Source organism: Astatotilapia calliptera, chromosome 3, assembly GCF_964374335.1.
Source record: "Astatotilapia calliptera chromosome 3, fAstCal68.1, whole genome shotgun sequence".
NCBI classification, from domain to species: Eukaryota; Metazoa; Chordata; class Actinopteri; order Cichliformes; family Cichlidae; genus Astatotilapia; species Astatotilapia calliptera.
Window position 1 is genome coordinate 60761329 of NC_137424.1, and position 72089 is coordinate 60833417.

At 40.3% G+C, this 72089-nt stretch overlaps 2 protein-coding genes across 2 annotated transcripts; both read right to left on the reverse strand.

Annotated features, from left to right (window-relative positions):
• Window positions 1-2845: 2845 nt before the first annotated feature.
• On the reverse strand, window positions 2846-12080 carry LOC113019004 (Fc receptor-like protein 5). Its single transcript, XM_026162488.2, has 5 exons — window positions 11002-12080; window positions 7999-8262; window positions 7607-7864; window positions 5279-5428; window positions 2846-3587 (listed from the first exon to the last, which is right to left on the reverse strand). The coding sequence occupies exons 1-5, from the start codon at window positions 11030-11032 to the stop codon at window positions 3547-3549; spliced, it is 744 nt and encodes a 247-aa protein (XP_026018273.2). The 5' UTR covers window positions 11033-12080; the 3' UTR covers window positions 2846-3546.
• Window positions 12081-18569: 6489 nt separating this feature from the next.
• Window positions 18570-26925, reverse strand: LOC145426091 (Fc receptor-like protein 5). Its single transcript, XM_080299632.1, has 4 exons — window positions 26871-26925; window positions 22174-22437; window positions 21783-22052; window positions 18570-18705 (listed from the first exon to the last, which is right to left on the reverse strand). Exons 1-4 carry the CDS (start codon window positions 26896-26898, stop codon window positions 18587-18589), a joined length of 681 nt encoding a protein of 226 aa, XP_080155758.1. The 5' UTR covers window positions 26899-26925; the 3' UTR covers window positions 18570-18586.
• Between the last annotated feature and the right edge of the window lie 45164 nt (window positions 26926-72089).

The following is a 72089-nucleotide window of genomic DNA, read 5'->3' on the forward strand; positions in this document are numbered from 1 at the left end:
AACGTTTACCAGAGGTTTGGTGCATACTGTTTCTGTATTTGTTGTGTTGGACTGCAAAAGAACAGGCTTTTTTCCTGGCTTTGTCTTCAAACAATCTTAGTTCCTCCTGCCACAGATCCAAGCAGATGTGATGAACAGATGAGGAGAGAGAGGAGTTCAAGTCAGCATCAAATAAGTGCTCTGACATCTTGATTTTAAAGTGATGTCAGTTAAAAGAGGTGGTGCACATACATTACTTTTTATTTGATTTTAACCATAATAATAGAGACAAACATTACTACATTAGCATGAGAAGTGCCAGTATTGACCTATGAAGCCTAGCATGACGCTTATTTACATTTTGACATTGACATAATCATTGTTTTTGTCTTTTAAACAAAAAACTCATCCAATGTAAACTATATGTAGTGGGACCTTTTTTAAAAGCAGAATTTAATCCCATATAAGCAGTGCTATACAAAAGTGGCACTTTCTATTGTTGCCATGAGAACTAGCTCTGACCTCTGACCTCATTAACAACAATAAGAATCCCTGATGATAATTGTCTGTCTTTATCTGCTGTGACATTTGTGCTGAAAACATCAATATCTGTCTTCACTTAATGAACATCAACAAACAAACATGCCTGAGGTCATCTGATGAGCCACAACCAAGGATCTGTTTCACAAAGTGTAATAGACGGAGCTCGAGTTGTGACACAGAAACGGTTTTGTCATCATCTTTTCTATTTAGGAACAAATGTTACATGAAAAGTAAATAAAGAAAATTGACATTTCATGTAGTGGCACAAGATTGCTTCTAAAAACTGTGGAACAACTTTAGAATAGGTGCCAAGTGCTGTTACGTTAACTTTACCTTCCTCACTCTTTTGTCACGACCATGGTCCTTCCTCCTGCACATCTCCTGTGACTGAGAGGGCTTGTTACTAGCTGTGCTGGTACTACCCTTGATGGTGCACCAGTAGCCCTGACAGCTAAGATGTTGTTTACTTTACACATTTTTCTGCACGTATTGTGAGTTTATTTTTATTTTCCTCTCTTAGGGAAGTGCTCAGTATGGCAGATTACCAGTCCAGACCTGGCTCTCATCTGGCATTTCATTACAAACAGGCTGTCATGGAAATCAATGCATGGACTGAGGAACAGAAATCACTGAGTGCAAAGACAGTGCACAGTGTTTTGACAAGTGTAGGATAAAGCTCTAACATACAAAGAAGAAGCCATGATGCAAACACGACCCAGAAACATCTTCTCTGTGCTAAAGTTTATTTAAAATGGACTCAGGTAAATCAGGAAACTACTCCCTGGTTGGATGAATCAAATTGGAAATTATTTAAGGAAAACATGGAACCTTTGACCTCTGAAGAGAAGCAGGGTGTGCATTTGTGCCCTATGGGACTGACAGTTTGCACATCTGAAGAGGCACGATCAATGCTGGAAGATATCTACATGTCTTACCACACCACAACTTATTTGCCTTTGTCAAATCAAAGGCAAACCGGGAGTTAGGGAGTATTGTTGTGTAGGTGGGTGAAAAAGCTTAAAGGTTAATCTGACTCTATGGTTCAAATGTCTGACTGAACTATATGCTGCTGTGGTGCATTATGGGTTACGTAGGCACCAAAACTGAAACAGGATGATGACTGTTCTGATTTTGTTTTTACTCCTAGACTACCAGATAACTGTTCCTAAAAGCCATCAGATGGTGCAGGAAAATCCATTTAATGTTGATGGTGTTGCTGCACTCCCTGCTGTCAGACTCACACCAGTACACTCCACTGTCTGATGGGTAGACACCTTTGATGGTGCAGGATGATCCATTTAATTGGCCCCAGGTTTCATAATAAAAGAAGACTGACCTGCCGGGATGGATGCTCAGAGTAGCAGCTGCAGGTTCAAAAACATCAGGTCGAGACACATCAGTTAACATGCAGTAGACTACATGCAGTGTGTCGAGATCAATGACATGAACATCAGAGAAGTAACCTGTACTGATCGTAAGTGCTAAAAGAGACGGGAGACTCACAAAAGATTAACATGAGAGTCAGAATAAATATTCCATTAGACCAGCAAATATGAAGAGACGAGCTACAACAACCATTATAACTAAAATTGGATTAAGATGTATATTATTCTGCTGTACATGCTTATATATAACAGTCACGGTCTGCTGGGCTGTATCATTGGAGGGGCAAACAGGCATCCACTGTTTAGCCAACAGTACCCTGAGCTACTAGGATAAAACCCACAGACCCATTTTATTCCCCTGATGTTCCACAGATCTGAACTCCAACTAAGAACTTCTGTGATTTCCAAAAAGTACCACAGAGTGTCAAAACACTCAGAAGTCTATGCAGTTACACAGTGAAGACAAATGATAAGAGGATTATTAATGTTCACGCTGCACTGAAAAAAGCTCATGACTCACAAACCATAAACTCGTGTAAAAAGAACTAAAAGTGACATTTGTATAAGAAACATATTGATTTATCTTTAACAAAATCCAAGCAGTGGATGAGAGTCCACAGTGAGAAAGTGAGAAGAGACTCCATGGATTTCATATTATAGAAAAAAACAAGTCCACAGTGTGTGGGAGAATAAAACATTTTGCCTCTTTCTTCTTTAAATCAACATCCATGTTTCAGTTTTAATTCTTAAATTCAGGAAGTGTGCTCAGATGGCCAGTTTTGCTTTCTACAGTTTTAAAGGTTACTCAGTGAATGTCCCCAAAGTTTCTGTCAGCCAAAATAAGAGCTGTCTGACTTAAACTACTTCAGTGCTTGATTATTTAATTACTCACCAGAGGGGACGCTGGGTCATCTTTTATTAAAGGAACTTTCTAAAACAACATTATTAGTATTTTAATTACTTTATATAAAATGTTCAGATTGCATTAAAATAAGCAACAAGTGTAAAAATGCCCACAAGGTGGCGACAGACAGACAATGCTGATGAGGACATTTGTGAGACTATTTTTCACATTTTTTGATGTCAAAGGCACATCTGCCTGGTTACTGTTATTTCTTCATCCCACTTACCACAGCAGATAGTTAATGCCAGGTTACAGAGTAACACAAGAGTAATGTTTCTAAAAGTAAGAACATATATTTTTTGATGTATTTAGAACAGCAGTAATACAGACAGACACTGATGCATAAAATGATACATTAAACCACAGGACAAATTATAAATTAAAGAAGTATTTGACAAATCTCTTACAGCAGGTTTATAAAAGACAATATACTAGTTTGTATATACAATCCTATATAAAACAAATGCAGCCTGGAGCGTGAGCGGCACTGGTGAAGGTTTGCACTCTCAGAGTGCTTCTTCATAACATTGTGACACTCAATTTGTCCTTTAAAGATAAAACTCATCAAATGCGAAAATGAGACAGTTTTCTGTTCAGTTTATTTAATTTTAGATTCATACAAAATCGAACATCATTGCTGCTGAGAGCTTATTAAGGTTGAAAGGATCAGTGTAAGACTATTGCTTTAATCCCAGTGATATGTTGATTGTTGATCATCGTCTTCCTGCACTCGAGTTAGAGATGATCAGGCCATTTCCTTTTAGCCTCAGCTCGAGCTGCAGGAAGAACAAAAACTATTTATAGTTCGACATTTTTCAAAGATGACATTTAGTCACGTATAAGCTGCTTCATACAACAGCAACAACACCTATTGTTTCCAGAGAATCAGCTCTGTTGACACATTGACTGTAACAAGGATATCAGAAAACTGTCTGTCAGCTGTTCTGCCACAGAAATGACTCAACAGCAGCTGGAAACTTTGCTGTGAAATGTGATGCAAACAAGTGAACATCCATCCTCGCTGCAGGAGCATGAACATACTCAGACACAACCCCCTGGTTGTGTCTGAGTATGTTCATGTTCATGTCATGTTGGTGTCATTTGACTTTGCACCACTGTGGATGCCCCGCTCCCCTTAATGTGGTTAGACTGAACCAAAGATTATAATAACTGTTTCTACTCTATGGTTTCACTCAGTCAAACAGACGTTGCCTTCAGGTGACATGATGATCGTTATCTATGTGTTAGGTCTGATATCATTAGCTTGTTCTGGCTCCAAATGCCCACCAAGCAGCAGCTTAAGAAGCAAAAGTAAAATGGTGAAATTCTGACAGTGACGATGTCCAGGCCTGCATGAAAAAGAGGACATTTTAGATTTAATGGAGGCAGAAGTAAGCAGTAACCTCTACTGTAGCCTTCTGACTGGTAAATAACCTGCTCTACCACCAATACATTCACACACACACATAAAAAAAAAATGACATTTTGGCTCACATAAACCCATAAATACTTGGTGCCAAGATGGGAAACACAACAATCAGCACTGAAATTCCATTACGATTACATAATTTCATATTTCAGACCTTAATGTGAGATTTTATCATTTTGCTCATTCTTTTCAAAGCTTTTTAAAAAAAGGTGAGGCCTACTCATTACAAGCTGTAAGGTTGGGGAAACGTGCAGTCAGCTGAGACTGAAGAAGTCACTTGGATGAGTCACCAAATGTTTCTACCACTGAAAACATTACGTCCAGATGAGCAGAATCAACTTTTTGGGTTCAAGCATCAGGTTGATGCCTGATGCTTCAGGTCTGCAACCTCATGCAGTCAGATTCCATCTTTAAAGCAACTTTTGTGCCTGATGACTAAAGTAATAAAATCCAGCCTGAACGTCATGGATCTAAAACTGAACTTCAGAAATGTATTTACAAATAGTGACAGAGTGAGGTAATGCTACTTTTCTTCAATGATCTCCCAAAGCATTGCAAGATACAGAGACAAATACCAAAACAACTCTGGAGGTTTAAGAGTTATTATACTCTCAATAAGAACGCACATTTACAGCAGTGGTTTAGCTCACTGGGTTCAGCAGGTGATGCATATGTCATAAAGCTAATACAGAAACCTGAGCTTTTACTCTGAGTTCTGCTCCCAGCTTTCATGTCTTCTCTCCACTGTCTTATTGCAATAAAGGCCTTCCAAAAAAGTGCATGTTAAAGATCAGTAAGAGAGGCGCAGCATCTGCAAGTAAGCCTGCAACTAAGGTGGCACCATGTGCACGGGCTAATGGGTTAAAAGTCTGACATTGTGAACTTAATGTCCAGAGTGAAATTTTAGTTTTTGTAAAGTTTACTCATTATATATGATAATAATTCATTTTTGACATTTCTTCAGCACCTATGTCCTCTGACCCCTTTAGGAAAATTGACATAAACCAACATAATCAGAATTTTTTGAAGTTTTCTTACCTTGAGCCCACTTCCTGTAGGTGTACACAGCCAGTATGAGTATACAGGTGTAGAGGATGAACAGCAGGATGGTGCTCAAAAGTTTGGGCAGAGCGATCGGAGGAGTAGGATCAGGATCAGGATCAGGGGTGGTCACGGGAATATTATTCTCTGTTAGGAGATAAAGTTTTATCATCAGTTCTTCTGTTTAGAGCGAACATTAAAAAATGTTAATTTTAAATCAATATTTCGTGTTGATACACATGCAGAGATTACTGTGCATTTCACCAAAACATTTCAAGGAACCACATCAGGACATGAAAAACAGAGCTTCTGTGAAATGAGTCAAAGTTTTCAGCATAAAGATATGAGATGTATGACAAACCTTATACCTGGCCTACAGTACCACTTCCTGTGGTAGAACCGCTGCATATCCAGGAAGCAGCTCATATATGTGAAAAAACCTGACACGCTTCATGTTGGTGACACGCTTCCAGTGACATTTCATTTCATTTGCTACAGTAGTTAGATTTTTCAGATTGGTTTTATAACGAAACACACAGTCATTTCATTTCTGGATAAGAAAGCAAATTACTCCATAAATATTTTAAACCAAATCTAAAATTCTAGCACATTTCTCTTTTGACCTTTTTATTTATTTTCTTTTTTAGTAGGGATGTCGGCCGGCAGTGTGTTCTCATTCTGGGACATCGATTAAAGCATTTATTTGCCAAATACCAGCTTCATTTACATCATAGTTGTGTGTTTAAGAAAAGAACTGGTTATGTCTCTAGTGTCTTCTCTAGACCCTAGGACTCTAAGACACCAGAAAAAGCATGTGATAGAGTGCAACATAGTGACTTTGTACTGTGTACTGTGTGCAGAAGTCAGGACGTCAGTGTCAGAGAAGTACACGAGAAGGGTGTTGCAGGACATGTAACAGGATGAGACAGTCATGAGGGGGATTAACAGATGGGTTTATGATGGGGTTGGGATGACATCAGAGATCAGCTCTGAGCTCCTTCTTATTTGAGATGGTGATGGACAAGCTGACAGATGAGGAGTTTCTGTGGACTATGATGTTTGCAGATGACACTGAAATTTGTATTAAGAGAGTGGGGAACAGGTGGAAGAGAGCCTGGGGAGGTGGAGGTAAGTTCTGGAGATAAGATGAATGAAAGTCCCTAGAAGTAAGCTAGAATACATGTTTGTGAATGTGGGAGACAGTGCACAAGAGAGGCAAAGAAGAGAGTGCAGGCAAGGTGCTGTGGGCAGAGATGAGTGTGAGTTATGGCAAAAGGATAACAGGAAGAATGAAAGGGGGAATTACAAAATGATAGTTACAGCTGCTGTGATATATAGTTTGGACAAGATAACACATCACTTCTCCCACCTCACAGCTGGAGGTGGGAGACAGTGGCAGAGAAAAGGACATTAAAGAAACTGCTGGACATTATGAACAATGCTGGGCATCCTCTGCACACGGCCATTAACAACCAGAAGAGTCTGTTCAGTGACAGGTTGCTTCTCCCAAAGACAAGAACTAACAGACTTAAAAACTCCTTTGTCCCACACGCCATCAAACTGTTTAACTCCTCTCTGGAGGGGAGAGGGAGGGGAAACAGGAGGACAAAGGAGGGGGGAACAACTAAGCTGTAGTGCCTCTTCACCTCACTGTGCAATACCTTTTGTGCAATACTTTTGTTAATAGTCAACAGTGCAATAGACTCAATACTTGAAATGTGCAATTCACTTGTATTTTTTATTTTTATTCCTATTTATTCTATTTATCCCCTTTGTATATTTTATTTATATATGTCTCTGTATTTATATGTGTGTGTGTGTGTGTGTGTGTGTGTGTGTGTGTGTGTGTGTGTGTGTGTGTGTGTGTGTGTGTATATACATATAATATTCTGTAACTGTAACTTCTGTCGGTGCTGTGCTTTTGGAAACAGAATTTCCCAGAGGAACCCACCCGAGGGATTAATAAAGTTTTATCTTATCTTATCTTAGAAGTGACGATAAACAGCGAGAATAAAACTGAAAACTACTTGGTTAACTTTTGATTTAGGAATATAAAACTTTAGGTTAATCAATGTCCCGGAAATGTTAAGATTTTAGTTTACTCTTTAAAACTTACAGCTTTAAACCTGGCTTTCACCAGGCAGCATAGAGGGGTAGACATACTGGTGCATTATGGTGATACAAGTTTTGCTAATAAGTTGTGGTCAGGTTTATACAAAAAACATCCCATTTAATCACCAAGTTATAATTGAAACTGCTTTATGTATGCAACAGTATTTATAAGCTGTCAGACGAAAGCTTCATGAAATCTAACATCATCCTCACCTCTCACTTCCAGCCAAACCACTGGTGACTCTCCTTTTGTGGGATGTTCACACTTGTAGAAGCCTTCGTTCTCCTTGGACACATGGATAAGGCCCAACCTTCCTTCAGGCTTTTTTTCAAAAAAAGTACCATTTCTGTAGAATGCAGTACTGAAATTGGACGTAGACTCCTTTGCATATTTTTCCTTATAGGAGCAGTTTAGTGTCACACTGTCTCCCTCAGTCAGAGGAACAGCAGGACCCTGCAGGATGACACCAGCTGAAATGCAGAGAGAGAAACGGTGGTCTCTGACTCTGGTTTTGTTCTTAGTTAAAAAAAAATTGCAAAATGCGTTAATTTTATTTTTACTTAAGATACAACATCAACAATCTGACATTACTTAGCAAGCTTACTTGCCACTGTGATGTTGATGGTGTTGCTGCACTCCCCGCTGTCAGACTCACACCAGTACACTCCACTGTCTGATGGGTAGACACCTTTGATGGTGCAGGATGACCCATTTAATTGGCCCCAGGTCTCACATGAAACAGAAGACCTTGTGGAGGTGTTTCTCTTCACTGTCCAGCTGCTGAAGCTGCCTGGCACTGCACAGCTCAGAGTCACGGTTTCATAATAAAAGAAGACTGACCTGCCGGGATGGATGCTCAGAGTAGCAGCTGCAGGTTCAAAAACATCAGGTCGAGACACATCAGTTAACATGTAGTACACGCAGTGTGAGAAGATCAATGACATAGATGCTGAAACCTTTTCTGCCACTGCACAGATTCAAACCAGCGACCGTTTTGGACAAAAGTTTCCACAAACTCAACATTGCCAAGAACGACATGGTAATGTTAGGCTTTTAAGCCCCACGCCCGCTACCAGGGGTAAAAAGGAGGAGCTCACGTTTAATCGGTTATAACACGGTGTCAGAAATATAAGTCCGGACATGTGCGGTATCCACAAAAACCTCTGAATCTCAGTTAAAATCTCATATAAACCATTTCTACAAAAACTAAACAGAACGAAAACAAGTCATGATTAAACCAACAGTTACGTAAATGTCCGCTAAACAAACAAAACCAAACAAGAAATTCTCCAGACTTTATGTAACCAGCTAAAGAAAGGTGAGTTATCTTCCAGAGATATCAACGATTCCAAACACCAAGTTTCACAACACTCTGACCAAAATTCACTGAACGAGCCGCAAAAGAAGACCACAAAAACACATAGCGGCGCAAATGCGCTCAGACAGAAATTGGCTTACTGTTCAGATTTCGCAGTTAGCTCTTAGCCACGTGATTATCAGCAGTTTCCACGGCTAACTAACCGCATCAGAGCCATTTCCGTCAACAACCTACATTTTAGACCCACCTACAGACACGTGACTGGATGGAGGTCACATGTAGTAATTTTGGGGCCACGTTGAGTTTGGCCTTGCAAGTTCTGATTGGTTGAAGTGACGGGAACGTGGCATCATTACTGTGATTCTATTGGCTCAAACGATTAAAAAGAGGTGTCAATCATGCAAATTTACCAAAAGAAACCAAAGTTACAGCCCCTCAGAATTTAAAGGGCCAGAGGCCAATTAAACGCTACATGCGCACGGCAGAAAAGGGCCATTGCGATGTAAATGTGTGGTTAATTCTTCAAAAAATGTATTAAAAAAACAAGCATTTTTAAGCAAAATTAATGAATTTCTGCTTAATTTTATTTTGATACCAAAATTGTAAGCACAGAGTTTGTATTGGAGGAGAAATAATCAATTAATTTTGGGCATTTCATTTTAGAGCAGGAAGCTCAGAAACCACTTTGGGGCTCAAGATTAATGATTTCTTTGAAATGTTTTATTTCCACTTTAATCTCTAATCTTAACCTTATTCCATTTCAAAAAAAAGTAATTGGTTGCACAAATTTGAATTTATTTTCGATTTTCTCAAATCTGCACTGCACATCAAAAGAATACTTTCAGGTTCAATATACATACACTTAAATCTTTTAGTAAGTGACACAGTCAGCTTTTCATGGGTGATCATGATTAACTACAACTGGTACTTTATGTCTGTCAGCACTAAAGCACTTGTTTCACAGCGTTCATCAGATTAACCAATACTCAAAAAATGGGAAAGTCCAAAGATCTGAATGAAGATCTAAGAAGTAACATACAAAGACACAGACTAAGACACGCGAGCTTGACATTGGGACAGAGGGGGAAACAGACATGGGAACAAGACAAAAAGAGAAGATGGAGACGGCGAGAGACATGATGGGCTGTGGAGAACACACATGGATGCACATGAAGGACAGATGAGACAAGGATGAAACACAAGGAGGAAAACCTGGGACAACTAAGGGAGACAAGACACAGAGAGGGGGGGGAGCGAGACCACAGAAGCCGAGCAGACATAGACATGAGTGGGGAAAGCTGTAAACTCAATGACATTAGAAGAACCAAAACTCAAACCTAAAACGTCTTAGCAAAGCAAAAAATCAAACATCAACAAATATGTTAACCTAAAAAAGTAACCTCAAAGAGCTGGGTCAAAGACCCAGAAACAAAACATTCTGCCAATAAGAGAGGTCAAACTTCCCATCAGAGTTATGCCTGCAGCTTGTTGTTGGCTGTCACTAATATTTGTTAAATGTTAACCAAATATTTCAACCTTTTTTTGTTTAGTTTTTTAAAGTCATTAAAGATGTAAGAACAGTTGAAGAAACCATTAAAAGCCCACAATTACCTCAACATTCACTCCCCTGATGAGTGTATGGAAACTTCTGACCATGAATGTTCAAGAAGGGTTAATTTTAGCTTCAGGGAAAACTAATCCATGTAAATATTCCACCATGTATCAAGTGATGGGAGTTATAACAACCATGACAGCTGATGTCGCATTAACGTGTACGAGAGGAATTCAAATTCAAAATCATAAAATGCACAAAATCAGGAATCTGCCCAGCTAACAGGGGCTTAGAGACAGATTATACCCGAGGACTCAAGTCATCAGTCCATCACAGAGCTAAACATTCACAGACAACCATCCTTACCTGTGAACAATTAAAATAACTAGTTAACCTAACAGGCATGTGTTTGGACCGTGGGAGGAAGTTAGACTACCAGGAACTCACACAGTCCAAACAAAGACACAAACTCCACTCACAAGACCCTTTAACCCTTTGGCTCTAAACCAACACGGCTCATTTCTCAAATGATTTACAGAAGAAAAAAACAAATATGCTTTCTGATGTTCACATGTAGCAAAGTGCTTTAAAGGATTTCAGAAACTGCTTTTAAAACTTTAACCATCATTTAAGAATTGACTCATTGCAAATGAGAAAAACTGCATGCAAGCTATAAATGTAAAAACAAACACAGATCTGTTGTTGACAAATATGAAATAAAAAGTCAGTTTTCTTACTGATCATGAGGCAGACTGGTGCGATCATCATCCTGTTTTAAAGATGACTTTGTTTGAAGTCTGAAAACAGTAATTTAAACCACATCCTGCCAAAGCCTTCTCACACCATGCACAGCGCACACCCACAAAATAACGTAAAAAAACTCATCAAGTACCCTATGCTGGACCTGCAACACCTTTGCATTTATATCTAGAGACCATAAAGTCTAAATGTCTTCTTTATTTCTGTTCCTTTAGAAATAGTAGTTGAATGTGTGGACTGTAAAACAGAGTTTTACAGATGGAACATTTTCTGTATTAATATTACAAATATAAGCCACGGTTACATAAACCAGGCCTAAGGTTGTGCATGTGCACATTGGTATCTCTACTAAAGTGTAACAATCAATTCAATTTTATTTATACAGCACCAAATCACAACAACAGTCGCCTCAAGGCTTTATATTGTAAGGTAGATCCTACAATAATACATACAGAGAAAAACCCAACAATCATATGACCCCCTATAGCAAGCACTTTGGTGACAGTGGGGGGGGGAAACTCCCTTTTAACAGGAAGAAACTTCCAGCAGAACCAGACTCAGGGAGGGGCGGCCATCTGCTGCGAGGGGTGAGAGAAGGAAAACATGCTGTGGGAGAGAAACAGAGATTAATAACAAGTATTAGGTGTTCTGGTAACGCCTAGTGGTAAATCCCGAATAAATCTTGCCAAAGGCTATTTGAGGAAACCAAGTCTTGCATACTTTATCTTGGCATTTTATGCCAATTTTGTATTAAAAAGTGGTCAATAAAACGAATAGAACAAGAAAATAAAATAAAAGAAGTTGCTCATCACAACTTTGATGTCAAGTAAAACATACACAGATTGTCTAAAAAGCTGCACTTCTAAGAATTGATATTAAATGTCTTAAGCTTGCATTGTACCCAAGGATTCTGTAAAATATTTACATACTGTATACAAGATGTCAATACAGTGCTCAGAGGCACCAGGTTAAAAACTATTAACACCAAGATGCAGTTTACCAACATGTCTGTGCAAATTTGTGAAATAATAGTCTACTAAGGCCTATTAAGAAAGAGATCACAAAAATCACAAAAATTGAAAGTTTATTTCAAGGTAATTTCGCAGTCCAAATTAAAATCTGAAGAAATTCTCTCAGGGCATTGTGTGTTTATGTGGACGAGAGAGTCACACAGCAACAACAAAGAGCATAATGTAGTGGTTATCCCGAGCATAAAAGTATGTTTTGTTGATATAGTGCAATGTAAGAGCTTATGGAGTTTTCAGAGTCTAGACAGTCAAAAATACTCATTGTGCACACAAAAACAGATATCAATCTGGATAGTGGTTAATTCAACAAGGACACTATTGGCGTGTCCAAAACCATGGGCTGTATCCTCCTGAGGACCTGGCCTTCGTGGTCTACGTGGGCCGGGTCCTCAGAAGGTCCAATAGGCCGGACGTAAAGGCCGGACAGTCTAGCCTACAGATTTGTGCCAGCGCTGTCTCGCTGGAGTTTAATCAACTCGGCCGTCTGCTCCTTGCTATCTAAAATATAACAGGACGATTGCGTAAATTCCCGACCATCTCACACTTCTGTTTAATTAGTTTTCTGTTTGACGTTTATTCAGCTGTGTGAAAACCCCGGAAGAACCCACCCGAGGGATTAATAAAGTTTTAATTTATCTAATCTAATCTAATGACTTTAATCCAGCCAAACTGATTTACTCCTGAACAAATAAAACACTGAAAAAAGCCAAACAATAACATTTTCAAGTTATCTAAGTGACTTATATATCAAGTTTAACCAGAGTAGCGAAAGACCGCGTTGCTCTGAAGATGATGTGCCGGGAGTTTGCCGTTCTCGGCAGCTCTAGTGACCCTCGAGCTCCCGGCGAGCTATCAAGCTGGTGGGTAACAGACGTCTCTGAAAACATCGGAGCACTTTTGCAAATATGTGATATCTTGATCTAAGGAGCTTGGAAAGAAAAGCGTCTGGACTTCTTTAAGTTACTTGAAGACGTTTCACCTCTCATCCGAGAAGCTTCTTCAATTCTAAGAGTCAAATGGTGGAGAGTCCCAGATTTAAGCCCTGTGGGAGTTTCCCCCCAAAAGAGGGACAAAGGACCCCCTGATGATCCTCTACCTAATCACATGAGCCAAGGTGTGAAAACGGGTGTGGGTCACAATCAGCCAGGGTTTCGGGTGAGCTCATTGTGAAACCTAGCCCCACCCTATCATGTGATTTCCTGAGGTCAAAGAAGCCATTTATGTCCACTGTGACGCCTTAACGCCCACTCACACTCTGGGCCATCTGACCTCAGGAAATCACATGATCACTGAAATCACTGTGAGCGACCATCTTTGAACAGAGGTGGTGGCCTATGACACCAACTGTCTGCCATCTATAATCCAGTTTTGAAGGCGTCTGGGAATCGACGTTAAATCCATACTGTAGATCTGTGCAAACACAGAATACTGATTAGCAGCAATATAACAATTAATATAGCAATTAAATGAAATAGGCTGTAATTGCATGTAGCTTGCATGTATGCCGTTTTTCTTGTTTTCATAGCTCTGGTAATATGTGTTTAAACTCAGTGAGTTGTGAAGTCTTTTCTTCTTCCTCATTTTCAGTAGAAAATGCCCTTCTTTAATTATTATCAGTTCAAAGTTCAACATAAGTTGTTTTTTGGCAGAGAAAAAAAAATACATATCACCACACAAGTGATGGGTCTGCCTGGCACAGACCCACTGCTGGAACAAGACAATTCTACTACAACAGCAAAAGCAAGACGCAAGTCACCAAAGTTCTTTGTGTTACTTGTGCACGAAGGAGAGAACAGTGACGAGCGCCGTTCCTTCGCTTGACCCCAGTTGCTCTCGTCTGCTCCCTCGTAGCACTGCTCTTTATTGTCGTTACATGAATATGCATACGTTCATTAACCCACGACATCTTACATAGGCATACATGTGAACAAAGAGACAAAAAACAAAAAACTTTTCTGTGTGTCATATAGGTATGTGTGTGGGTGTGTGTGTGTGGGTGTGTGTGGGGTCAAGATGTGACCCTGTGAAGACTCCCCAAAGCTGGTGCCAGGAGTCTAGCGGTCCACCTAAACAAAAGGCACTTGTACTTAAACAGATACAGAGTAGGTGTCCTCCTATACCATAAATCAGTAAGAGAAGGTACGACCTCTCTCATGACCTTAAGATGTGTGTGCATGCCAGAGTGCTCTGGGTAGCACACAGAGTCTTTGCAGACTGTTAAGGATCAGACCTCTATCATTATGCAATCGATTATAATCGACTAAGCATTTCTGAGTACATATTTCTAAGCATAAATAACAATCAACAATATAACCCTAACAACTTCTTAATAGCAATGAACTGGTCTGCATTGGTGCATCATATCTTTATTCTCTTCCCCCTCCTGCCCCCCTCTTTCTTAAATAGATAACTATCATATCTGATATCATATCTCACAGTACAATAATATTGAATGGGTTGCATTGTTGTATTTTGTCATGTTTCTCAGGTCTTTGTCTGAATTTCTACGAACATTATTGCTAAGGATTGTCTTATTGCATTGGAGTCACACTGGGTTAAATATGTACACTTGGGTTTTAAGGGGTATTTATTATTTTCTTCTTTTTTTTGGGTTGTATGGAAGCCCCAAACGCAATTTCATTGTTCTTGACAATGACAATAAATAAATAAATACTAAATACTAAAGCAAACACCAAGGATCTAACTAACAGTTTCAAGGTTAATACTTCATAAAATTACCCAATGAGTGTTTGTGGACACACAGTCCAGTTTTGTTCTGTTACTTGACATAAACTGCCTCATCTTTGTTTTCAAATACATCATCAAGATTTTTTTTTCATGTCCAGTTTTTAAGGACTAAAAATTCTGAAAGTAGAGGTCCAAATGGAACAAATTTTTACACCTCAATATCTTAATTAATAACAAGTGTGTGTGTGTGTGTGTGTGTGTGTGTGTGTCTATTTTTAGTTTTTGTTTTTTTATTTGCCAGGTAGTCATCTGATCATGCTGGAACTCAGAGTGGAACTGGGAAGAGCGGATCGAGGAGGCCAACGAGAGGAAACGCGACAAGTACCAGGAACTAGTGCAGGAGTGCAGGGGAAGGGGGTGGGAGACACTCTATGAGCGCATAGTAGTGGGTTATAAGGGCTTTGCAGGATGATCACTCTGCAAAGTCCTTGACCAGCTGGGTGTGGCTGGGGCAATGAAGAAGAGGTCCATCCAGGCTGTGAGTGAAGCGGCAGGGAAAGCCACAAGGTGGCTGTGAATTAAGAGGGCTGATCCGTGGCGATCACCCCCGGCTGCGTGTGTGATGTTGCAAGATCCAAAATGCCTAATGACCCCAGGATACATCACTAAAGATGCATGCCAGTGCATCCAGGAGATGTTTCTTGCACAATCATATCAAATGTCTCTAAACACATATGTATTGTTAACTTAAAAAATGTCCATGACCAAAAACCAACACACAGTTCTTTTGAGATAAATTTACATTCTGCTGTGCGACCAAGCTGTTGGACAAGCTGTCCGTTTGGCTGTTCTTGCTCTTCTCTCAGTCAAATCTCTTCTTGTTGTGGTTCTGCTTGCTCATTGTTTGGATGATTGCTTTGTCCTATGTTTTTTATTCCTGTGCAACATAAAACAAGTTATTTGCTTCTCAAAATTGATCATTAACATATTATGTTGTTTGGACACTCTGGTCAACATGTGGTTAAGCTAACAAACTTACATCTTAGGTTGTGGAAAACAAGAAATATTTCAAATTAAAAGCAAGAAAGACTAAAGAGAGAAAGTATTGGTATGTTAAAGAATTCATCATGCATTATGCAGTTTTTCTTTTGAGCTGAGAGGGCCAATAAAATTCACATTGAATAGCTTTAAGCTATAGCAGATCACCAAGCACTCCACGCTTCAGTTATATGAGATACATTTATATTTTTAGCACAGACTGATTTTTGAACTTTTATTTCTTGATCTATATAAAGGATCCAGATCGTTGTAAACAAAGACTCTTGTAGGTCTGATATTAGACACCTTTTGTCAAGCAGGTGTATTCATATCAATCTGATTGATGTTTATTGATGCCCAACATTTACAGATTGCATTGAGTGATGTTAAGATGAAAATTGATAGTGACTGGAGATTTTAGAAATTTTATAATACAGCAACTGTAGCCATATATTTTACATTTAGTATGAGGTAACATGGAGGTTTTTGTTTTTATATTGCATGAGAATAGCACTGATGACAACACTGATATTACCACTCAATTACATGTGGTAGTTTGTGTGTAATAAGCAGGAAGTTAATACTGTATTCATAATTAATGATTGAAACAAGCATCAGGAAGTCTTGAAGGAACTGGATTTAATTATTAGCATTTTGCCTAAGTCAGTTTAAAGGAATAATACATATTAATACATTAGATTCACGTGTGAGTGTAGAGAATCCTCTTTCACAGCATAGTTTATATCTGGATGACAATACATGATATGCTAAAAATATTTCAGATAGGAAAGAAAGTGGAAGACATGTTTAAAATGTCCAGTACACACAAATACAATGCCATGTTCTCGCACTTGTCTAATTCAGGGTTGCACAGGATGAATGCCACCGTCATCATTAACTGACCTCTAAGCATCCAAAGCTCCTGTCAGAGTACCTCGGATTATATTTAGTTTCATATTTCATGTTTGGGCATCATAAATCAGAAATGATCTTTTCATATTTATATCATATAATATTATATTTATATTACATTATAGTTTTTGAGTGTTGTTTATTTAATATTTGCTGACTTATGTTCTCTACTAGTTTAATTTCTACCACTCTTGAGTTTATCTTGTTGTTTAGGTTGTCTTGTGTGTTTTATGGTTCCCTTTTATGTCATTGTTTCATCTGTGTGCCCTTCCTCAGTGTCTCCCAGTTAAGTCAGTCTTGTCTTCATGTTGTTTTGTCATTTTGTCTCTCTAGCCATGTCTCTCCTTCCCTCTCTCTCCCTCCATGTTTCTCCCTCTCTGCGTCCCTCGCCCTCTTGCTCATGTGTTTGTTTCATTTCCCTTACCTGTTCCCATGTTCTCGTTCTTGTGTTTCATCCTTTGTCTCTCCAGTCCATCATGTGCGTCTGTTACTGTCAGTCGTTCCTTTGCTCTATTGTCAAGTGTACGTGTCCTTGTCTGGGTCTCAGTCTGCATTCCACTTCCTGTTTTTATTTTCATGATACCTTATCTCATCTGCATTGTGTTCAGTTTGCTTCCGCTGTCTCGTTATGTTTAATTTCTTCCTGCTGTGCTCCCATGTGTTTCCACTTTCCTTATCACCCCTTTGTGTAGAGGTTGTCTCAGTCTTTCTTTATCCCTGTGCTGAGTCTCTTCTCACCTCCCCTCATGTTTCATGGTTTCCTAGTATTTTTCCCAGTTCAGGTTATTTTTGCGTTCTGATTTTTGCTTATTTCTTATCCTTGTCTGCGCTTGGATCTGCACCTCGCCTCACATGATCTGCAACAGCAGGTCTTGACAGATCTAGCCTCTCCTGCAGCAAGCAGCACCAAGCCGCTGTTTGGAAGGTCTTTGAACAACCATTTCACAGAAACAGACTGTCATATAAAAAAAAAATGCAGCATTATAATTTGTGTGTAAAGTAAAATTATTAATTTGTCTTTTTTCTTTTCTACCTAAAATAACATATTGGAATGCACTGGAATATTTAGATTACATTATTAGAAATAAACCACTACAAAAGTCACTGGGTGGAGCTATATTCTGAGGACACCACACCTCTGAGCCATTGACCTATGCTGTTGAAGTTGGAGTTGAAACCAGTCCATTGGTTTATATAAACATGGATCTAGGATGCAAGTCCTCATAACATAGCTATCCACTCACAGCGAATTTCTGAGTGGCTCTTTTCTAATGATCGACATTGAATATTCCAATATGATATTTTAGAAAAAGCAAAAGAGTAGTTATTATTTTACTTTATACACAAATTATAACAGTGCCTTTTTTTAATAGGACACTGTATCTGTAAAATTGTTGCTCAAAAAACTGACAGTTACATCGTGCTTGCTTTAACATTGTTTTTTCTTTTGGATTTTTCAATATGCAAGTGGCTTGCTTGGCGTTACTTGCTGCAGGAGAGGCTGGATCTTTGGATGGTTAGAGGTCAGTCAATGACGAACGCAGCAGAGGCCTGTGGTGTTTCGACCCACAACCCTGAACTGGACAAACAGGAGAATATGGATGGCATCTTATTTTTCTGTACTGGACATTTTAAACATGTAATTTACCATATTATATATTATCATCATTATCATCATCAGGCAGTGTTGCAAATTGCAACACTGCCTGATTACACAGAAACCCTTATTACACAGAAACTACCACAGGTAATTGAGTGGTAATAACTTATAAATTGCCACAAATCTGTTCAGGTTTGTTCAGTTTTTTTTCTTGTTGTTGTTTTTTTTTTTTTTGTAAGACGTTTTTTTTTTAATTAAAAGAGAAGAAAACTGTTACTTACACTTTTGCCAAAGTTTCTAGAATTTGCACCAAGCAATGACAGCAATGACAGTGATGACAGTGATGACAACCCCACCAACAATGACACCAATGGCACCGGCACTAACAGGGTTGTTAGTGTTATCATTATCATTACCTGAAAAACACAGAATCAATATGTCAACTTTTTTTTTGTTTTTTTTTTCTAACCATAGTCTTCTAAGAACACTTATCCTCTCAATCTCACAGCAGCAACATATCTGCCAAATCTTATTTGCTCTGTTTACACAGATTTATAGTGATGATAACAGCATTCAGTCACTGCCCACAACTGTGCTGAGTCATAGATCAAAGAGGAGGTGACATGTATCGGACTGAAAGCCATTGATTATTTTTCTTTCTTTTTTTTTTCTCTTTTTCTTTCTTTTTTTCTTCTTTTCTTTTTTTGCTTTTTTCAAGTCTTGATTCTCTTTTCACTCCATTTCTGCTAATGCATTCCCTCGTTTACCCTCCGTGAGTATTTACCTGTAAGCAAACAAAGCCTGATCACATGTGATTTCTCAACAAAGGTCTGACTACAGTGGGCTATAAATGGAAATCCAAAAGCTTCCAATATGAATACTTTGTTCATATTTTATGGACTGTTTATAAAGACTGGCACAGCATAAAGTCCAGTTCACTCATGAGCAACTGTCACTGTTGTGGGTATGTGTGAATAAAGCCATAAATAGCATTACAAAAATGGGATAATTTCCTTAGGGATTAATAAAGTATTCTGATTCTGAAACTTCCGTTGTAATAAATAAGACAACAACTGATATCTGTGAAATAGCTACAAGTCTCCAGTGGATTCAAAAAGTAAATTTATGAGAGACGGGCTCCAGCAGCTTACTGGAGCGGACATTAAATCAGAGAGTATCTTGATACTCGTATTGGCTGCTGTTGAAAATATACTGCAATTCAATGCAAAAAGCATGAGAAATGTCTTTGTTCTGCACAATGAGCTCTTTACTCACTATCTGACGACCAAGCACTGGACCAAGCTTTTATTGGCAGGCAAGACACTGAAGAGCATGCAAATTGAGGCACACTGAAAAGGAAGTCTGGGAGAGCTAATCTGTCATAGAGCTGCAGCACACTGAACAGTATAGCAGTATATTATGAGGAACAGATTGCATTGGTGTTCTATTAGAGCCATGATTGTAACCATAACTGTCATGCAAAGCTTGAGTAGATGAGAGTATCAGAGGAAATGAGATAAGTGGATTTGTGCTGGAGCAAGCACACGTGTGCATGTTTGGTTATATGCGTGGGTGTGCATGAGTCATGTGTTTATGCATCCCTCGCTTTTGTGAGTTTGAACACAAATACCTGGATAAATGTTAACATTCTAATTAATGAATATTAAGTATATTTAAAAAGTCGCTGTTAAGTGAGTACATTAACTTTCTAGATTTTTCAACAGGATTATCAGTATGTGTTTGCCACCAGGTTGAAAGCTCAGGAACTCCTCAATGAGTCTTAGTGGATCGGGCAGATTTATAGCACAGGTCCATGATGGAGGTGCTTTGCTATAACCGTATTAAACCTGGGTAGCAAGAGAAAAAGAGGGGGTTGGGCGCAATCTGATACAGGGCTTCCTCTAATCAGCCAGAGGCTCCACACTGATTATTTTTCAATAGGCTGATAACATCCAAAATAACAGTTACAAGCTCAGACAGAACGCTTTATCCCCTAACCAGTCGCCGGTGACGTTTTTTTTCCAACCGTTCTCTAAACTACCGTAACAAACCAAACGGTTTGTGCAATCTTAAAAATTACAACGGTTCCTGAAAGCAGCAACATTGCTTACCTTAATGATTTTAGTGTCACACTAGAGTCAGCGTCAACAGAAACATTGACAGTAGAGTCTGCATCACAGCCGCCCAGGGTTGAGAAAGAGTGAGTGCAAAAGAGCCATACAGAAAACTGAATTTCAGCCCAGATCAATGAGTAATGATGACAGGGTTTCATGGCAATAAGAACATTATGTGTTATGCCATGCTATTTTACTTTACAAATGACTCATCACCCATCAGCAAATTAGAAAAAGATGAAAATAAGCAAGACAATATCCTGATTTGCGTGTATTTACATATTAAAGCAACAACAAATGACTTGTTGCATACATGCAGGTTAATAAGGTTTTAAAATGGCATCATTGTAATTTAGACAGGACTCATTTTTGTTTTGTTTTTGCTTATTTTGATTTCACATCATGTTTGATGGAAAGAAAATCCAGACTTTAGATTAAATCTGAGCAGGATGACAATATTACATTTATATTTTTTTAACACAGGTACCTTGTATGGATCTTTTTGTGTTTAAATTACAGCCGTCATGATCCTGGATCTGGTCACCCAGTGTTTATGTGTTGATCATTAATATTCTGTATATTTGTGGTTCTTGCGGTTTAGGGTTTTTTTTGTATTTATAGCTTCCTAAGTTATCTTTAGTATTTTGTGATTTGTAGTCTTTAGGTTTGGTTACTGTGCCTCCATTGTGTTCCTTGTGGTATGTCTAATCACCCTGGTCCCCATGTTTGTGTATTTCCCGTTTTACTTTGACAGTCACGTGTCTTGTGCTAGAGTATCTGGTTGTTAAGTGATGACTTATGAAGCTAGCTTAGCACAAATATAGAAACATCCTCCAAAGAGCTGCTTTTTACTTTCTTGCTTTGAGTACATTTCAGAGACTTTACTTTTTTACTTTTACTTGAGTAAAGAAGTTGAAGCCAACTCTGCTTCCTGCTGCTTCCAATAAAATAAACCCATTGTAACTCCTTATTCTGTGTGTTTCACTTCATAAGAGAAATTTTCTGACACTTTGGTCCTTTGAGCCCGATTTCAACATCTCTCCTCTTCACTTCCACCAACGCTCACCAACACCATGCACAGGGGAGACTATATGACTCCCAATAAAGACCTCTGCCCTATCACGTGCAAAGTGCTGTTTGGGAAGGTAAGGCCGGCAGCAGGAAGGATCTATAAAACTTACAGCTTTAAACCTGACTTTCACCAGGCAGCATAGAGGGACATAGAGAACTGTGATGTACTGTGGTAACAGGCTTTGTTAATTAGTTGTGGTCAGGTTTATACAAAAAACATCCCATTTAATCACTGAGTTATAAATGAAACTTCTTTATGTATGCAACAGTATTTATACGCTGTCAGACAAAAGCTTCATGAAACCTACCATCATCATCACCTCTCACTTCCAGCCAAATCTCTGGTGACTCTCCTTTTGTGGGATGTTCACACTTGTAGAAGCCTTCGTTCTCCTTGGACACATGGATAAAGCTCAACCTTCCTTCAGACCTATTTCCAATAAAAGCACCATTTCTGTAGAATGCAGTACTGAAATTGGACGTAGACTCCTTTGCATATTTTTCCTTATAGGAGCAGTTTAGTGTCACACTGTCTCCCTCAGTCAGAGGAACAGCAGGACCCTGCAGGATGACACCAGCTGAAATGCAGAGAGAGAAACTGTGGTCTCTGACTCTGGTTTTTGTCCTTGGTTACAAAGTTGCAAAAATGTGTTAATTTTATTTTTCTTTAATATAAACTATCTGGCATTGCAAGCTTACTTGCCACTGTGATGTTGATGGTGTTGCTGCACTCCCTGCTGTCAGACTCACACCAGTACACTCCACTGTCTGATGGGTAGACACCTTTGATGGTGCAGGATGATCCATTTAATTGGCCCCAAGTCTCACATGAAACAGAAGACCTTGTGGAGGTGTTTCTCTTCACTGTCCAGCTGCTGAAGCTGCCTGGCACTGCACAGCTCAGAGTCACGGTTTCATAATAGAAGAAGACTGACCTGCCGGGATGGATGCTCAGAGTAGCAACTGCAGCTTCAAAAACATCAGGTTGAGACACATTAGTTGACATGCAGAACATGCAGTGTGAGAAGATCAATGACATAGATGCTGAAACCTTTTCTGCTACTGCATAGATTCAAACCAGCGACCGTTTTGGACAAAAGTTTCCACAAACTCAACATTGCCAAGAACGACATGGTAATGTTAGGCTTTTAATGATTTCTTTAAAATGTTTTGTTTCCAGGGTGGAATCACTTTAATCTCTAATCTTAATATTACATCTTTATTCATTTCACAAACAATAATTGGTTGCACAAATTTGAATTTATTTTCGATTTTCCTCAAATCTGCACTGGTTTAAAATAATACGTTTAGGTTCAATATACACACACTTAAATCTTTTAGTAAGTGACACTTAATGACACGGTCACCTTTTCATGGGTGATCCTGATTGACTACAACTGGTACTTTATGTCTGTCAGCACTAAAGGACTTGTTTCACAGCGCTCATCAGATTAACCAATACTCAAAAAATGGGAAAGTCCAAAGATCTGAATGAAGATCTAAGAAGTAACATACAAAGACACAGACTAAGAATCAGAATCAGAATCAGAATGGGGTTTATTGCCAAATGTTGGGCAGGTTTACAACATTAGGAAATTGCTGCGGTGCTTCAGTGCAAACATGGTGTCATAAATAACACTTAAATAGACATGGAAAAAATAAAAGTAGGGATAAGACACACAAGCTTGCAGTGTTGGTCAAGTTACTTGTCAAGTTACTTGAAAAAAGTAATCAGTAACTAATTACCGATTACTTCCCCAAAAAGGTAATCCCGTTACTTTACTAATTACTTATTTTCAAAAGTAATTAATTACTTAGTTACTTAGTTACTTTTTAAAAACACGATTTACAACCTAAATAGGTGATAAAGCGATAGATCTTTCAGCCCAATTCTACTTTTTCTACATAATCCATCATACAAAATGTAATCAAATGAAAAAGTCTCTTTTTAAAACTTGTTTTATTAGTTTTAATCTTTTAACTTTATGCATCAAGCAAAAATTTAATTATATGCAACATTCTCTGACTGGAAGAAATTTGTTTAACATTTAAACCTATTTTCTGCAAATTCCAGCACATAAAATATTTTTTTTTGTGTGTTTACACTCACTCTTTCAAATAGATGCAAGTAAAACACAGCAGAAAATAAATATCATCAAAGACTAGCGGTCCTGTTGCTCTATTTTCACCTGTAAAGCAGGAGTGGTGTAGGCGGAGGTTTGCCCTGGTGCAGGTGGAATTCTTCAGTGGAAGAATCCGCGAGTTTCTCTGTGGTAGCGCACTTGGTGCTTGCTTGGAAGGTACCGGGGTTTTTTTCGCTGTAAAAAGACGTTTTCTTCCCACGCACAACGGACACTAATGTTTTTGTCACTTTTATGGAATCAAACTCAAAATAAGGTCAGTACTTCCACGCTTTAAACGCTGCACGCTCATACTCTCTCCCACACTTGATATATGATCCACTGTTGATCTGCACACAGCTGTCCGGTCGTTAGGTCTGACATCACTAGCCCTAACATCACTAGCCTGTCTGGGCCTAAACTCTGCTGCAGGTCCATATATCAAACGATCACTATGGCATTACTGAGAGTTGAAAAACTGTCTAAAGTCTTTCATCTTTAATAAAATGATCAGCGTTCTGCTCTACCAGGTGTAACAATTGACTTTAACATCCAGGCATCCATGAAAATGGAATTTATGACATTTAACGGAGTTAGAAGTTAGCAGAAAGTTAGCTCGCTAGCTTCTATCTAAATACAATATAGCATGTCCTGACTGTGGGGTTTTGGAAACAAATTAAAACGTACAGCTCTGTCATCACTTCCAGCATAAATGAAGACAGAAAACTAAACAGCAGTGACGTTTGTAGGGTTGCTGAGGTTTGGCTAGCTGGTATATAATGATGTGCTACGTGACCGCTAGCGACACAGCTATGTTAGCATAATATAAACAAGCTAACTTTTTTTCCACTCGATAAAAGTTAACGTGAGTGTTCTCGGTGGTCAGGAACAAATGTAATCGCATGGCAGGATGCTGTAAAAGGACCAAAGTTCAGTCAGGAGAACAACTGAGATAATCCATCCACAATACGAGGTTAGTCATTCATATACTGCTGCATGTGCTGGGCTGTAGTTACATCCTAAGGTTTTAAAAACTGAGCTTAAATGAATGATTAGCGGTAATAAAAGCCGAGGGAGGTCAACAGTGATCACTGACTGTTTTAGGAGCTTTTTGAGATTAAATAGAAGAAAATACATAACATTAAACATGTTAACAACACAAAAGCCATATTAAACGCAGACTACTTTAGACCCGGAAGTAGGATTCATCACGTCATCACTTAACGACCGGGTTGTCACGAATGTTGCACTCGCTTACGTCATTGTCATGAGACATTCTCGCAAAAAAATCCCGGTTTTAGTAACGCAGCGTTTCTATGGGAAAGTAACGGTAATCTAATTACCGTTTTTGCAATAGTAATCCCTTACTTTACTTGTTACCTGAAAAAAGTAATCAGATTAACCAATACTCATTACAAGTAACGCTTTACTGCCCATCTCTGCGAGCTTGACATTGGGACAGAGGGGGAAACAGACATGGGAACAAGACAAAAAGAGAAGATGGAGACGGCGAGAGACATGATGGGCTGTGGAGAACACACATGGATGCACATGAAGGACAGATGAGACAAGGATGAAACACAAGGAGGAAAACCTGGGAACAACTAAGGGAGACAAGACACAGAGAGAAGGGGAGCGAGACCACAGAAGGCGAGCAGACACAGACATAAGTGGGGAAAGCTGTAAACTCAATGACATGAAAAGAACCAAAACTCAAACCTAAAACTTCTTAGCAAAGCAAAAAATCAAACATCAACAAATATGTTAACCTAAAAAAGTAACCTCAAAGAGCTGGGTCAAAGACCCAGAACCAAAACATTCTGCCAATAAGAGAGGTCAAACTTCCCATCAGAGTTATGCCTGCAGCTTGTTGTTGGCTGTCACTAATATTTGTTAAATGTTAACCAAATATTTCAACCTTTTTTTGTTTAGTTTTTTAAAGTCATTAAAGATGTAAGAACAGTTGAAGAAACCATTAAAAGCCCACAATTACCTCAACATTCACTCCCCTGATGAGTGTATGGAAACTTCTGACCATGAATGTTCAAGAAGGGTTACTGTTAGCTTCAGGGAAAACTAATCCATGTAAATATTCCACCATGTATGAAGTGATGCGAGTTATAACAGCCATGACAGCTGATGTCGCATTAACGTGTACGAGAGGAATTCAAATTCAAAATCATAAAACGCACAAAATCAGGAATCTGCCCAGCTTACAGGGGTTTAGAGACAGATTACACCCAAGGACTCAAGTCATCAGTCCATCACAGAGCTTTTATTACATCACGGCTGGACTACTGTAACTCCCTTTATGCTGGTTTAGATCGTTCCTGTCTGCATCGCCTCCAACTGGTGCAGAACGCTGCTGCTCGCATGCTGACCGGTTCCAAAAAGAGAGACCACATCACTCCGGTCCTCTGCTCTCTCCACTGGCTCCCAGTTGCTTTTAGGATTGATTTTAAAATTTTACTGCTGGTTTTTAAGGTTCTTAACGGTACTGCACCTCCTTACCTGGCAGAGCTTCTTAGCATTTACCGCCCCAGGAGATCTTTGAGGTCAGCAGACCTGATGCTTTTAGATGTTCCCAGGTACAGACTAAAGACTAGGGGAGAGAGGGCTTTTGCTGTGGCTGCACCCAGACTGTGGAACAGTTTACCTCCTCACATCAGATTCTCCACAAGCCTAGGAACTTTTAAAACTGCTCTTAAAACTCACCTCTTCTCATTGGCTTTTAGCAAGGTTTAACTTATTGTTTTAATTTATTGTTTTATCAGTGAGGTGTTTTATGTACTTGTGTTTTATTGTATTTTATATTTGTATTTTATTGTACAGCACTTTGGTCAGCCTCGGTTGTTTTTAAATGTGCTTTATAAATAAACTTGACTTGACCTGACTTGACTAAACGTTCACAGACAACCATCCTTACCTGTGAACAATTAAAATAACTAGTTAACCTAACAGGCATGTGTTTGGACCGTGGGAGGAAGTTAGACTACCAGGAACTCACACAAACTCCACTCACAAGACCCTTTAACCCTTTGGCTCTAAGCCAACACGGCTCATTTCTCAAATTTACAGAAGAAAAAAAACAAATATGCTTTCTGATGTTCACATGTAGCAAAGTGTTTTAAAGGATTGCAAAAGGTTTTTAAAACTTTAACCATCATTTAAGAATTGACTCATTGCAAATGAGAAAAACTGCATGCAAGCTATAAATGTAAAAACAAACAAAGATCTGTTGTTGACAAATATGGAATAAAAAGTCAATTTTCTTACTGATCATGAGGCAGACTGGTGCGATCATCGTCCTGTTTTAAAGATGACTTTGTTTCTCTAAGAAAACTCTAACACATTTAAACCACATCCTGACACTGCCTGCCCACACATACACAACGCACAGCCCCAAAATAACATTAAAAGAAAACCATCAAGTACCCTATGCTGGACATGCAAGACCTTTGCATTTATTTAGGCTAAGGTTGTGCATGTTGTCTGTGCTAAAGTTTAACATCAAAATGTTCTGGTGTCACCTAGTGGTTAATCATCTTACTTACAACATATTTGCTTTGACGGTTGTACAGCAGTAAAAACATTCCTCTTTAATCCAAATTACATCAGTAAAGGTTATTCACAGTAATCATTGTAGATAACTGCTGTGAGTTTTGTATTTCCTGTTTCCAGTCAATGGGGTTTTTTGTATTCTTCAGCCTTATTTCACAGTTTAAAATATTCAAACTCAGGACACATGCGACATTTCACATTCATCTTTAACCTTGTAGAGATGAAAAGAAATCTTTCCAACACTGCATACATTAGTGGAGCTTGGATGAGTAAAGAGCTGTGAAAGAGACTTTGTTAAATCTGAATGGATGAATACGGAGACAAAAAGGTTAATTTTGTCAGATGGGGAGAGAAGAAGTCTCTTCCCTTCACATATATCAATCATACAGATATGACCTTGCCAACTGAACAGCTGACCCTGGTGGTGATGTCATTTAAATGCTTTTGATTACAAATCAATGCACCATTTAAAACCTCAATTTGAATATTGTGTGTGCTGTCATCAATTTTCTTTTACTTTCTTTGAACATAGTGGACCATGAATATCACCTGCTCCTCTGATGGGGGATCTAAACTGTTCTGCTCTTTCTGCTAATGCCGGCTATGACTTTTGGTGTTTATTACTATTATACTTTTTAAAATATTACACTTTTTTCCTTTAATTTGTCCCATTGAAATGAATGGGAAACTTCCACAATTCTGCTAAAACTTTCTTGTCTTTGAAACTTAACTACTGCCTCATACTTTCACCTAGAAACTCCATTCAAACTTTAAAATGTTCTCAAATGATTTGGCTATTCCTGTATGATTCAGCTTTTTCAGATCTTCTACCGTTTTAATCTTATCCCTCTTTGAGTTTTCAGTTGCAAAATTGTGATTTTTCAGAAAATACATGCGTTGCTATGGTTGCTATGCAATTAACTCAGAGGGGACAGTGAAACTGTTTGAATTTTCTCTTCATGTCCAAACAACTTCTTGCTACTCGCTCAATTTCCACTCAAGCCCCACAAATTATACATCAAAACGTAGGTATTTTTGCTGGCTTTCAGAAAATGTCACTATCATTGTTGTGGGACTCATAGATATTTTGCAAATCTCCTCAGAGTAACACAAAGTCAGAAAACTCTCCATATAACCTCAATGGAGAGTTTGTTCAAAATCACCGCTGGATTTCTCTAATGAGAGGCATTTTCAAATTGTCATATCTCCTTAACGAAGCGAAGTTAAGACATGAGGCTTGTCCCCGTATATGTTCAGACACTCCTGACGCTCACAATTCAAGAATTTCTTTCTCACCTATTACCATTCTGAAATGAGTTGGACTTGTTTGAGGGTAGGAAATTTGTCCCTCGCTCAGATTTCATCAGATTTCAATCTCTGGAAATGAACCACTTTTTTCTCTCGTCATATCTTTTTGATGGATTTCCACAGAGCCCTGAAAATTTCCATGACTGTTCACCTAAGCCTGCTGTTTCTTATGGTGAAAGAATGATTTTGATGCTCCATATAGATTTAGAGTTACCAAAGGTTGTTTGAGCGCAAGTCAAGGCAGTTTTTGCTTCGCCTCTACTCAGTTACAGTGTATTACAAGTCATATATCTTTAATAATTTATGTTTTATCTCTGAATTATGAAGACCTGAAGATTCCCCCATCTCTTCTGAATAAAACGATGCCTGAATGACCGTTCTAGCCTCTACGGTTAGGAAATTATGGCCATTTGTTCTAGGGGAATCCTGAATGTCAGAAATACACTGAAGAAAACTGACACCTCTCTCTGTGTCTGTGTGTGTAAGGGCTGACTACAGCAGGTGCAGCTAATTTAACTGACCTACATATACCAAGCCCAGACTCTCAATAGCTCCTGTTCCCTTTACTGTCTGTGTATGTGTGTCTGTGTATCAATATTTCTCCTATGTTTAGGTATTACTCCTCAATCATAGTATTTCTGCTAAAGCAAAGTACTTCTACTACATCTTAGTACTTCTGCTAAATCATAGTATTTCTGCCAATTCATAGTATTTTTGCAAAATCATGGTATTTGTGCAAAATCATGGTTTTGGGGCCAAACATTTCTGTTATTTTATAATATATGTGCTGAATATATTATATGTGCCAAATCATAGCATTTATCCCAAATCATAGTATTTATGCCAAATTACAGTGTTTCTGCCAAAACGCAGAAATAGTGCCTTTTAGCAGGAATTTCTACCAAAAGATAGTACTTCTGCCAAATCAGAGTATTTGTACTAAATCATAGTACTTGTGCCAAATCATAGTATATGTACAAAAATATACTATGTCTGCAAAATCACAGTATATCTGTTATTTTATAGTATTACTACTAAGTCACAGTATTTCTGCCAATTCATAGTATTTGTACTAAATCATAGTACTTGTGCTAAATCATAGTATTTGTTGCACATCATAGTATTGGAACCAAAACATAGTATTTGTCCCAAAGCATCGTATTTGTATGGAGTAATAGTATTTCTTCTAAATCATAGTATTTCAGTCAAATCTCAGTAGTTGTGTTAAAATGCAGTATTATTGCCAAATCAGAGTATTTGTACTAAATCATAGTACTTGTGCCAAATCATAGTATATGTACAAAAATATACTATGTCTGCAAAATCACAGTATATCTGTTATTTTATAGTATTACTACTAAGTCACAGTATTTCTGCCAATTCATAGTATTTGTACTAAATCATAGTACTTGTGCTAAATCATAGTATTTGTTGCACATCATAGTATTGGAACCAAAACATAGTATTTGTCCCAAAGCATCGTATTTGTATGGAGTAATAGTATTTCTTCTAAATCATAGTATTTCAGTCAAATCTCAGTAGTTGTGTTAAAATGCAGTATTATTGCCAAATCATAGTATTTGTACCCAATCATAGTATTTTTGCCAAATCATCGTATTTATGCTGAATCATGGTATTTTTGCCAAATCGTGGTATTTGTGCCCAATTAATAATTATGTTATGTTATAGTATTACTACTAAGTCGTAGAATATCTGTTATGTTATAGTGTATCTGCGGAATATAGTATGTGTGCAAAATCATAGTATTTATACCAAATCACAGTATTTGTGGTAAAACATAGTATTTCTGCCATATTGTGGTATTTGTGCAAGAACATTGAACTGTTATGTTATAGTATTACTACTAAGTCATAGTATTTCTGCGTTGTTATAGTATTTGTGCTAAAACGTAGTATCTCTGCCAAGTCATAGAATTACTGCAATTTCATCGTTTTTTTAGGAAATCTGTTATTTTATAGTATTACTATTAAGTCATAGTATTTCTGCCAAATCATAGTATTTGTGCCAAAGCATCGTATTTGTATGGAGTCATAGTATTTCTTCTAAATCATAGTATTTCGATCAAATCTCAGTAGTTGTTGTTAAAACGCAGTATTATTGCCAAATCATAGTATTTGTACCCAATCATAGTATTTCTGCTAAATCATAGCATTTGTGCCAAATCATGGTATTTGTACCCAATCATAGTATTTCTGCTAAATCATAGCATTTGTGCCAAATCATGGTATTTGTGCAAAAACATAGTATGTCTGCAAAACTATAGTATATCCCTTATGTTATAGTATTACTACTAAGGCATAGTATTTCTGCCAAATCATAGTATTTGTACTAAATCATAGTACTTGTGCCAAATCATAGTATTTGTTGCACATCATAGTATTAGAACCAAAACATAGTATTTGTCCCAAAGCATCATATTTGTATGGAGTAATAGTATTTCTTCTAAATCATAGTATTTCAATCAAATCTCAGTAGTTGTGTTAAAATGCAGTATTATTGCCAAATCATAGTAGTTGTACCCAATCATAGTATTTTTGCCATGTCATCGTATTTGTGCCGAATCATGGTATTTTTGCCAAATCGTGGTATTTGTGCCCAATTAATAATTCTGTTATGTTATAGTATTACTACTAAGTCGTAGAATATCTGTTATGTTATAGTGTATCTGCGGAATATAGTATTTGTGCCAAATCGTAGTATTTATACCAAATCACAGTATTTGTGCTAAAACATAGTATTTCTGCCATATTGTGGCATTTGTGCAAGAACATTGAACTGTTATGTTATAGTATTACTACTAAGTCATAGTATTTCTGCGTTGTTATAGTATTTGTGCTAAAACGTAGTATCTCTGCCAAGTCATAGAATTACTGCAATTTCATAGTTTTTTTTAGGAAATCTGTTATGTTATAGTATTACTACTAAGTCATAGTATTTCTGCCAAATCATAGTATTTGTGCCAAAGCATCGTATTTGTATGGAGTCATAGTATTTCAATCAAATCTCAGTAGTTGTTGTTAAAATGCAGTATTATTGCCAAATCATAGTATTTGTACCCAATCATAGTATTTCTGCTAAATCATAGCATTTGTTCCAAATCATGGTATTTGTGCAAAAACATAGTATGTCTGCAAAACCATAGTATATCTCTTATGTTATAGTATTACTACTAAGGCATAGTATTTCTGCCAAATCATAGTATTTGTACTAAATCATAGTACTTGTGCCAAATCATAGTATTTGTTGCACATCATAGTATTAGAACCAAAACATAGTATTTGTCCCAAAGCATCGTATTTGTATGGAGTATTAGTATTTCTTCAAAATCATAGTATTTCAATCAAATCTCAGTAGTTGTGTTAAAATGCAGTATTATTGCCAAACCATAGTAGTTGTACCCAATCATAGTATTTTTGCCAAATTGTGGTATTTGTGCCCAATTAATAATTCTGTTATGTTATAGTATTACTACTAAGTCGTAGAATATCTGTTATGTTATAGTGTATCTGCGGAATATAGTATGTGTGCCAAATCGTAGTATTTATACCAAATCACAGTATTTATGCTAAAACATAGTATTTCTGCCATATTGTGGTATTTGTGCAAGAACATTGAACTGTTATGTTATAGTATTACTACTAAGTCATAGTATTTCTGCCAAATCATAGTATTTGTGTGAATTTGTATACTGTAATATCACTGTAGTATGTAGTGGCTAAGTAGGGGGTGTTTACAGTGTAAATAGGTCATCTCTTGTGTTGGAGTGCCCTCTTGTGGCGCCTTTTGGGTAGTGCCTTAGTAAACGTGAACCCTGTAAGAAGTGGTATCAGACTGATTTGTAGTGGAGGAATTTGTTGCCAGTTTTCTTAATCATAGAAACCACACCATATCACCTCTCCACATCCTCCTACTGTATGCCATGCCTCCCTCTACCATCCATCTGACCGCCAATAAACTCCACCTGTGGTAATCTAATCCCTGGATGTCAGCCTCTCCTTCTGACCGAGGATAGTTACTATTGCAGCACCACCCAGCATTAAACTGACGTACACCATTCTGTACAATAGTATTTGTTCTAAAAAGTAGTATTTCTGCCAAATCATAGTATTACTGCTATTTCATACTATTTAAGCGAAATTACAGTGTTTCTGCAAAAACATGTTTGAGGGGTGGAAATCTGTCGTCCTCTCATTTTTCAAACTCCGAAAATTAAGCCATTTCTTCTCTCGTCATGTCTCCGCCACGGAGATACAAAGAGCTATGTAAATCGCAGTCAAAGTACACCAAAGTCCGCTGATTCACCCAGTGCAAGAATTATGCTTCTATCCCACCTAGTTTTTGAGTACAAATTTATACACTATCACAGACCGGTAATTCATATTCATCATTTATTACAATTCTGCAAAGTTTTATGATTTTAGCAGCTTTTCTAATATGGACCTCAGATTCTTGTTAACAGTCTATGGCAGAAATACATACAAGTACACAGCCTGATGAAGCAGACAGAAGCAGTACCTCTGATTGGTTCAGCATTTTCACCTCTTATCAGCACAAATCTCAGCCTCTTCTGCTGTTTTCATTAGAATTGTAAGCTTTTCCACCTTTTTTCAGTTACGTGAGAACCAGTTTGGCTCAATGAGTAGCTGAAAAATATCAGCCTCTTCTGCTGTTTTAGCAGGATTTCAGAGTTCAGCTTTTTCACTTGTTTTAAGCACAAATTTCAGTTTCTTTACCTCATTTCACAGCAAAGTTCTTCCTCTTCACCTCTTTTCTGCTAATTTGAGCTTCTGCTCCACAGTGCACATTGTCCCTCTCATCATATCTTTGCTTGTGACCAGAACTCATTTGGCTCAGAGGGTAGGGCATCTGCCGTGAGACCCGGTGGCAGAGGTTTGAATCCTACCTGTGACAGTTGCTACACATGTTCCCTGCTTGCATGCGCTCTGCTTTCTTGTGTGTCACTGCTCTCCAGTGTGTCATTACACATACAGCCATCTTCAGCAAGCACTTCTGCTTCTACACCTCTTTTCAGCTCATCTTTTTGCTTCTTTGCCTCTTTTCAGCAGAAATTCTTCTGATTCACCTCTTTTCTGCCAAATGTTTAGCTTTTTCACCTCTTATCAGCACAATTCTAAGCAGCTTCTGCTAATTTCACCACAATTGTCACTCTCTCCACCTCTTCTTTGTGTGAGTGAGTTTGGTGCAGTGAGGTGAATCGCTGCCTTTAGACCAGAAGGGCCAGGTTCAAATCCTGCTCAAGGCAATGTTTTTTGTTTTTTTTTTCTCAACTTTTTCAGCTTTTTTCAGCAGACATCTTCAGCGTTAAGGCATCCACACGGCATTTTCGCAGGGAATGCAAATTTTTCTAGTTGTGTGGATGCTTTAAGCATCCACACTATTGAGTTCCTGTTTCTCTTTATTCTTTATACTTTATTGTGTGGATGCTTTAAGCATCCACACTCTTGAGTTCCTCTTGGGACTTCCGTACACTTTTTGGCACTTAACTACTTCCACAATTTTCAGCCGATTTTCACCGTTCAAATTTTAAAATATTCTGCTATTTCTGCTAATTCCTGCTATGTCTTTTGGTATTTTTAACTATTATACTTTTTAAAATATTAAGCTTAATTTGTCCCATTGAAATGAATGGGAAACTTCTGCAATTCTGCTAAAATTTGCTTGTTTCTGAAACTTAACTACTTCCTCATATTTTCACGTAGAACAACCATTCAAACTTTAAAATGTTCTCAAATTATTGGGCTATTCAGGTATGATTCAGCTTTTTCAAATCTTTTACCGTTTTACCTTTATGCCTCTTAAAGTTTTCAGTTGCAAAATTGTGATTTTTCACAAAATACATGCGTTGTTATGGTTGCTATGCACTTGGCTTCCAGTGTGCCACTGAAGGTTTTGCAGTCTTCTCTTCATGTCCGAACAACTTCTTGCTACTTGCTCAATCTTCACTCAACTTCCACAAATTATACATCAAAACATAGGTATTTTTGCTGGGTTTCCGAAAATGTCACTATCATTGTTGTGGTATTCATAGAACTTTCGCAAATCTCCTCAGACCAACACAATGTCGGAAAACTCTCCATATAAAGTCAATGGAGAGTTTGTTCAAAATCACCGCTGCATTTCTGTAATGAGAGGCATATTCGAATCGTCATATCTCCTTAACGAAGCAAAGTTAAGACATGAGGCTTGTCCCGGTATATCTTCAGACACTCGTGACGCTCACAATTCAAGAATTTCTTTCTCACGTATTACCGTTCTGAAATGAGTTGGACTTGTTTGAGGGTAGGAAATTCGTCCGTCGCTCAGATTTCTTCAGATTTCAAACCCTGGAAATGAACCACTTTTTTCTCTCGTCATAACTTTTTGTTGGATTTCCACAGAGACCTGAAAATTTCCACCAAAGCCTGCTGTCTCTTACGGTGAAAGAATGATATCGATACTCCAAATAGATTTCGAGTTACAAAGCGTTGTTTGAGGGCAAGTCAAGCCAGTTTTTGCTTCGCTCTACTCAGTTATGGTGCATTAGAAGTCAAATATCTTTAATAATTCACATTTTAATGATAAATTGTCAACACTGGAAGATTCCCCCATCTCTTCTGAACAAAACGGTGTAAGAATGACCGCTCTAGCCCCTACGGTTAGGAAATTATGGTCATTTGTTTGAGGAGAGTCGTCACTATGAGAAATAGGCTGCAATAATCCTGTGCCTCTCTGTGCTGCGTGTGTAAATAGATGCACCTGTTTTGGCGGGAAAAAGTACACAGGCTCTCTGATTGGTGGATTCAAATTCAGCAGCTCCCAGGCTGACCTAGAAACTTACTTCTCTCTCCCTGTGCATTTTTTTGCTGATTTTTTCATTTAACAAGTATATTTGAGGGACCCTCAGCATGTTCAGCATTTTTTCAGCTGTCCATTTTGCTTTTCCAATTTTTCTGTTTAACTTATTACTATTGTGCTAAATCATACTATTTCTGCTATTTTATAAGATTTGTGCAAAATATAGTATTTCTGATTATTTATAGTTTTTCTACTAAATCATAGTACAGTATTTCTGCTTTTTATAGGATTTGTGCTAAAACATAGTATTTCTACTAAATGTAGTATTTATGCTTAATCATACTATTTCTGCTTTTCATAGAATTTGTGCCTAATATAGTATTTCTGCTAAATTACAGTATTTATGCTTTTTATACTATTTGTGCTAAAACATAGTATTTCTATTAAATGTAGTATTTATGCTTAATCATACTATTTCTGCTTTTTATAGGATTTGTGCCTAATATAGTATTTCTGCTTTTTATAGGATTTTTGCTCAAACATAGTATTTCTACTAAATGTAGTGTTTATGCTTAATCATACTATTTCTGCTTTTTATAGGATTTGTGCTTAATATAGTATTTCTGCTAAATTATAGTATTTCTGCTTTTTATAGTATTTGTGCTAAAACATAGTATTTCTACTAAATGTAGTGTTTATGCTTAATCATACTATTTCTGCTTTTTATAGGATTTGTGCTTAATATAGTATTTCTGGTAAATTATAGTATTTCTGCTTTTTATAGTATTTGTGCTAAAACATAGTATTTCTACTAAATGTAGTATTTATGCTTAATCATAGTATTTCTATATATTTCTGCCAGGTCCCCAGGCAGCCAATCCTCTGTGAGGACTGAGACATTCAAATTTTCAAATCAGGGCCTGCACGGCTTCCCAGCCAATCATATATGTGTCCTGAGGCATTCAAATTTGCATATTGGGGCCTTCATGGCTTCTAATCCAGCCAATCATATCTGAGGGCTGAGGAATTCAAATCCACAAATCAGGGCCTGCACGGCTTCCCAGCCAGCCAATCATATATGTGGTCTGAGGCATTCAAATTTGCATATTGGGGAATTCGTGGCTTCTAAGTCAACAAGTCATCCATGTCATGTATCTCTAAAAATTCATATTTTAATGATAAATTGTCAACACTTGAAGATTCCCCCATCTCTTCTGAACAAAACGGTGTAAGAATGACCGCTCTAGCCCCTACGGTTAGGAAATTATGGTCATTTGTTTGAGGGGAGTTGTCATTATGAGAAATAGACTGCAATCCGGTTGTTCAGTGATGACGCGACGAATCCTACTTCCGGGTCTAAAGTAGTCTGCGTTTAATATGGAATTTGTGTTGTTAACATGTTTAATGTTATGTATTTTCTTCTATTTGATCTCAAAAAGCTCCTAAAACAGTCAGCGATCACTGTTGACCTCCCTCGGCTTTTATTACCGCTAATCATTTATTTAAGCTCAGTTTTTAAAACCTTAGGATGTCACTACAGCCCAGCCCATGCAGCAGTATATGAATGACTAACCTCGTATTGTGGATGGATTATCTCAGTTGTTCTCCTGGCTGAAGTTTGGTCCGTTTACAGCATCCTGCCATGCAATTACATTCGTTCCTGACCACCGAGAACACTCACGGTAACTTTTATCAAGTGGAAAAAAAGTTAGCTTGTTTATATTATGCTAACATAGCTGTGTCGCTAGCGGTCACGTAGCACATCATTATATACCAGCTAGCCAAACTTCAGTAACCCTACAAACGTCACTGCTGTTTAGCTTTCTGTCTTCATTTATGTTGGAAGTGATAACAGAGCTGTACGTTTTAATTTGTTTCCAAAACCCCGCAGTCAGGACATGCTATATTGTATTTAGATAGAAGCTAGCAAGCTAACTCCCTGCTAACTTCTAACTCCGTTAAATGTCATAAATTCTGTTTTCATGGATGCCTGGATGTTAAACTCAATTGTTACACCTGGTAGAGCAGAACGCTGATCATTTTATTAAAGATGAAAGACTTTAGACAGTTTTTCAACTCACAGTAATGCCATAGTGATCATTTGATATATGGACCTGCAGCGGAGTTTAGACCCAGACACGGCTAGTGACGTCAGACTGAACAACCGGATAATCCTGTGTCTCTCTGTGCTGCGTGTGTAAATAGATGCACCTGTTTTGGCGGGAAAAAGTGCACAGGCTCTCTGATTGGTGGATTCAAATTCAGCAGCTCCCAGGCTGACTGAGCTAGAAACTTACTTCTCTCTCCCTGTGTGTGTGTGTGTGTGTGTGTGTGTGTGTGTGTGTGTGTGTGTGTGTGTGAGAGACAGAGAGAGAGAGAGAGAGAGAGAAGGCCTTTTAATGGGATGATCTCATTCTAAGATTCAAATTCAATATATTTAGACTGGTTGACTGAATTGGATCTTGTGTGTGTGTCTCTCTGTGCATGTGTGTTTCCTTATGTGTACATATTTCTGATTGTGTGGCTGTTATATATATTTTTTGCTGATTTTTTTCATTTAACAAGTATATTTGAGGGACCCTCAGCATGTTCAGCATTTCTTCAGCTGTCCATTTTGCTTTTCCAATTTTTCTGTTTAACTTATTACTATTGTGCTAAATCATACTATTTCTGCTATTTTATAAGATTTGTGCTTAATATACTATTTCTGCTTTTAATAGGATTTGTGCTTAATATACTATTTCTGCTTTTTATAGGATTTGTGCTTAATATAGTATTTCTGCTAAATGTAGTATTTATGCTTAATCATACTATTTCTATATATTTCTGCCAGGCAGCCAATCCTCTGTGCGGACTCAGACACATATCACATATCAGGGCCTGCACGGCTTCCCAGCCAGCCAATCATGTCTGAGGTCTTCCGTTTCCTCTCTCGTCATATCTCAGCGACGGTTGTACAAAGAGCAATGAAAATCACAGTCAAAGTACACCAAAGTCCGCTGATTCACCCAGTACAAGAATTATGCCTCTAGTCCACCTAGTTTTTGAGTTACACAACGTTTTGTAACTCCAAAAAACAGGGTTTTTTGCCTCTCACCGGGATCTAATTCTGACTGCTCATCACCCTGTTTTTCAAAACGGCTCCTCTCTTTCCCAGTGGCGCAGTTGGTAATGACACGGGTCTGCAAGCCAAAGATCGTGGGTTCGATTCCACCTTGGTCAACATGTTTTTTTTCCCTACAAATTAATACACTGTCACAGACCAGTAATTCATATTCATCATTTATTACAATTCTGCAAACTTTTATGATTTTACCAGCTTTTCTAATATGGACCTCACATTCTTAACACTCCATGGCACAAATACTCTTCCCTTTAGGCTCTGTGTATGTGTGTGTGTGTATCAATATTTCTCCCATTTTAAAGTATTACTCCTCCATAATTGTATTTCTGTTAAATCAAAGTACTTTTACTACATCTTAGTACTTCTGCTCAATCATAGTATTTCTGCTAAATCATTGTTATTATGCTATATTGTAGTATTTCTGCTCAATCATAGTATTTCTGCTAAATCATTGTTATTATGCTATATTGTAGTATTTCTGCTCAATCATACTATTTCTACTATATTATATTTTTCTTTCTAAATATAGCATTTCTGCTATATAATTGTATTTCTGCTATGTTATAATATTTGTGCTAAAACATAGTCTTAATTTAAAATTACAATATTCATAGTTCATCACAGTGTCTCTGGTAAATCACAGTATTTCTGCTATGTTGTACTATTTTTCTAAATCATAGTGTTTCTGTAATGCTTAAGTATTTTTGTCTAAATATATTCTTTCTGTTATCTTATACTATTTCTCCTAAATTCTTGTATTTTTGAGAAGTTATGTTTCTGGTAAGTTACAATATTTCTGCTAAGTTCTGCTATGCTATTGTATTTCTGCCAAGTATTATGTTTCCTCTAAGATATTGCAGTTCTGCTAAGTTATTCCATTTTAGCAAAGTTCCTTTGCTTCTGCAAAGTTTTTACAATTTTTGCAACTTTTCAGCTTTTTCAGCTACTTTTTGCATACAGCTTCAGCTTTAAAGCATCCACACTGCATTTTCGCAGGAAATGCAAATTTTTCTAGTTATTATTGTGTGGATGCTTTAAGCATCCACACTATTGAGTTCCTGTTTCTCTTTATTCTTTATTATTCTAGTTGCTTCCATACACTTTTTGGCACTTAACTACTTCCACAATTTTCAGCCGATTTTCACCGTTCAAATTTTAAACTATTCTGCTATTTCTGCTAATTACGCTATATCGTTTGGTATTTTTCACTATTATACTTTTTAAAATATTAAGCTTTTTTCCTTTAATTTGTCCCATTGAAATGAATGGGAAACTTCAGCAATTCTGCTAAAATTTGCTTGTTTTTGAAACTTAACTACTTCCTCATATTTTCACCTAGAACAACCATTCAAACTTTAAAATGTTCTCAAATTATTGGGCTATTCAGGTATAAATCAGCTTTTTCAAATCTTTTACCTTTTTACTTTTATGCCTCCTAAAGTTTTCAGTTGCAAAATTGTGATTTTTCACAAAATACATGCGTTGTTATGGTTGCTATGCTCTTGGCTTCCAGTGTGACACTGAAGCTTTTGCAGTCTTCTCTTCATGTCCGAACAACCGTTTGCTACTTGCTCAATTTTCACTCAACTTCCACAAATTATACATCAAAACGTAGGTATTTTTGCTGGCTTTCAGAAAATGTCACTATCATTGTTGTGGTATTCATAGAACTTTCGCAAATCCCCTCAGACCAACACAATGTCGGAAAACTCTCCATATAAAGTGAATGGAGAGTTTGTTCAAAATCACCGCTGCATTTCTGTAATGAGAGGCATATTCGAATCGTCATATCTCATTAACGAAGCAAAGTTAAGACATGAGGCTTGTCCCGGTATATCTTCAGACACTCCTGACGCTCACAATTCAAGAATTTCTTTCTCACCTATTACCGTTCTGAAATGAGTTGGACTTGTTTGAGGGTAGGAAATTCGTCCGTCGCTCAGATTTCTTCAGATTTCAATCTCTGGAAATGAACCACTTTTTTCTCTCGTCATAACTTTTTGTTGGATTTCCACAGAGACCTGAAAATTTCCATGATTGTTCACCAAAGCCTGCTGTCTCTTACGGTGAAAGAATGATATCGATACTCCAAATAGATTTAGAGTTAGAAAGCGTTGTTTGAGGGCAAGTCAAGGCAGTTTTTGCTTCGCTCTACTCAGTTATGGTGCATTAGAAGTCAAATATCTTTAATAATTCATATTTCAATGATAAATTGTTAACACTGGAAGATTCCCCCATCTCTTCTGAACAAACCGGTGTAAGAATGACCGCTCTAGCCCCTATGGTTAGGAAATTATGGTCATTTGTTTGAGGGGAGTCCTCACTATGAGAAATAGGCTGCAATAATCCTGTGCCTCTCTGTGCTGTGTGTGTAAAAAGATGCACCTGTTTTGGCGGGAAAACGTAAACAGCCTCTCTGATTGGTGGATTCAAATTCAGCAGCTCCCAGGCTGACATAGAAACTTACTTCTCTCTCCCTGTGAGAGAGAGAGCCTTTTTATGGCATGATCTCATTCTAATATTCAAATTCAATATATTTAGACTGGTTGACTGAATTGGATCTTGTGTGTGTGTCTCTCTGTGCATGTGTGTTTCCTTATGTGTACATATTTGTGATTGTGTGGCTGTTATAGATTTTTTTGCTGATTTTTTTCATTTAACAAGTATAGTTGAGGGACCCTCAGCATGTTCATTATTTTTTCAGCTGTCCATTTTGCTTTTCTAATTTTTCTGTTTAACTTATTACTATTGTGCTAAATCATACTATTTCTGCCAAATATAGTATTTCTGATTAATTATGGTTTTTCTACTAAATCATACAGTATTTCTGCTTTTTATAGGATTTGTGCTAAAACATAGTATTTCTACTAAATGTAGTATTTATGCTTAATCATACTATTTTTGCTTTTTATAGGATTTGTGCTAAAACATAGTATTTCTACTAAATGTAGTATTTATGCTTAATCATACTATTTTTGCTTTTTATAGGATTTTTGCATTATATACTATTTCTGCTTTTTATAGGATTTGTGCTTAATATAGTATTTCTGGTAAATTATAGTATTTCTGCTTTTTATAGTATTTGTGCTAAAACATAGTATTTCTACTAAATGTAGTATTTATGCTTAATCATAGTATTTCTATATATTTCTGCCAGGTCCCCAGGCAGCCAATCCTCTGTGAGGACTGAGACATTCAAATTTTCAAATCAGGGCCTGCACGGCTTCCCAGCCAATCATATATGTGTCCTGAGGCATTCAAATTTGCATATTGGGGCCTTCATGGCTTCTAAGCCAGCCAATCATATCAGGGCTGAGGAATTCAAATCCACAAATCAGGGCCTGCATGGCTTCCCAGCCAGCCAATCATATATGTGGCCTCAGCCATTCAAATTTGCATATTGGGGAATTCGTGGCTTCTAAGTCAATAAGTCATCCATGTCATATATCTCTAAAAATTCATATTTGAATGATAAATTGTCAACACTTGAAGATTCCCCCATCTCTTCTGAACAAAACGGTGTAAGAATGACCCTTCTAGCCCCTACGGTTAGGAAATTATGGTCATTTGTTTGAGGGGAGTCGTCAGTATGAGAAATAGACTGCAAAAATCCTGTGTGTCTCTGTGCTGCGTGTGTAAACAGAAGCACCTGTTTTGGCGGGAAAAAGTACACAGCCTCTCTGATTGGTGGATTTAAATTCAGCAGCTCCCAGGCTGACCTAGAAACTTACTTCTCTCTCCCCGTGTGTGTGTGTGTGTGTGTGTGTGTGTGTGTGTGTGTGTGTGTGTGTGTGTGTGTGTGTGTGACAGAGAGAGAGAGAGAGAGAGAGAGAGAGAAAGCCTTTTAATGGGATGATCTCATTGTAAGATTCAAATTCAATATATTTAGACTGGGTGACTGAATTTGATCTTGTGTGTGTGTCTCTCTGTGCATGTGTGTTTCCTTATGTGTACATATTTGTGATTGTGTGGCTGTTATAGATTTTTTTGCTGATTTTTTTCATTTAACAAGTATAGTTGAGGGACCTTCAGCATGTTCAGCATTTTTTCAGCTATCCATTTTGCTTTTTCAATTTTTCTGTTTAAGTTATTACTATTGTGCTAAATCATATTATTTCTGCTATTTCATAAGATTTCTGCTTAATATACTATTTCTGCTTTTCATAGGATTTGTGCTTAATATACTATTTCTGCTTTTTATAGGATTTGTGCTTAATATACTATTTCTGCTTTTTATAGGATTTATGCTTAATCATACTATTTCTATATATTTCTGCCAGGTCCCCAGGCAGCCAATCCTCTGTGAGGACTCAGACATTCAAGTATACAGATCACAGCCTGCACGGCTTCCCAGCCAGCCAATCATATCTGAGGTCTCCCGTTTCCTCTCTCGTCATATCTCAGCGACAGATGTACAGAGAGCAATGAAAATCGCAGTCAAAGTACACCAAAGTCCGCTGATTCAGCCAGTAGAAGAATTATGCTTCTAGTCCACCTAGTTTTTGAGTTACACACAGTTTTTGTAACTCCAAAAAACGGCGTTTTTCGCCTCTCACCGCCATCTAATTCTGACTCCTCATCAGCCTGTTTTTCAAAGCGCCTGCTCTCTTTCCCAGTGGCGCAGTTGGTAATGACACGGGTCTGCAAGCCAAAGATCGTGGGTTCGATTCCACCTTGGTCAACATGTTTTTTTTTCCCTACAAATTAATACACTGTCAAAGACCAGTAATTCATATTCATCATTTATTACAATTCTGCAAACTTTTATGATTTTACCCGCTTTTCTAATATGGACCTCACATTCTTGTTAACACTCCATGGCACAAATACTCTTCCCTTTAGGCTCTGTGTATGTGTGTGTGTGTGTATCAATATTTCTCCCATTTTAAAGTATTACTCCTCCATAATTGTATTTCTGTTAAATCAAAGTACTTTTATTACATCTTAGTACTTCTGCTCAATCATAGTATTTCTGCTAAATCATTGTTATTATGCTATATTGTAGTATTTCCGCTAAATCATACTATTTCTACTATATTATATTTTTCTTTCTAAATATAGCATTTCTGCTATATAATTATATTTCTGCTATGTTATAATATTTGTGCTAAACCAGAGTATTTGTGCTGAAACATAGAATTAATTTAAAATTACAATATTCATAGTTCATCACAGTGTCTCCTGTAAATCACAGTATTTCTGCTATGTTGTATTATTTTTCTAAATCATAGTGTTTCTGTAATGTTTAAGTATTTTTGGCTAAATATATTCTTTCTGTTATCTTATACTATTTCTCCTAAATTCTTGTATTTTTGAGAAGTTATGTTTCTGGTAAGTTACAATATTTCTGCTAAGTTCTGCTATGCTATTGTATTTCTGCCAAGTATTATGTTTCCTCTAAGATATTGCAGTTCTGCTAAATTATTACATTTTAGCAATGTTCCTTTGCTTCTGCAAAGTTTTTACAATTTCTGCAACTTTTCAGCTTTTTCAGCTAGTTTTTGCATACAGCTTCAGCTTTAAGCATCCACACTGCATTTTCGCAGGAAATGCAAATTTTTCTAGTTATTATTATTTTCCTGAAATTTTGGACCATAACTCATCCCACAGTTTTGACACAAGCTTCATATATGTTATATCATTTTGTGCGGCTGGATCAGGAATGAGTTGCTATGCCTTTTGGTGTTTATTACTTCTATAGTTTTTTAAATATGAATATTTTAATGCAAGTTTTTGCCCATTCAAATGAATGGGAACGAACGAAAGTGAAACTTAACTTACTTTGTGGTGTGTTTGCTCACTCACTTAATTTGTGGTGTGTTGGCTCACTCTAGTGGTATGTCCCCGTATTTGGATTACCATAATGACGACAATATCAACGGCGCGCACAGCGTCGGTGCTTTCAGGAACCATTGGAATTCTTAAGGTTGCACGAAGCATTGAATAGTTACGGTAACGGCAAGGGTGTATGCTTGGTGGAAAACTGCATATCCCACAATTCAAAGCACGCCTCTACCAGTCAAACAATGGCGGCTGCCACTTGGTTTAATATATTCCTCTTATTTGTGTTTCTAGGTCACAAAGTAAACTTTTAAGATATTTTCAGGTGAGAATGTGGGTGTGTAAACGTCAAATATCTGCTCGTTTTGTCAAAACATCCCATATTGGCAACAGATTTTTCACGATGTTGGCTAGCTAGCGCGGCTAGCTAGCCGGCTAGCGCCGCTTCACTCAAAAGCACCCAGGCTTGGCTTTCAGTGAGGCGTCTCTAACTCCTTTCATCCCCGATAGCTCCGCAAACAGTCTTTGTCTTAGCTGGACTTATTTTTCGTTTATATGGGCCGATGATGCTGGTCGATGAGGAAAAACTAACTGAGTTGTTTGGTGGTGGCTAACGCGGAGCTAGCTAGCCACCGGTATGTGTCTCTTTCCCCTCATATGTGGGGAAAGAAACATGCGAGGCGGCCGCCGATCGACCGGTTTTCAGGTGAGAATGTAGGTGTGTAAACGTCAAATATCTGCTCGTTTTGTCAAAACATCCCATATTAGCAACAGATTTCTCACGATGTTGCTGCTAGCCGGCTAGCTAGTTCGGCTAGCTAGCGCCGCTTCGCTCAAAAGCACCCAGGCTTGTCTTTCAGTGAGGCGTCTCTAACTCCTTTCACCCCCGATCGCTCCGCAAACAGTCTTTGTATTAGCTGGACTTATTTTTCGTTTATATGGGCCGATGATGCTGGTCGATGTGGAAAAAATAACTGAGTTGTTCATATACCGGTGGCTAGCTAGCTCCGCGTTAGCCACCGGTATATGTCTCTTCCCCTCGTATGCGGGGAAAGAAACATGCGAGGCGGCCACCGATCGACCGGTGGTGGCTAACGCGGAGCTCAATCGTGGATAAGGGAAACCCAATGCAGGAGAAGCAGGCGGCTGTTGAACTGAATTTCAGGTAAGACGTTATTAACTGCACTCTATTTGGGTCAGATATAAACCGAGTTTAGGTGTAGTTTATTTTCGTTGTGCTGACAGTTACAATAACTGTACTGCGTGCTAGCTAGCACGACAGAGTTTCTATACAGCTGTGCGCGCTAAGTTACTGATGTTGAACTTTATGACAGCCTCCCCTATTTTCAGGCGATAATGTAGGGGTGTAAACTTCAAATATCTGCTCGTTTTATCAAGAAGTCCCATATTTTATCAAGAAGTCCCATATCTCTCACGATGTTACTGCTAGCGCCGCATGGCAGCTAGTCGGCTAGCTGGCTAGGGCGGCTTGGCTGACACCCAGGCCGGGCTGACCGATACCCAGGCCGGCTCACGCTCTCGTTTCACCGCCGCATGGCAGCTAGCCGGCTAGCTGGCTAGCGCGGCTTGGCTGCCACCCAGGTCGGGCTGGCTGACACCCAGGCTGGGCTGGCTGACACCCAGGCCCGCTCACGCTCTCGTGTCACCCCTAGTCTTTCGTGATGACTCTTGGTTGGCTGCTGGACTTATTTTTCATTTATATGGGCTGGTGATTCGGTATGAGTGTCCGGTGAACTGAATGTCAGGTAAGACGTTATGTATATTTAAGGTAGTGACTGGAATAAGTCACAAGGTGTCGCTGTTGAGCTGCATATATGTTGTAAATTTTAGCAATTTTGACCATTTGTCCTCTGCAGGACACCGTAGTTCAGATTTCTCGTTCGCGTGGGCGCCATCTTGGTTCAGTGTTTACTGTGATGTGCAAAGGTAAGCACTGTCAGTGGCCAACTGCATTGGTTTTGTTTAAAAATAAGTGTTCCACTGTGTAAAATAGCGGTTTGTCATTTAAGCCGAGCATATATTTTGTTTATTGAGAGGTTTATGTATTGTCTGATGAGAGTATGAGACAAAGATATACTTTTCTTTCTTACTCTCATATAAAATATTTAGTTTTTATTAAATAGTTATCTGAATCTTACAACCAAAGTTTGTATAATAATACACAAGATTGGCTGTAGACCATTGTTAATCATTCAGAACACTGTGTAAAAATAACAAAAAACAAAAAGTGAATGAAAAGTGCATAAATATTTATTTTACGTGTTTGATGTGTGTGGCAGGGCGTGGTCTGCAGTGCCGCTGCAGGGGAGGAGGACCCACCTCAGCGGCATCTGCAATCACGCCTCTCAGGTGTAAAGTCTGTGCTCTCTCTGCTTTTTTTTTTCTTTTTCTTTTTGTATGTGTCGGGCTGTGAGATGAAAAGCTACAGCCGGCTGTGTGGGTACAGCAACTATGTGTGAAAAGTGGTCCATAACGTAATGCTTCAAAGTGTGTTCATGCAAACATTGTCGGGTCTGCTTATGAACCTCTGCGCACAGCGTCTACAAATTGGGGCTGTACGAAGTCACCTCATCTTTACACAAAACTGTAAGCTGTCATCTGTGAGGCGCGAGCGGTGTTTGGTTTTACCATAGTTAATGGTGGAGAATGGCTGCTCTGCTGAGTTTTGCTGTCTGTAGCCGTTTGAATGGCAAACTATACTGATTAGCGGCGGCATAGGCACACTTAAAATTTCTTCAGAAATTTTCGCTTTCTAGTTAAGATTAACATATTACTTTCAGTAGTAACTTCTCTCCAGCAATAGTTGCTGGTGTGTTTTATTTTTTCAATTTCTTGTGTGTGCGGTGAGAATTAATAGAGGTTTCAATTGTTTTTTGTTTTTTTACTTGCTCCTTCTGATTATGAAGAGCATGTCTAAAATACTTTTAGGAAAGCGTGCTGTGAGTATATTCCTCAACTCTGGTCACAGTTTAAGTGTGTGAATGCTGTGATTAGTAGGCTTTGAGGGATTGGGTGTGATGTGTACAAAATAATAAATAATAATAACACTATGAAAGTTGATAGTAGAGTGAGTGCAAAAGGAAGTGTGAGAGGAAAAGGCGGTGTGTGTGTGAGACGATTCCTGAAGTCTGAAAGAGCTCGGCTGAGCACGCTCAAGACTGTGATGTGAATGCTGACAAATGCAAAGAATTTAGTATATTTAAAAGTGTGTGTGCGTGAAATAAGGGTGCATTGTTTATAGATCAAGACTTAGTAAAACTAAACAGTTTGATTAGGTTGTAAAAGAGGAAAGAGGAACCGAAAATATTGCTCTGAGTGCTGTGTGTGTGTAACAGGAAATGGTGTGGGTGACAGGAAGTTTACATGCCCATAGAAGGAGAGACTGTGATGAGTGAGCACCCAGACGGGTTAAACTCTAGGCAGATAAAGCGAATGGAGGTTTTAAGAAAATAAATGAAAAGGATATTAATTGTATGCTTTAGTGTGTCAATACAGGTTACAGATAAATAAAGGTGGACTTCTCTCAACCTGGAATTTTGAGTACGGCGCCAAAACCAGTAGAGTAGCATAATTGGGAGAAAACAGGCCAGATTTTGGCTTAAAATTTTATAGCTTGACCTCCCACTTGTCACCATCCTGAGAAGAAGCTCAAAGGACAGTTAATTTCCTGATGAAGACCAACAGAACATCGTGGACTTGATAAGAATTTACAAGCAGCCCAAAGACAGTGCAACTGAACCGTTAACACTGAAACCAAACTGACGGGACCAGCAGCATGGAAGGAACCACGAGGTGGAAACATGCACTGTGAATTACAGGCTGGGTAGTTGAACAGTGGGATAAAGAACTGTGGAAACCACTGGACATTGATTGTCAGATTTGCCATGCTTGGAGTAATCTTGAAAGCGACGACTGAAAGGATCAACAGAGAAGAAGAAACTACGTGATGAAACATGGACAGTGAACTGCAGGCTGGTAAGAACAGAGACATGACTGTTTAAAGGCACTGAATGTGATATTTTGCCAGGCTGGGACTTAATCCAAAAGGAAAATACTGAAGAGAAACAGAGAAGAAACAGACTGTGTTTGCTGGAGAATTCAAGACAACAAAAGGACACTGAGAGAAGAGGACAGGGACCAGTGAGAGGTGAAGCCGGACGAGTTCGACTGTGAGAATACAGGGTATAATTGGATTGAAATGGAAGCCTGAACTCATGATGGTGTTTAGAGATGTCCACCAGAAAACTAAAGAGGTAAACAAAAGAAGGTAAAATAAAGAGAGAAAATAACTGACAATTACATCAATGAATAGAAAACACACATACACAAAGTGTTACATGTGAAATTATTTTTGGAAAGAATCAGAAGTGAGATAGTTTTGAATTAAGAAATCAGTGAAACGATGCATGAATGAAACCTGATTATAACATACAGAGGCAATGAAGAAAGCAGCTTACACTCACTGGGTCGGAGACCCAGCCTGTGACAGAGCCCCCCCCCCTTAAGGGCGGATTCCAGACGCCCGAAAACAACCAGAAAACAAAAACAAAACCACAACAACCCACCCAGGGCGGGCGGAGCGGGACCAGGAAGGAGGGCCAGAAACAAAACCAAAAACAAAGCACGGGAGCACACAGGCCAAAAACAACAAGGGCACAAGAGTCCGAGACCCAGCTTTAGGAGGACATTCCGGGGGTCGACAGCAAAACAAAATAGAGTCCAAAAGTTCGGGAGGCCGACCAGGAGGCCAACGGTCCAGCAGCCCAAAATCCAAGAGTTCCGGGGGCCGACCCGGAGGTCGAAAGCACAGCAGGCCAGAGATCAAAAGTTCAGGAGGCCGACCAGGAGGCCAACGGTCCAGCAGCCCGAAATCCAAGAGTTCCGGGGGCCGACCCGGAGGTCGAGAGCACAGCAGGTCACAGGCCAAAGATTCAGGGGGCCGACCCCGACGGCAATGATGTCCAACAAACGGCCCGGAAAGCGGCCGGCAATCCCGAGGGGCAAAACGAGGCTTGGGCCAGGCGGAGGCGAAGCAGGAACAAAAGCCGAGGCTGGAACTGACGACAGCGAAACAGGAGTCGAGGCCGAAGCCGGACCAGGCGAAACACAGGCTGAAGCCGGACCAGGCGAAACACAGGCTGAAGCCGGACCAGGCGAAACACAGGCTGAAGCCGGACCAGACGAACCAGAAGCAGAGGCCGAGGCTGGACCAGGCGACAGCGAAGCAGGAGCAGGCGAGGCAGAAGCAGAGGCCCGACCAGGCGAGGCAGCAGCAGAGGCTGGACCAGGCGAGACAGAAGCACAGGCTGAAGCTGGACCAGGCGAAGCACAGGCTGAAGCTGGACCAGGCGAAGCACAGGCTGAAGCTGGACCAGGCGAAGCAGAAGCTGAGGCTGAAGCTGAAGCTGAACCAGACGACGGCGAAGCAGGAGCTGAGGCTGAAACTGGACCAGGCGAAGCAGAAGCAGAAACCGAAGCTGGTCCTCATGAACTGGAAAAATAAAAATAATCTTAATTCTAACCAATATAGAAATTATCTATTAGATTACATTAGTCTTGACACAGCCTCTGCCACCACATCAGATCAATTGCTCTGGACTCCTTTTATCAGCTCCATCACCTAGTGGGGGTGGGGGGGTCATAGTTTGGTCCCGCCTTCACTGTTGTGATTGGTGTGGGGGTAGGGACAGGCTTAGGGCGTCGGGGGGTTACCCGGAGGCATCTTCCTTGGGGGGCTCAACCCGGGGTAGCGGTCATGTCCGGTTGGGGGCTCTGTTGGCTCTCAGGTGACTGTTTCCTCGCGGCTGCGTGCAGCGGGGCTAGGGGAGGGTCTGTGCTGACGGACGTGGGTTACTGACCTGGTAGCCTGGCTGGCCCTGGGTGGGTCCGGGATGGGCGTGAGGTTCTGGGGGCGCTCCGTCTCTGGGCTGGGGCCCGGGCCGGGCCTTGGGGGCTTGGGTCCTGGTTGGTGTGTTGCCGGGGTTGTGGGCGGGTGGGTGCATGGGGGCCCAGCCCTGGAGCAGGGTGCCGCCGGTGCGTCGAGCCGCCTGGGGGGCTCTTCAACTGGTGGGGGAGATGGTCACATCTTGCAGGAGCTTTCCTCTCTTCAGGGACTCTCTCTGCAGGAGGGGGAGATACAGGAGAGGTGGAGGAAGATCTCAGCCTGGGCGTTTACTGTCTTATGTAGTCTGGAAGATGAGTGGATGGTGGGGTGGGTGCAGTTTTCTCTGTGGTGGGGTTGGGTGGACTGTCCCGGGCTCTGTGGGGCCGGGAGGCGCTGCTGCACTGGGCCCCGGTCTGGATGGGCCTGGGCCCCCTTACCCTGGCGGGTCGCGGAGTGTGGGAGTGCCTACTGGGGTCAGCGGGGGAGCTGGCCCCAGGGAGGGGTTACCTGCCCCTCCCTTCCTTCCCTCCCCATCTCCAGCTGCCTCCCTCTTCCCGCTCCACCACAACCACCCACACATGCAGGGCCTTGGAGTAGGGGTATGTCACCAGGGTGCAGAGGAGGCTACCCCCCCCCCCCCCCCCCTGTCCCCTTCTGGCTGCCTCTGCCTCAATTTTATCCCACAACTTAGACATTCACATTATTCACACTCTCATTACACATACATATAGGATGTTGGGGGTGGGCACAATCACGGAGTCCAAATTACCATCAGGGTGTACACCTCATCCCTGGCGTCGTTGCCCACCTCTCAATTTTAAATACACTTAGACATTGAGGGCTATCAGGAGGGACTATGCGCTTACCTGCTGCTCCTTGGCAGGTAGCTCCATGCCCTCCTGGGTTTTAATTGCACCTTAGAACACACATGCATCAACACTACAATGAGCGGGTGGAGGGAGGTTTGGAGTCTTCTCCCACCCCCATTCTCTGCGGCCTGCTGGAGCGGGAGGGCTAGGAGGAGTTGGCCGTCCCGACTGCGGTCTGGAGTGTGGGGCCTCCCTGCTGCTACGGAGTCAGGGTGGTCTGTCTCCCCCCACCGCAGGGAAAACGGTAACACCACCTGGGTCTGGGTGCAGTTCCCCCCTCCAGGGGCAAGGGTACCTAGACCCGGTTTGTAGAGTATGCTTGGGGAGTGTGATCGTGTGTACAGCGTCTCTTTATGTCTGTCTCCACGTTGGTTGAGTGTGGAGTGAGTGCATATGAGAGCATGAGGGGGGGAATGGATGTTTGTGTCTGTGTGTGCCTGTATGTCTGTGTCTATATGTCAGGTTGGGTATCAGACGCCACCTCTCTGGGGACATCTCAGGCCCTCCAAGGTTTGGAGGCCTATCTCCACCCACCACCACTTCCCCTGCCAGTGGCGGACTCCCTCAGGTGTCGGTGCGTTGGTGGTTCTTTGTGTCTGGGGGTGGGCGTCCAGGTACACACCGGCTCACTCCTTGGCGGCTGCTTATCGGGGCCTGGAGCCTGGGGCTCGCTCGGGCCCCTTCGGAGGTGGGGTGGCCTGGGGCTCGGTCACTCAGGCGCAGCTGGCGGCCGGCGGAGCTCATGGGCGCGGGGGGTTCTGCTCCGCGGCTGCTGGGTGAACCCTCATCTGGGACTCTCCTCAGCTCTTACTGGAACAGTGGCGCGGCTGCCCCTCTGTTGGTCTTCCATGGTCTCTTGTGTTCTGGGGGCCTCTGGATGTCTGGAGTTTTGATCTCCTCCATACCTGCTTCACACCCTGGAGGACGGGGCTGTGGCCCCCCCACACTCCCTAGCATATCGTTACATGGAGAAACCTTTGGAATACAAGCGCGCTGATCCACACAGGTATGCACACGGGTGTTCACTGCTCGTAGACCCAAATTACACCTTTCTTGGCTGCTACTTCAAAGCACATCTGTCCTGCGTGCTGCACAACAACATTGAATATTTAGTATTTACTGCTGTTTACACTTAGCTAGATTAATGCGATGGTGTTGTGTTTAGTATGTTGCTTTGGGGTTTTTTTTTGGTTTTTTTGCTTGTTTTCTATTCTTCTCTCAACAGGTGATCCAGGAGATTTTTATTTTTTTTCTCCCCCCCTTTCTCACTGTCCCTCTCCCCTTCTGTTTTTCATTCCTTCCTCTTTCTTTCTCCCTTTCCTATCCCTCACTCATGTCTGTCCATCTGTAACATCTGAAAATAAAATATAATAAATAATAGAAACAAAGATCGACCAAATGGACCAATACGGCAATGCCACGATGATCCATTTGGCAAAGTAAATCCATTGGGTATCCTTGTTGGTCTTCAGACAACAATTCTGATGGCTAAAGAACCAAATGGGACAGGCAGAAAAAAAAAAAAAAAAAGAAGCTGGACCAGGCGAAGCAGAGGCAGAAACCGAAGCTGGACCAGGCGAAGCAGAAGCAGAGGCTGGACCAGGCGTAGCAGAAACTGGACCAGGCGTAGCAGAGGCAGAGGCTGGGCCAGGCGAAGCAGAGGCAGAAGCTGGACCAGACGAAGCAGAGGCAGAAGCCGAGGCTGAGGCTAAACCAGGCGAAGCAGGAGCTGAGGCTGGAACTGAACCAGGCGAAGCACAGGCTGAAACTGGACCAGGCGAAACAGAAGCTAAGGCTGAAGCTGGAACAGGCGGAGCAGAAGCAGAACCAGGTGACAGTGAGGCAGCCGCAATTGAGTTCTCAGACTGAGGTGTGGCAGAACCAGGCGAGGCGTCGTCCTCAGGCTGAGGCGCAGAAGCAACAAGCGGTAGCGCAGCAGGTGGTGGTCCTGCAGGCGGCGGCACGGGAGCCGCAGGTGGTGGCGCTGCAGCCACAGGTGGTGAAGCAGAAGGTGGCCGGACGGGCTCCTTGGGCCCGCCAGCTAACGAGCTGTGAAGCTGGACGGGCTCCTCGGGCCCCCCAGCTGACGTGGCGTGAGGCTGGACGGGCTCCTCGGGCCCGCCAGCTGACGTGGCGTGAGGCTGGACGGCCTCCTCGGGCCCGCCAGCTGACGTGGCGTGAGGCTGGACGGCCTCCTCGGGCCCTCCAGCTGACGTGGTGTGAGGCTGAACGGGCTCCTCGGGCCCTCCAGCTGACGAGGCGTGAGGCTGAATGGGCTCCTCGGGCCCTCCAGCTGACGAGGCGTGAGGCTGAACGGGCTCCTCGGGCCTTCCAGCTGACGAGGCGTGAGGCTGAACGGGCTCCTCGGGCCCTCCAGCTGACGTGGCGTGAGGCTGGACGGGCTCCTTGGGCCCGCCAGCTGACGTGGCGTGAGGCTGGACGGGCTCCTCGGGCCCTCCAGCTGCCGTGACATGAAGCTGGCTGGGTTCTCCCGAACCTCCAGCAGACAAAGCATGAAGCTGGCTGGGTTCTCCCGAACCTCCAGCAGACGAAACGTGAGGCCGGACGGGCTCCTCGGGCCCTCCAGCTAACACTGAAAAAGGCTGCCAGGGCTCTAGACTAACTTTTTGACATGGGCGCACTGGTACGCCTAACTTTAAAAATTTAGGCGTACCGGCACAAAAGTTAGGCACACTCAAATTTTTCAACCGCATTACTTAACACCGCAGTTTTACATGTGCACTTTCTTTGGGGGGGAAGTCCACACAGACAATATTAATTTCTAAATTATTAACTAACAATCTTGTGCTTAAAGTGCTTTGTCAATATTGTAGAAAATGTTAAACTTAATCATCATCTTGGCTCCTCTGACGACCTGTTTGCTGCTGTCTGCTGCTGAAAGGCCGTGGGGAGAGGGGACACTTGGGCAGTGCATTTATTGCAGCATATAATGTGTTTTTCTGGATACACTGTGCTTTTTCAGCATTCAAATATTGATGGCACCGTGTCAGAGCACTGGCTATGAATTTCAGACAGATCAGGCCTTAACTTAACAAAAAAGTTATCAATAGTTCTTTTCATCTTTTCTTATTACCCACAGCTACATCCACTTCTCTCAGGCCTAGGCTACTCACTAGGGCTGGGTATCATCACTGATTTCTATAATCCATTCAATTCCGGTTCTCAAAGTCCTGATTTGATTCAATTTAGCCTCAGACAGTCAGAAATATTATAATTCTGATCATTTATCAGTACTGATACACATGAGACTTCATCAGAATTGTGAAAATCACAGCAGATGCCTTTGTGTGAAAGTAACTGAGAATAAAACACAGGAAAACATGAAGGAGATTTTCCTGGTCTGGCTTTTTATAGCAGATAACCTTAAAAATATTCTGCAATATTCTGCAATTTTGCATAATTTTAAGAAATTTAAATTTCTTCAGTATTGAACAGCAGAAATTAGGCTTTCTTGTCCGAGGTCATTTAAGTGAAAAAAGAAAAAGCGCTGTAAACAACGGTAGACTGGTGGGTAATAAGCGAATGAATAATGCAGAAAACAGATTTGAGACGGGAAACTGTTCCTGAAGTACAGAGAGAGAGAGAGAGAGCTGTGCAGGAAGTGTGATTTTTATCGTGGTGGTAGCAAAACAGCAAAAGTCAGAGGGAATTCATGACGACATTGATCAAATGTGAAGCGCAGTTTGCTGCGTCTTTTGCTGCTGGCTCGGCGAATTTTGGTTGGAGAGACAAAACCTGCAGCTCAGAATCAGCGCAAAAAGACGTAAACACAGCGTGGACCCGAAGAATCGCTTAGCTCTGACAGCGTGTCCGTGTTCGGGCCGTCGGGTGAGAAAGCCGAAGCTGATTCTGATGTGTCAGGTCCGCTCCGTGTTTAGGTCTTTGTGTGGAATCCGTTAATGAATTGATATCGCTTTATTCAAGCTACTCACCTCTCTTCCACCTGCACTTTCAACTGGACCACGGCCAATCAGAGAGGTCCCGCCCCTGACTATCTCTGATTGGTTTAGTCCACGATAGGGGCATAATGTGTGTCTGTTGTTGACCACACGGAGAGTTGCAGAGATTTTTTTTTTGTTACCGGAACAGTTGGTCGCACCTGTGCGACCAAATATTTATTTTTAGTCGCACCACTGAAAAATTTGGTCGCATTTGCGACCAAATTGGTCGCACTCTAGAGCCCTGGCTGCACAAGCTGCACCTCCGTCCCCGGCTCCAAAACGGCCTGGATAGCAGTCCCACAACAGCTTAGCTGAGCCTGATGGCTAGCATTTCCTGTGCAAACAGTCTCTTTACAGCCGGGCTCATGAACCAGAAAAGCAGTGTCAGTTTCCATAACCTCCGGAGAAAAAACATGAGGAGCCAAAACATAGTCACTCCCTTGCGTGCGTGATGCGGAGCGTCGGTGGTGCGCGCGCCGTTTCTTCTTGGGAGTGGAAGACGGCGGAGCGATGGGTGGAAGTCCCTGGTAACTCCAAGGTCCCCCGAGAGCCAGTCGAGTTCCCCGGAAAGAGGGCTCATGCTCCGGAATGAGCCATGGCTTCCACCGGAGCTCCTCCTCCAATAGAGCACAGAATATTAACTGGCGCTCGTCGTGGTCCAAGTCTATGGTGTCCAGTGCTTCCCCGCACTGGACCGTGGCAAGAGCATGGCGAAACTGTGACGAGGGCGTGGAAACTGGTGAGCTGTGAGGTGGGGACGCTGCAGCGAGTCTCAGCGAGCCGACACGAACTGTCTCAGGCTCGCAAGGCAGCGGCAGTGATTCCTGTTCGCAGTCCTGATGTTGTTGAAGTGAAAAAACAGTGCGAACGAAATCCTGCACATCCTCCGGCAATTCAGCCGTGTAGACAGGGTAAGCAGACAGGATCTGGCGAAGCCGAACTTTAACTGACTCCGCCTCACTCTCCTGTCTGCATAGATGTTCACAACACAATAGATGTTCCATTGTCCCTGGAGGATGGTCACACGTGCGCTGAACTCAAAAAAATCCTCGCAGACATCCGCTGGGTCCATACTGGTCGGGTCGTTCTGTCATGGCGTGGTGCGCCGATGTGCGTGGAAACAGGACCCAAAAGCAGATGACGATGAGGAGTAGTAAGGTTTTAACAGAAAGGTGAAGCTTTATTAAGATGACGGCAGGGAATAAACCAGGAAACCAAAACAAACTGGCAAAACACTAAGAAACAAAACACTAAAGGTACTAAGACCAAAAACTATAACTATGAATGTGGTGAAAACTAAGACTAAGGTCAAAATAACCAGAACCAGGCTAGAACTAGGGCAGAATAAACAGACGACCCGACAATGGCATGCAGAAAACAAAGGGCTTAAATACATACAAGAGGTGATCAGGGGAAGTGGAGACACATGGGGGAACAGCTGACTGACATAAACCTAATGACAGGACCAGGAGAGGAAAGCTAAATTCAATGAACAAAGAACACATGACACTGTCAGAATAAAACAGGAAACACTAAAACTAAACATGACAACACAAACTTAACAGACCTAATACGTGATGAATAATACAAAACCCCAATAACCAATAACTGCCCAAACTAAAGGCAAATAGGAAATAACACAAAACCTAATCACATATCAAAAATGAGAAAAATACAAAAAGAACTCAGAGCGCTGGGTCGGAGACCCAGCCTGTGACAGTTGTTCCAGTACAGCCGACTTAAGAGCTAATATTTTGTGTGCTGGTAGCAACTTAGCCAGACTCTATGAACTTTACCTATATTTACTAGAAAAAATTGAGTACACAAACCCGCTTCCTCCCCCTAGTGTAGTGGTGGAGCTACTGCACCCCAGCAGTGGCAGCACACTTTCTGTAAATCCAATAAACTTCCTTTCACTTCTCAAATATCTCTGTGTGTGTCTCCTATATGATATATTTAACTGACATGTTTTATTGTAACAACCAATTATTTATAAAGGAAAATAATGACTATTAACAAGGTTGCCCAAACTTTTGCATCCTACTGTATGTGTATTTTTTTTTTAATTCTTTTGTTTCAGGTATCATCACTGCAGGTATTGGTGGTACAATTCTGATTTTTGCTGTCTTCAGTAACTGGATCATAAAGAAGTTTTCTAAATGTAAAGAACGTAAGTCACTTCACATACATCTGCTTCAAACCCCATGACATTCAAATAATTTTGATTATATTTGTTGAATGTATATGTACATCTAGAAGGTGTAGAGTTGGTACCCAAATGTAATTTACAGTGTACAAATTTTCTTTGAGTTTTTCTTAATTTACTGCAGAATTTACAGTGTGCAATCTGAAGTGAATATGAAGTGAAATCACCATCTATACATAAAAGATGATCATAGTTCTCTCATCAGAAAAGTGCAGAAGTTCCAAAACTGTTAATCCTATAATAGTCACATGACCATTATTGACTAGTTGATTAGACTCTCATTTAAACAATGTCAAATTTTACAATAGTTACATTTTACAAGCTAAAATTTGTTGTCTCTGTGGATGGTCTTCCCATCATAGAAGCTGTAGAAAGGATGTAATTTTTATTTCAAATAACTCTGGATACTGGAGTTAGGGGTATGGCTGTTTTGACTGATAGCTGTCTTTGGTGGTAAGCCACCTCCTCAATTCAATCAATAAACCAGACATACCGGCAGGAAGTTGAGCAACTGGTAGTCGGCACAATCTGGAGCTGAACACACTTAAGACTGTAGCGATGACAGTGGACTTCAGGAGACATCCCTCAACACTTTTCCCCCTCACCATATCAGACAGCCTGGTGTCGACTGTGGAGATCTTCAAGTTCCTGGGTACCACCATCTCCCAGGACCTGAAGTGGGAGACCAACACAACTCTATCCTCAAAAAGACCCAGCAGAGGATGTACTTCCTGAGAACACTGGGGAAGTACGGTGTTCCACAGGAGCTGCTGATCCAGTTCTACACTGCAGTCATTGAGTCTGTCCTGTGCTCCTCCATCACAGTCTGATATGGAGCAGCCACTAAACAGGACAGGAGCAGACTGCAGTGGACTGTACGGGCAACAGAAAAGATCAGAAAAGATCATTGGCGCCCCCCCTGCACTCCATCCAGGACCTGTACCTCTCAAGAACCAGGAAACGGGCAGGGAAAATCACAGCACACCATTGTTTTTCTTGTGACATTACCAATAAGTTTGATGTGTCACATGGCCCTCTTTCTATTGAAAAATCAAAAGTTGTATCCAAGATGGCCGACTTCTAAATGGCCACCATGGTCACCACCCATCTTGAGGCGTTTGCCCCCTCACATATACTACTCTGAGCTGGACCAATTACAGCCGAGGAGGTCGAACTTTAAAGTTGAGGTGAAAAGGAACACAATTTTTCCCGTACTACTTCAGCTAGAAAGCTGCTAATTCAATCATGAAACTGATCAATGATCAGCTAATCGGCTAATTTTCTTTCTTATTCTTATTTAAAATGTCTAGCTTTTAATAAATAATTATCTGAATCTTACAACCAAAGTTTTCATCTGATGTAAAATGTATAGAAATCCATTACTGTATTCAGTAAATATTAAGTCTAGTATATACCCTAGTAAGTTATAGTATTCTTTCCTTTGGGAAGGTACCATCTGTGCAGTCTGCAATTCTGTTGAAGAAAGATGTTGAATCTATTTAATTACTGGAGAAAATGGTAGATTTCTGTGCATTTGTTTTATACGTGCATTAAATTAAAATTGGTTTTGTCAATTAAGCATCTTGTGGCAGAGGGTGGGGAAGTGGTTCCCTTTTTTTTTTTCTTTTTTCTTTTTTTTTTGCTGGAAGTTGGCAACCCTATTATTTAGGTATATGTAATTATAAATTAGGTTGTTTTATATTTTTGCTAAATACTGTTTAGAATACCAGAATAGGGAGGATGGTGTAGGTTAAAATTTATTATAAAGGCTTTATGGCTTTTCCTATAATATCATGGTGGGCGGGTCACTGGTCAAAAAGCCCAGGGTGATTTTTTTGTCCCAGTCCAGCCCAGATCAATCAACATCCATTCCTATTGAAAAATAGGAAGCAGATTTATCAGTCAGATTAGATCAAAACTTCTGATCTCAGATATGCTTAAAAACCTTTCCATTGATAAGAAATCCCAGTCTACAATAAATGCAATACAAAATACTACAAAGAGTGCATTATACAGGTCAACGAATCTTCAAGATGGGCTTTATGTCTATTAACAACGGATTACACTGTCAACACAAAACACCGTATTTATGTTTGGAATGTTTAGTGCTTTGTGATTATCGTATGTTGATTTCATAGTGTTGCTCCCGTTAACCCAGTATTGTTATAGTTCCTTGTAATTACAGTTTATCACAGTGCAACTCAAGTCCTCTATAATAGCTCTGCTCTCGTTTAAACCTCAAGCACTTTCCTAGTAGGTTTAGTTTCACAGTGGCTTCTTTCACTCTTTGTAAATAAAGTGTTGCTTCCACTCATTCTCCGTGCTTTTGTGTCCATACTTCTGGTTGTGACAATAACCAGCTCACACAGAATTAAATAACACTTTTCCCACACAAAGTTCCAATATTGTTACATTTAAAGCATCTAAAGATACATTTACAGCTAGCTTGCTATTTTTTTTGCTTGTTGAAATCACTATCAAAATTATATCTGATTTGAAAGCCTAGTGATTTTGATAGCTACTATGATCTTAACTTAAAATTCCACCTTTTTGTATTGTTCCAGTGGACCCCCTAATATGCAAGCATATTAGAGAACCTTTTTTTTCTTTGCTTGACATTTTTAAGTGATTTGCACCATATACGTTTCCTTGCTCATTTAGAATATACATGTCTTTCCAAAAGTGTGAAATAACTATATGAAAAGCACAAATTTAAGGGAACATTTGTTCATGAATATTTGTTTTGATTCACACTGGCAATTTTACTAAATATATCCTACGTCAATCTATCATTTGTAATAGTTTGTGGTGAACAGGGCATGTAATCAAATATGGTACAGCCATTTGTGGCATAAAAACATTTTAGAATCCAGCACAAACAACATTTATTTCAATATGAAGAATAATAATTGAACTAATAATAATAATATTAAGTTTCACCAAAGTTACTAATCTTAGTTTTGATGTTATGACCACAAGACTAGAACAAGTTAGGTGTGGAAAAAACTAATTTCTCAAATTCTGGATGAACACTGAACTCTGACAAACTTTAGGTCATTATTGGTTGGCCAGATGCAATAATGTCAGTATCAGCCACATAACCTGATATTTGCTCATTAGCTGGGAGAAAATCCATGTAGTTCTACAACCTCACAGTGACTCATGGGGAGGCCAATTTTGATGTCCATTTAGGTTACCAAATATGAATTTAGGCTACCCAAGAAAGGGCAAGGAACCAAGTTGGAAAATAACATGATCTGATATCAGATGCAAGGACACAAAAATTCTTTAGCAGAGGCATGGACGCCTTGACCAGAAAGGGCTATTTTGCTAGATTTTTTTTCTCTTTCCTCTTTGAGCATGTTGTCTAAGATGTGTCTCTTTTTGTGAAAAGATAGGATAAAAAGAATGTTAACCAAACAGTCTGGAATAAATTCTGATGTTTGAACTCTAATTTACTAAATATGTTAAATCTCTATCTTGTGCCTTTAATCTTTTGTTCAGTGGACCACACAACATGTTGTATTACATGAAGAATTCATCCTGACCTGGACACCATCTGACAGTGAAGATGAAGAAAACCATCCCATCTGCTTTGTAGTCCAGGCAGAGGAAATTCAGATGGATTAAACTTTTTCATAGCACCATTTTTATGGATATATGTTGTAATGTTTTTTTATTTTCTAATGACTATACTATAGATTTATTTTCTCAGTAGAACCAAGTATCACTTTGAGCTATGCTGTGTGATTGTAAGCATTCATATTAGTGAATAAACTCTAATGATTTGCATTTCCTTCATTGCTTTCTGTATCAGCTTTTTTTTTTTTTTACATATTTGTTCATTATATTTTCAGGACCAATCCCAACTCCTTGGCCTTACCTTGTGGGCTTTGAATCAAAGTTCTCACGTAGTCTGTGAGTCACAAAATCTTTTGCTTTTACAATTTTTAAAAATCCTTTTATTATTATAGAGATATTTATATTAAAAACGTTAAGTCGATGGTTCAACAGTCTTTTTTTTTAGTTTTACAAAAACAAAATGCAGCTTTGGATGAAGATGGATCAAAGAAAATTAATCTGTAGAATCTGAGAATGACACATGCACTGATCTTCCCTTTTTGTGTCCAAATCCAATTTCTGTAAAAGTATAGGTTACATAACATACAGTAGATGCATATTTTACTGCTAAAGACTGAGAATGAAAGCATTAGATCAACAGTGAGTGAACTGTTTTGAGTCTTTGGCTCCATTTGTTGGTGACATGATGACAGAAATGTACAAGGTTGTTAATAAAAGGTACTGGCACACTTCCCAATATTTTTTTTTTTTGAAATGCACATTGTTTAGTTAAATGTGCATTCTGTGACCAACGTAACATCAAACGCTTAACAATAAATATGGAATTAGTCAACCACTGTCATCATTACCTCTAATAAATTGTCAATCGTTTGGACTGGTTTCAACTCTTTAAAAGTGAAATCATTGTATATTTTATAACTATTGTACAGTGACAAACCATATACAGCAGCATCATAGCTGCTAAGAGTTTATAAAGGATAAAAGATCAAAATCAGAACATTTATTCAATCCAAGTGATATGTTGATCATTGTTGTGGCTCTTCTTCTTTAGACTCTCCAGTTAGAGATTATCAGGATCTCTTCTTTTAGCATCAGCTCGAGCTGAAGGACAAATAAAAGAGTTATATGTATAGGCCGCAGCCAGGCATCATCAGTTCACCATGAAGCTTTAGCTGTAATGCTATAGCCATGAAAACCAGTTAACCTAACCTAATTTCTTTAACCACAACACGAACACCAGATAACCATCTGTCAGTTTTTCTGAAATCCCTCAACAACAGGTGGAAACTTTGCTGTAATATGTGCAGATAACATGGATGCTGCTGGAACATAAAAATCCAAACATATCTTATTTTAGCTTATGAACAATAGTGTTGTACTTTTACCACTGTAAAAATTAGCATATTCCATTATAAGCATAATGTTTTGAAGTGTTCTTACCTTGAGACAGCTTTCGGTAGATGTATACACACAGTATGAGTATGCCGGTGTAGAGCATGAACAGCAAGATCGTGGCCACCAGATTGGGCAGAGAAGCAGTAAACACAGGGGGAGTTTTTGTTCTCTCTGTTTGGAGAAAAAGCTGTTTTGAGCTGTTCTGTTTCAGACCATTTTATATGTAGTTATTATCACTATTATTACAAATATGTATAATAATATGTTAATAATTTCCCGTTTATATTCACAGAAATGAGAGTGAAGCACATCAGAAGGCAAGACAGTCCTTGTGCAAAATAAGTCTGCACATTGGTGCAGCATGACAGAACCTAACAACAAGCAGACCTGTGAAAGCCACCCTATAACCTAGGCTACTTCTTCATGTGGTGAAGCCACAGGAAGCAGCTTGTTTGTTTGAACAAAGAAAGCTTCATGTGGATGACTCATCCTTCTGTAGTTTGGTCTGTACATATAAAACAAAATAGAAGTGCTTGGTTTAATACTTAGAGGATTTATAGTTTTACTAGGTTTGTGACTCAATATATGTGGGTCTGTGTTAGGGACATTCAATTTCTAAATCAAATCAAAAGTTCTAGTTTTTCTTGAAAATGAATGTGAAGTACTTTGTTTCTATCTAATGCCTGCATTTCATCATTGCACACAACATGACCTACAAAGTCCACGTGAAGAGGTGCAAGAGAGGTTTCAACATGTTTGTCAACCAGGAGACACAAGTCCATTTTTGCACTGCAAAAATGGACTTGTGCTTGATTTGTTGTTTGTTTGTAATTTTTTTTTTTTTTTTTTTTTTTGCATGTTTTAGTTCATCAGACTAGCATGCTAAGTGTAAATCGAAGAAGCATTCACTTAGCGGAGTTTACTTGCAACACGTCGCACACAACTCAAGGTTTTAGGGGTATTACTAAAGTTTAAACCCTTTGGTTTCTCCAGAGGAACATTAGGCACCAAAAAACAACAATTGACTGAGCATTTGGCTGCTCCTTATTTGCATTATGGGCAACATACACATACTCTATACAGTCCAGAGAAATATTTCATCTTCTTCCATAGGAATTCAGGTGTGTGTTAACACAATACCACAATCTTCACAGGAGTGGACGTCCCAACAAATTTTCCCTGAGATTGGACCACACAGAGAGACTAAAAAACTCAAGAGCTAGATCTTACACTCTACAGTCCTTAGTTAGATATTAAAGTTTGTGACTTGGGCTTGTTTAATAGCCCACGGGGTCTGGGCACCTTACAGTCATTCAGTCAACCTTGAGTTCCTCTGTATACCATAGCATTCTAAAGTCAAATATGAGGTCATCTGTTAAACAGCTAAAGTTTGGTTGAAGTTGGACAATGATACCAAGCACAGCAGCACATAAACAACAGCATTTCTTAAAACTAAAGAATCAGTTTGCAGAAAGACAAGAGGAAAGAAAAAAGATGAACCTGTAAGGTTTAACTTTAGCAGGAAATTGGGTTTTCTAGATTTTTGGGTTTTTCACACAGAAATATGTTTGATAACATTTAGATAATGGTGTCTAGAAATCATTTAGATAAAGTTTCAAACATATGAAACTTGGAATTACCTCTAATGCCCAACCAGGTTTGGGGCGACGCTCCCTTTGTGGGGTGTTGACACTTGTAGAAGCCTTCATGGGACTTGGAGACAGTTTCAAGGATCATCTGCCCTTCAGGCAGCCTTCCAATAAAAATACCATTTCTGTAGAAGGTCGCATTGAAATCTGATGAAGAATGCTGGACCCATATCTCCTTGTAGGAGCACCGAAGAATCACTTTGTCTCCCTCAGTCACGGGAAGTGCAGGGCTCTCCAGGATCACAACACCAGCTGCAACACAGAAAAGCAAACTGTGAATGTTGTTGACAAAACAATAATACATCCATAAGCACAATTTTAAAGGTTTAAAAAAGCTACAAGTTTGCTAATCTGAGAAAGAAAATGCCTATCCCTAGCCTGGTTGACGAGGTTAAATGAGCAAAAGTGAGGCTTGAGATGTCACTCACGGACTCCCGGGACCCCATAGTGAGAGGCACTGCTCCCACTCTAGCAATGGAGAGGACGTGGACCCAGTCACATCTGTGCTACAGGCGAAATCCGCTCTTCGCCATCATGACGTGGTGGGTCACGTCCAACAGGATAGAGGGGGATTTGGTCTTGGCGCAGCAACAACCCGGTGGCAACAGGCACCGAACGTTGGAAAAATGGTGTTGGAGGAGGTGTGACGACAGGAGGAAACAGCCAGACATGTCAGAGCCGTGGCACTGGCCAAGCAAGGCCGCTGAATGAATTGGGAGAGTGTGGAAAAGAGGAAACTCTCATGGAGTGAAATCTGGGGAATGGAGTCTAATAGACTAAGTTTCATCATCTGAGCGACATACGATGTGCTACCTTCCTCAATAAATCTGCAGATGTGGTTTGGAAAGGACCCATCCTGCCCCCTGTGTACAGTCCCAGCAACACTCAAGCACATCTTGGGTGGTTGTAGGACTAGCCTTACTCAGGGCAGATACACATGGAGACACAACCAGGTTCTCAGGTGTCTAGCCGAGAAAGTTGAGTGCAAAAGAAAATCCATTAACGCTCAACCTTTCACGAAACAAGAGGATCGTCAGTTTTCATCAACATTTGTCCGGGAAGGAGACAAGCCGAGGACAAGCCCCTCAAACCCAGACATGGGCCCGCTGAAGGTTGCCAGGGATTGGCAGATGCCAGTGGACTTGGATCAGAGGTTAATTTTTTCCACAGAGATCGTAATAACTACTCTGCGACCAGAGCTCGTCCTTTGGTTCAACTCCTGCAAACTTGCGTACGTCATTGAACTGACAGTACCATGGGAGGAGGCAATTGAGGAAGCATTTGAGCGTAAGAAGTTGCAGTATGCCAACTTGGCAGCTAATGCAGAGAACAGAGGCTGGAAGATCAAGGTGCAACCAGTGGAAGTGGGGTGCAGGGGCTTTGTTGCCAGTACAACAGCAAAACTGCTTAGACAGATTGGGATCAGAGGAAAGGCGCAACGGCAGGGTATAAGAGAACTAGCTAACACTGCTGAGAGGACCAGTCACTGCCTATGGGCTGACATCACTTGGGCAGCTAAGGCAGTCAGCTAACCGCGCGAGAAAAGAAATACTCCGCTCTTCTCCCCTCCACTCTTCTTCCCTTTTCTGGGAGGCAGTGGGGAGGTAGATCGGGTGCCCCCCTTCCAGCTCCCCTCTCTGCTCTCTCCTATCTTATCTTACTTACTTGTCTTACTTACCTCGTTAACATTTATGGAGCCTCATTTCTGTCTTTCCTCATAACAGCCATCCCTCAAGAGTCTCTCCATCTAAAGCAATGCATTATCATGGACTGTAACATCTAGTCCTTTTACTGAATCATTTTCTGTCATATCATAGTCCACACTGGGTGGTTGTGATGTATATTCTTATACATTTTCAAAAAGCAATGTGAGCTGGATCCCATAATATGAATTATTTTGTTTTGTGATTTTATTTTTTTTTTTAACTCCACTCAACAAGTCAAACACAACAAGTATTTACTCACTATCCACTGATATGTTGAGGACATTGCTGCACCCCAACTCAGATTCACACCAATACAGTCCACTGTCTAATGAGAAGACCTTGCGATTAATACAGGAGGATCCATTTGGGCGACCCCAGTTATTCTGACATGGAACAAAAGAGCCGGTGGAGGTGTTTCTCTTCACCCTCCAGCTGGTAAAGTTCCCTGGTGCTCCACAGGTCAGATTGAAGGACTCGTATGGAAAGAACTGAGTTCTGTCAGGTTGAATGGTCAGCACGGCTGCTGTTCATAAAGGAAATGGGAAACAATCCAAAATTATTTTCTTGCAGTGACATTGCAACTTATAATAAGTAAAAAATCAGGGTTGCTCACTGAACAACAGCATAATTTTTTAGCAAGACACTAATCACAAACTCACTGCCAGTGCTGTTATAGTATGCTTGGACTGAAAAAACATCCAGTAGAACATTATCAGTCATCAATTGGCCTTCCCGAAGCCCCTACCTCAACATTACTGGAACAGTGTGAAAAAAACAGCAGCCAACAAAGAATAGCTTTGAATATCCTTCAAGAAGCCTGTAGAACTATTCCTGAAGACCAAATAAAGAAATTATAACAAAGCTGCCTAAGAAAGGTCAGGCTGTGTTGGAAAATAAAGGTGGGCAAACCAAATACTGACATTCAAGCTCATTAGAATTGTACAAATTCTGTTTTTGCCTTATATGCTGTATCTCCATATATGTTTGCACTTTTCAATTAATATCTGCACCTATTTCCTATTTTTCTTGCAAATAAAACAAGTTACAGAATACCAAACATCAACACAATGCATTTAAAAGGAAAAAATCCTTACATATCATTAGGCAGACTGATGTGATCGCCATCCTTGAATGATGCTGTCTTTGTTCATCTTTGTTCATTTTCGACAAGCTACCCACATCCTGAGTTCACGGATATGAAACTACTGCAGCGGAGACATGTTGAACAGAAGAAAAAAATCAAACAAGCAAAAGAACAACTCAGTTAGGATTTAGCATTTAATGAATTCCTGCTGTCCTGAAAGGCTATAACATCAGTCAGTGCTTTATTGCTTTAATGCAGAAAACTTCATAAAGGTAATATGGTGTGGTGATTATTCACATTAACTTTGTAATAGGTTTTGATATGCATATTTGATATGCTACTACGCCCTGCAGGGAAAAACAGCTGTCGGTCTCAACATTTTTTTCTAATAAAATGGATTGCTTTTTCAAGGGGGTAATGCAATATCTTCTTTACTACAGCGTGAATAAATATATTGTCAAGGTTTGTGCTGTGCCAGGCAGGATGCAGGAGTGAAGTCAGAGAGGCAGCTTTATTGCTGTAGCAAAACAATTCAAACATAATACACTAACCTAAACTCAGAAAACTAGAAACATGATACCAAACTAGGAAAACTGGGAAATCTAGAACTAGGGCTTTACAATGCACGTGGAAAAAAAACACACAGCAGTGGAACACCGCAAATTTCTTGTAGCTTAACAAGATTTATTGTCTTAAATTTAGCCAGATTATCTTGTCCATCTTGTTTTGAACATTACAAGCTAGTTTCCAGTCTCATGTGTGAGATGATTAGACTTGTTTCAAGTATATATTACTTTTTTTTCTTATTTAGTCTGTAAATCTAAAAATGAACCATTTTACATTTATTTCAAGCAAAAATAGCTTTTAGATAGAGTGTAAAACAAAAAAAAATTATCTTAAAATAAGAAACATTCACCTTTTTCCTTGAAATAAGAAAGTCAATCATTGGAAGGTATATTTATATCTGAGACCTGTCACAGATGTATTTGTTACCATGTAAAATAAGCCACTTTACTCTAACAGCATGATGTATAGCATCTTCAATCACCAAAAACTCCATATTAGCAACCTCTGATACAGGACCTAGTCCTTTCTCATTTACAAATATCAGATGCTCAGTTCCTGCTTCGCTTTGACAACACTCCGGCAGCTGATTGTAGTTTACAAGAGACTTGCACACATTCTTAAAGTTTAATTTGGCTGACCATTGTTTAAAAAAAACTGTGTTTAGACTCAGATTTCATACACGTATGATAAATTACAGGTCCCAGGGCAATAATCTGAGAGGGAAGATGCAGCATGTAATCTTCTATCGTTTTTTTTTAGTTTGGACACAGTTTGTAAAGACACAACTGGGGCAAAAAGTATTTTAACAATTTCAATTAAATCCAAAATAAACTGGATGAAGGGATTTTTCTCTACAACACTGTCCAATAAGAATGGCAAAAATCTTGATCAATATAAGCATTTGTCCAGAGGATTGTTTTAATCTGTTGTCACTTGAAGCTAAACTAGCATTAATTTTTTTTTATGAATTATAGAACATTTTTGAGACATTTTATTAAATTCAATGAGTTTATATTCCAAAATCTCTTTTTCCCTAAGTCTGTGTTGCGACCCCCTCTGCTAGGCGTCAGGGAGGGAGTAACATACACGATCCCCCCAACACAAAACTGAGTAAAGCAAAAGGTTTTAATTACAAACTTTAAACCGACAGGGCTGTTCAACAGACCACTGGGCAGACAATTATTACATAAAGAAAGAACAGTCACGAGTAAAAGTTAAAGGGTAACTAAGGCAGGCTGGCCGCACACAAAATAAAAGCTAGGGTTTTAACTAAGGCAAGCCAGCTTCACAAAATCCTACTCACAGCCAGCTAGCAGCTCAAAACTCTAATCAGGCTAAGTTTAAAGCATGCACCAAGATTCGACAAATTTCAGCAATATGAACAAGTTCAACAAAGATCGACGAGGGAGGCACGAAGGGCAAACTGCATGTTCAGTCCTAAGCAGCAGCCACTGAGTGAAGGACCTCCAGCCTTTTGTAGCCACAGGTGGGCACGATCAGCCACTGATTGCCTCTTGGAGCATCACGGGATCCCCGGGCAGCCAATCGTCTGTGTGGTCTGGCACACTTCATTCTGCATAAGAGAGGGTTGGCACGGGTCTCCCAGTAACCAATCACACACGAGTCCTGGAACACATTGATTTACCTAGAGGAAGGCGGGGCCACCTGAGGCCAGAGGTCGTAACACCCCTCCCCTTAAAACACCAACTATGTCGGGCAGAAGCGGACATTGCAGAGTGTGAACAACAACAAAGAACAAACACAGTAAAATATGTTTACAAGCGGGACAGACCATCAGCTAAAACATTTTCAGACCCCTTTTTATGGCGAATACTTAAGTTGTATTCCTGCAACAACAGAGCCCAGCGCATAAGGCGCTGGTTATGATTAAACATACGAGCAAGGAACACAAGTGGGTTGTGGTCAGTGTACACAACAAGAGGCAACATGCTGGACCCCAGGTACACGTGAAAGCGCTGAAGAGCCAACAACAAAGCCAGGGTCTCCTTTTCAATGGTGGAGTAGTTTAACTGATTTTTATTGAACTTGCGGGAAAAGTAACAAACGGGGTGGTTCAAACCCTGCAAGTCTTCTTGCAACAGCACTGCCCCAGCCCCGACAGCACTGGCATCAACCTCAAGTTTGAATGGTCACGTCAAATAAGGTGCAGCTAACACAGGAGTATGGCAGAGGAGGGCTTTTGCACTCTCAAAAGCATCCTGACACTCACTTGAGCAGCTAAACTCAACCTTTGGGCTGAGTAGGTCAGTCAAAGGCTTGACTACAGAGGAGAAATTCTTACAAAAGTTTCTGTAGTAGCCCACCATCCCTAGAAACCTACACAACTCACGCCTGGTGGTAGGTGTGGGAAACTCTTTAATCACTGCCACTTTGGCATCTATGGGCCGGACCTGTCCACGTCCCACCTCCCTGCCTAAGTACGTCACTGTAGCTTTGGCAAACTCACACTTAGCTAAGTTGAGAGTTAGAGTAGCTTGAGCCAAACGGTGAAATACCTGCTGTAACGTTTCCAAATGATCTTGCCATGTTTCAGTGTAAACTACTAGATCATCTAGGTAGGCACTGCAGTTGGACAGGCCACGGAGGACTTTATTTACTAGCCTCTGGAAGGTGGCAGGAGCGTTACACATGCCGAAAGCCATGACTGTGTATTGTAGAAAATCATCAGGTGTAACAAAGGCAGAGATGTTAGAGGCACGTTCAGTTAAAGGGACCTACCAGTAACCTTTAAGAAGATCTAACTTTGAGACATACTGAGCAGTCCCAATACTGTCCACACAATCCTCAACTCTTGGGAGAGGATGTGAGTCAGCCACAGTCACAGAGTTCACCTTCCGGAAGTCTGTAATAAAACGGGGCGAGCCATCTGGCTTAGATTCCACTATACAAGGCGAGCTCCAGGGGCCTTGACTGGGCTTCGCTAAGCCATGTTGCAGCAGATAGTCAGCCTCCTGTTTCATGAGCAAGCGCTTATGGGGGCTGGCTCGATAAGGATGCTGCTTAATAGGTTTAGCTCCCTGGACATCAATGTCATGCTCTAGCACCGTAGTGGAAGTTGGCACATCCCCGAATAAACAGGTGTGTTCCCTAATCAAGGCAATTATGTCTTCTTGCTGCTCTGAAAACAGATTCTCAAGCAAACTCGGCAATGCCTTTAGCATTTCCGACTTAGACAGACGGGGTCTAGAACAGGTGGGATAACGTAGTTTTAACCCATCAACCTCGTCCACCCCTCCTTCCTCTAGGTGGCTTGAGGCTACAATAGGAGCACAGAGCCCAGCAGGCCTTGGTGTTGACCGAGGATGGTACAGTTTCAACATGTTTATGTGACAGACGTGTGTTTTGCGTCTGCGGTCGGGAGTGCAAATTACATAATCTGTCTCCCCTCACTTTTCACAAACTTTAAAGGGGCCACTATACCTAGCAGACAAGGCTGAGCCTGGAACAGGCAAGAGCACAAGAACCTGGTCACCCACCTGAAAGGTTCTTTTAACAGAAGCCTTATCATAATGGCGTTTCATCTTTCCCTGTGAAGCGGCAAGGTGCTGTTTAGCCAGAGCGGTGGCTTGATTCAAACGTTCACGGAAGTGCTTTACATAACTGCTGACATTTACTTTGAAAACCCCATGTGGGCTCAAAAACTCCTCTTTCAGAGCTTTGAGGGGTCCCCGTGGCCTATGGCCAAATACCAGCTCAGAAGGACTAAAACCAAGTGACTCCTGAACGGCGTCACGGGCAGCAAATAACACAAATGGAACACCCTCATCCCAGCTCTTTTCACTCTCCAGGCAGTATTCTCGTAGCATCGTCTTTAAGGTCTGGTGCCACCGCTCTAATGCACCCTGCGATTCAGGATGATAAGCAGAGGACACGACATGCTTGACACCTAGAGTGCTAGCCACTTGGTTGAACAACTTAGACTGAAAGTTTGAGCCCTGGTCGGTCTGTATGACCTTTGGCAAGCCAAACACTGAAAAGAATGTTGTCAACGCCTTAACGACTGCTTTTGCTGTAACCTTATGTAACGGGACAGCCTCGGGGAAACGGGTAGCTGCACACATGATTGTGAGAAGGTATTGCTTTCCTGATTTTGTTCTAGGTAGTGGACCCACACAGTCTACTATGACATGGTCAAATGGCTGATCCACTACAGGAATGGGACACAACGGAGCCAGGGGTATGACCTGATTAGGTTTACCTGCAACCTGACATACATGGCAACGGTTGCAAAATTTAGAAACATCACGCTTCATACCAGGCCAGAAGAAATGTTTTAATAGTAGCTGGTATGTTTTCCTGATGCCCAAGTGTCCCGACCACTGGCTTTCATGGGCAAGGGCCAGGATCTTTTGCCGGTACACAGAGGGCACTACAATCTGCTTGACCTTACTCCAATCTGCACCTTCTGCACCTGGTGGAGACCACTGACGCATTAGAACATCATGTTCTACAAAATAGGCTTGTTGCTCTTTCTCGACTTGCTCAGCACTTACCGTACGTTTGAAACAGCTCTGTAGTGTTTCATCAGCTAATTGAGCTGCTGACAGCTGGTCTCTAGTCAAGGGCAGCAAAGAGACTTTAGGAAATGGATCAGGCTCCTCAGGTTTCACAGAGTCTGGGGGTGACAGAACATTGTTTCTGTTAGTGGGCACATCATTCTCCCCGGAAAACGAGGACATCAACACAGAATCAGAGAGGGCAATATCAGTATCTTTACGAGCTTGTGCTCGAGTAATTGCACAGGCTGGATACAGCCCAGGGTGCATAGAAACATCAGAGGCTTTCTGATTCAGGGGGTTGTCTAAAACCTCCAGACGAGGGAGCACTACCCCTCCTGCGATATCATTGCCCAACAGCATGGCCACACCCTCTATTGGCAAGGCCGGGCAAACAGCAACAGGGAAAAATCCTGTAGCAAGGTTTGATTTAATAAAAATTCTGTGAACTGGTCTGGGAGCG

Bases quoted from the DNA above. Each gene is read 5' to 3' on its own strand.
- LOC113019004 (XM_026162488.2), bottom strand. From the start codon at position 11,032: ATGATGATCGCACCAGTCTGCCTCATGATCA. The intron at 7,865-7,998 runs GTAAGCTTGCTA...TCTGCATTTCAG, and splicing joins CATCAACATCACAGTGGCAA to CTGGTGTCATCCTGCAGGGT. The intron at 5,429-7,606 runs GTGAGGATGATG...ATCTCCTAACAG, and splicing joins GGTTTGGCTGGAAGTGAGAG to AGAATAATATTCCCGTGACC.
- LOC145426091 (XM_080299632.1), bottom strand. From the start codon at position 26,898: ATGATCGCACCAGTCTGCCTCATGATCA. The intron at 22,438-26,870 runs GTAAGAAAATTG...TTGAAGCTGCAG, and splicing joins ACCAGTCTGCCTCATGATCA to TTGCTACTCTGAGCATCCAT. The intron at 18,706-21,782 runs GTAGGTTTCATG...TGTGTTTTTCAG, and splicing joins AGTGAGAGGTGATGATGATG to GTAATGATAATGATAACACT.